General features: G+C 39.6%; 2 protein-coding genes and 1 pseudogene across 10 annotated transcripts; 1 reads left to right on the forward strand and 2 right to left on the reverse strand.

The window, feature by feature from the left end:
- Positions 1-14,841: 14,841 nt before the first annotated feature.
- LOC132531624 (heterogeneous nuclear ribonucleoprotein A1-like) lies at positions 14,842-16,079 on the reverse strand (annotated as a pseudogene).
- Positions 16,080-32,077: 15,998 nt separating this feature from the next.
- LACTB (lactamase beta) lies at positions 32,078-59,542 on the forward strand. Of its 8 annotated transcripts, none has more exons than XR_009540939.1 (11): positions 32,078-32,494; positions 32,925-32,991; positions 34,524-34,714; positions 34,999-35,350; positions 36,269-36,434; positions 46,559-46,649; positions 48,870-48,998; positions 50,065-50,217; positions 52,034-52,308; positions 54,339-54,445; positions 58,500-59,542. XR_009540939.1 is itself a non-coding variant. In XM_060151368.1 (9 exons), exons 1-8 carry the CDS (start codon positions 32,132-32,134, stop codon positions 50,170-50,172), a joined length of 1,467 nt encoding a protein of 488 aa, XP_060007351.1. In that variant the 5' UTR covers positions 32,078-32,131; the 3' UTR covers positions 50,173-50,217; positions 52,034-52,559. The 8 variants fall into 8 exon arrangements, 3 of the variants coding, with proteins under 3 accessions (XP_060007351.1, XP_060007336.1, XP_060007327.1); XR_009540937.1 differs by lacking the exon at positions 58,500-59,542 and adding an exon at positions 57,595-58,124; XR_009540934.1 differs by lacking the exon at positions 58,500-59,542 and having other exon boundaries at positions 54,339-55,401.
- RPS27L (ribosomal protein S27 like) lies at positions 55,628-59,167 on the reverse strand. Of its 2 annotated transcripts, none has more exons than XM_060151404.1 (4): positions 59,010-59,167; positions 58,011-58,119; positions 56,939-57,049; positions 55,628-55,825 (listed from the first exon to the last, which is right to left on the reverse strand). In XM_060151404.1, the coding sequence occupies exons 1-4, from the start codon at positions 59,013-59,015 to the stop codon at positions 55,797-55,799; spliced, it is 255 nt and encodes an 84-aa protein (XP_060007387.1). In that variant the 5' UTR covers positions 59,016-59,167; the 3' UTR covers positions 55,628-55,796. The 2 variants fall into 2 exon arrangements, with proteins under 2 accessions (XP_060007387.1, XP_060007381.1); XM_060151398.1 differs by lacking the exon at positions 59,010-59,167 and adding an exon at positions 58,703-58,999.
- Positions 59,543-60,948: the final 1,406 nt, after the last annotated feature.

Raw genomic sequence — 60,948 nt, forward strand, 5'->3', positions numbered from 1 at the left:
AACACAGTGCTCAGCACCTGAGAGCTAAATAAATGTTGGTTATCATTATTCAGATGCAAGGTGATAGGTAAGGGGATAGTCCCTCCTAAAATGATATTTTAAGAAGGAGGACAAGAAAGAAAACGTAACATTTAGTGAATGCACACCTGTGCCAGGCACTTTGCACACATTATGTAATTTCATCTTCACAGATCCCTGTGATTCAGATACTAGTAACCAGAGCAGAACAAGGGTGAGGGGAGTGAGGCACCTAGGGTCCAAAATTAAGGAGGCCCCTCCAAAAACTTTAAGGAAACACTCCCACGCAGGGTTGTGCTGAGGAAAATGAGGGTCTAACAGGGTAGCTTGGTAACAGCGTGGTGAGCAGCAGAGATGAGATTTACCCTCTGGTCTGCCAGCTGAAGCCAAAGTGGACGCCCTGAGGTAGACGGACCACAGGGCTTCCTTGCTACAGGTTCTCACCCTTCACCCCATCCTGATGGTGCAGTTCTCTGAGAAACTGCCCAGCTCGTTCTAGAAAATTCCTAGCTGTGATTGACCTGTGACTCAAGTCCCTCACGATCTAAAATGTTCTAACTTTCCTTTCACAGGAGGGCCCTGCTGACATAGCTGCACTTTAAGCTTCTAGAAAGTATTAGATTAAAGGCCTCTTAAGATTTTTTTCTCAGTGAGCCCAGATTCTAACAACTTAATAAGAAAAGCCTCTTAGGCCCAAGCTGGGAAGTTCTGATCTCTCCTGAGAGAAGCTAACCCTTTGACCTCACACAGTGGAGTATGCTTCTGGAGGCCATTGCTGTCACTGGGATGAGCCTTCAGGCCTGCACTTGGGATTGTTTTCTAGCATCCTTTTTACTTTGAGTGTAAAATGGCTCTGGGGATAAGAAAAGCACCACCACCACCACCACCCCCCACCACCACCCCACCCCCCCCCACCACCACCCCCCCCACCCCCCCCCCACCCCGTTAGTGTTTACCTTTCCTTAAGATGGAAAGATTGGCCAGGATTCAACAGATTGTTGAATCCAAGGTAGAAGCCAGATTCTTAGAATTTGGGGCCTTTCTCTGGGAATCCCTGAGGCATTTGTGTGATGACCAACCTAAGGGCAGGAAAAACCTTTGAAAGGAACAATTAAAGTCTGTTTGGATAAGCTTTCCTGGAGCCTGAGGGTAAAAGGTGCCCCTCCCTCCTCACTACCTCAGGAAAGGAGACTAAGCAGAGAAAGGATTTATTGGGAAGGAATGTGCAAATAAAAAGATGACACTTGTGTTCTTTTCAAGATTTAGTGATTTCTCTGGAAACATGTTATAGACTGACTTGTGTCCCCCCAGATTTCTAAAGTGAAGCTCTAATCCCTAATGTGGCTATATTTGGAGATAGAACCCATTAGGAGATAATTAAGGTTACCTGAGGTCATAAGGGTGGAGCCCTGATGCTATAGGATTGGTATAGTTATAAGAGAAACATGAGGTCCATCGTGTGATCTAGCCAAGAAAAGGGTCTCACCCGAACCCGACCTTGCTGGCATCATGATCTCAGACTTCCAACTTCCAAAACTGTGAGTAAATAAATTTCTATTGTTTAAGTCACTCAGTCTACTGTATGTTGTCATGGCAGCCAGAATTAATACAAAACACTTGGGAGTAATATACCCACAATTTATTCAGTGGCTCCCAATGACTCGTCTTATTTATACTAGTCTCACTAAATTTGCATCTGTATCTCTTTAGTCCTCACCATCCGAGTAAGTGGGTAATAATTTTTGCTCTTTTAACAGCTGAAATTAGAATACTGGACTCTTTGGATGATAGAATCAAAAGCAATAAAATCCAGAGCTGTGTGGTCTTATATGGAGCACTTAACCTTTCTGGGCACTAATTTCTCCAAGTGTAAAATGGGGAACACATTAGTTCCTACTTGATAGATTGCCTATGAGGATCTAAGTAGCTGCCCACAATCCCCAGTGGGAGGTGTAGGCACTGACCAAGCAGGTCACTGACAGGGGATAGGGACTGGGTTCCAACAGGAAACAGAGGTGAGTGCCTTGTTGGGGGGAAGAATGTGCTGGACAGGTAGAACAGATGACAGAACAGAACTGAAGTGGCCATAGCTTGCCTTATAGGATCAGGGAAGGTACAAATGGAGTGAGTTGGATGACTCCCCTATCATGCGTCAGTGATTGAGATCATTACCTAAGACCTTTGTTTGTTGAAACCCTCATCTCCCACACCTCTACCTCCATGATGCAAAGGGCAGGTTGAGAATCACAGTTGTTAATAATGAAGTAGGGTTTTGATGACGGTCAGGGCTCAGGTGCACATAGATCTCAGCTATGAGATTTCGGAGTTAGATGTGCGTTGGATGCAATCGTTATTAAGCATTAATTTGTTTTCCTCATTCCTTCCCCTTTCATAATGTGTAATTGAATGTAATGGCCCAGTTCGGAGTTCACTGGCCATGCTTCCTGCTTGGGAGCCTTCAGGGTTCGTCCCAGGATACACACTGCTCTCCCCACTGCCCCTCTGCTAAGCTGGGAGGCCAGGTCTCTGACCCTTGAGTAGTAGAATCTGACAGGATGTTCCAAAAGAGCCCACTCACTTTAACAAGTGACTTTAATTAGAAGCGTCCAAGTGGTGCCACCAGGATGCTTAGGACCAGAGACTCAAGTTTGAAATCTTAGAAATTCTGTCCCAGTGAAGCAACCAAATGCCTTGTTATAGAAAAGCATATCGAGAAAAATATGTTCATGCAGATTCTCATTAGCCCAGAGAATCTGTTGTAACTGAGAAAAGGAAAAGGATTCAGAGACCTGCCCAATAAAGACATCTAAGCTGAAACAATGAGCCAGAGATTGTTTTGGACTCTGTTGCTTTTGCACCCCAGAGTTATTTGGTTTGAATGACTGCCAAACCCTACAGTTCAAAAGACAGTCACAAGTGGGGAAGGAGGCCAACATTCTTGGGGTTGAATTCCCAGAATTCTCTCATTTACTGTAAGTCTCTCAGTCTAAGGTCAGCCCACTCTGGCTGGTGGTGTGGTTTTAGAGACAGCCTCTCCCCCTACTACGAAGCCTGTTAGAGGGATTCTGATGGTAGTAAGATCGTCAACCATGTTGTCCTCCCAAGGACCTGAACTTGGGTAGGTCATCTTCTTCCAGAAGCCACCACTGTGGTCATTTCTGGGGTTCATAAGGATGGGCAACCCTCTCACACTGAATGCAGCTGTTCTCATTAGGCCTGTCCTAAAATACACAACAGCGAGCATTTCGGTCTTTTTAAAAGTGATTGCAATTGAATGTAAACACGAATTCAGTTAATAGGAGTTTATGTAAGCCTCTAAGCTTTTGGTTTCATCACTGAAATCGTCCACTCTTTTGCCGCCCCTGTTAAACATTCACCATGCCCTGATGGGTTTTACCTCCAAGGAAGCAGCCCCTTCTCTCCTCCACTGCCGCCACGCTAGCCAAGTCACCTTCATGTCTCGCCTCTGTTACCCTGAGAGCCTCCTCCGTGCTCCCTCTGCTCCAGTTCTGCCCTCCCCTCCCCACAAAATCTCCATTCTCCGTGCTCTAACCAGAACGATGGTTTCAGCACCCCAACCTGATTGTGTCACCCTCCCCTTGCTAAAAACCTTTTGCTCTTATTAGGCTAACACTCAAAACCCTTCCCTTGCCCCCTGCCTGCCTCTGCATCTTGACCCTTCTCCCGGTCCATCCCTCTCTGCCTGCAGCTGCATTAACCTCCCATGCTTCCCCCAACCTTTCCGCTCCACTTCACCCAGTGATCACAGTTCCAATGGCATTTCCTAGGGAACTTTCCCATGAGACCCCCCTATCTTGGGCAGATCTCTTTAAGTTTTCATTAACCATGCTTCTTAAGAGTAATTACCTCCATTTTAAATACATATTCATGAGTGTGATTATTTGATTAAGAGCCATCTTCCCTACTTGTCTCCAGGCTCCATGAGAGCAGGGGCACAACTGCTCATTATCGTATCCCGGGACCCTTAACCCAGTGCCTGGCACATAAACAGGTTCTCATGGAACATTCTTTGGATGAATTTCAGAGAGGTAGACACTGAGTGGAAAATACATACAACTATGAATCAGAGTTGTTGTTTTTTAAAAAGGTCAGTACATTTGAAGGTAAAGTAAATTCTTCTCAAAACTTCAAGACAGGGTTACTCGTAAAAATCAACACATAATGGATGAGATTATCTGTGCACAGAATCCAGGGAAAAAAGAAATTCTAACAGCTTGTCAAAACCACAGAGGAAGGGCAGAGAGGTTTTTGGAGTCTGGAGTATATGGTCAAGTCAGAGAGATAAGGAGAGAGGGCAGGGAGCAGTGAGGCCCTGGGCATACCTGGGTTAAACGCTGGCTCTGGAGACTGGTTTGTAACATGGTCTGTCAGACCACGTTAATGGGCACAATTAATGGGGACCCAGGGTGAGACAGGTGGCATCAAGCAACCGTAAAAAATGATTTGTAGACGGGCCTGGTCGGGGAGTTGGGAGCCAGCGAAATCTATAAGTAGAGATCAGTAACCGACCATCAGTGTGTGGTCTACCTGATGAAGGTGCATGGCATCTATGAGAAGGGAGGCCTGAGTACCAGAAGTTCCCACTCCCTGTTTTTTTGGATGGAGGAGTGGTGCCCAGCTGGTCATGGCTGACTGATGACTCTGACCGTGGAGACCATCCACACCACGAGGCTTTGTCTCAGATTCCCCAAGCAGCCTCTGATCATAGACTAGGCTTACGTGGAGCCTTTCCTTACGTGGAGAGAAAAACTGGCCCACTGTGGTAGGTTGAATAATGGCCCCCACAGATGTTCACGTTTAAATCCCTGGAACTTGTCAATATGTTACCTTATGTGGCAAAAGGGACTTTGCAGATGTGATTAATAAGGATTTGGAGGTGGGGAGATTATGCTGGATTATCTAGATAAACCAAATGTAATCTCAAGGGGGAGGCAGGAGCACAGGGTCAGAGAGAGATGGGAAGATGCAATGCTGCTGGCTTTGAAAATAGATGAAAGGCGCAAAGAATGAGGGACGTCTCTAGGAGCTGGAAGAGTCAAGGAAACATTCTCCTCTAGAGCCTCCAGAAGGAATGCACGCATACCCTCACCTTGATTTTAGACCAGTGAAACCGACTTCAGGCTTCTGAACTCCAGAACTGCAAGATAATAAATCTATGGGGGGGGGTGGTTGTTTTTATTTTTTTATTGAAGTATAGTTAATTTACAATGTTGTGTTAGTTTCAGGTGTACAGCAAAGTGATTCAGTTATACATATACATATGTGTCTCTTTCTTCAGATTCTTTTCCCTTAGAGTTTATTACAAAATATTGAGTATAGTTGCCTGTACTATACAGCAGGTCCTTGTTGGTTATCTATTTATATATAGTAGTGTGTATATGTTAATCCCAAATTCCTAATTTATCCCTCCCCCCACCCTTTCCCCTTTGGTAACTGTAAGTTTGTTTTCTATGTCTGTGGGTCTATTTCTGTTCTGTATATAAGTTCATTTGTATCACTTTTTTTTTTTTTAGATTCCACATATAAGACAACGATATTTGTCTTTCTCTGTCTGGCTTACTTCATTTAGTAAGATAATCTCTAGGTCCAAATCTGTGTTGTTTGAAGCCACTAAGTTTGTGGAAATTTGTTACAGCAGCCGTAGGAAGCTAATACAGTAGGTAATATGAGTATCTGGTCAACAGTTTAATACCTGGATCATACATGAGTCTCTGGAGAGTTTAGTTGTTTTCATTCAGTTCCCCTGGGCCAGACCACTGTTAGAGGCATAGAACAAATTTCTGGATCTGCTGAGAACTAGCATGGCTGACCTCAACTTCCCTAAGTTCCTTCCTTCCACCCTGGGAAGCCTGGCCTGACCTGAGGCACCACTGGCTCTTCTTTGTAGAGATCACGCTGGTTGCTGATAGTTACTCATTATGTGTGGGCTATTAGGTGAGCTCTTGGGAATAGAGCACAGACTTTGTCACCAGAAAGGCCTGAGTTCAAATCCCTTCTCCATGCCACTTGACAGTCACAGATTGTCAACAAGTTACTTAACTTCCTTCAGTCATGGTTTCCTAACCTGTAAAACAGAGGTGACATCTTCCTGCTTTATAGTGTGGCTATACGGATTGATAGAGGTAATGTATGTCTAACACCAGACACAGGATCAGGACCAGAGTAGGCATCCAAACAAGGTTACCCCTTCTTCCTCCCACGTCCCACCTCCGCCGTGAGCCTTCCCCGTGCTCAGCTTTTTTTATGTGGGACTCTTCAGCTACTTCCTCTGTAGCTTTGCAAGCCCTATGGTGGCCCTGTCTTTTGTTACCACCCTGACTACCAATCAATGACCTCAGTCTCACCCTCCCAGTGACCTGATGTCTAGTTGGGATTTCCCCAGAAATGGTATCTGAGACAAGGATGGCAGCACAGGTGGTTTGTCTGGGAGATGGTCCCAGGAAATACCAGTGGAGAGGTGATGTAGGGGGAGGAAGGATATGTGATCATGTAAGTTACCACTGGGTTCATCTGGGGCTTAACCCCCTGGGAAACTCTGGGAGACAGTTATCCCACCCAAGGGGCAAGGCAGTTGGGGCATATACCTAATCTTTCTTTTTTTGGGGGTGGGGAGGGTGGGCAGCAATTAATTCTCCAACACCTCCTGACTGCTGCACTCATGGGCAGAACAGTTTCTGGCACCAAAGAATCCTCAGACACAGGGATGCAGGTACTAACAGCTGGCAGGGGTGGCATGAACTGTGGGTGGAACACCAACAGCTCTGCCTCACTTGAGGAGCATCTGCTAAATGCATGGGCTTCCTGGTCACAGCTCGCACTCTGGTCTTAACCTTTCCTTGACCACTAGTGAGCTTAACATACCTATTGCAGTGTTCTGGACTAACGGCCTCCTAGTTGCAGGCTCTCCCAATTCGCAAACTGATAAACAAAGGAAATTTATAATTGTCTTTGGATTTGGGATGGGAAGGAACACAATTTCTGCAGCAAACCAAAGGCTGCTTCTTCTGGTATATGCTTTATATTATACTTTCAAATAACCTACATACCTACCTCCATTTGGCAAAGTTTAAAGCCAAAATCTGCATATAGTAATGACTGTTTAAGCCCAAGAAAAAGTTTTCATCACCTTTTAAAACCTTTACTTCTGGGACTTCCCTGGTGGTCCAGGGCCTAAGACTCTGCACTCCCAGTGCAGGGGGTCCGGGTTTGATCCCTGGTCAGGGAACTAGATCCCACATGCTGCAACGAAAAGAGCCCGCGTGCTGCAACAAAGATCCCGCACGCGGCAACGAAGATCCTGTGTGCCGCAACTAAGACGCGGTGCAGCCAAATAAATAAATTTATTTTTTAATTTTTTAAAAAAGGAATATATATATATATATATATATTTAAATCTTTACTTCTTTCCCCTATCCAATCACCTAAATGTTACAGCCTCCCAGGGTTATTGTTATCATTACCTGAGAATATTTTAAAGCACCCAGATAATTGAGAGCCCTAATTAATAAGTTTGGATAATAGGAGGGTCACCATATGAAATGCCTGCTGATCATTGACTGGATAAAGCACAGAGGAGGCATTTCAGATGTGCTCAGCCCTGAAGAGCCAACTGTGACACCCTGATGCTATTCATCATTAAGCCATATGTGTCGAGTGCCTGCAAGGTGCAGGGCACTGTGCTGGGTGCCGTGAGGCACAGAGAGGCTTGAGAAGGTTTCAGGAAAAAAGAACTTTCCTTCCCCAAAACAACTCTGACTCTGTTCCAACTTCCACTACTAGAGTCTTTTTTTTTTTCCAGCCTTATCCAGCATCCTCTTATACAATGAACTTCTCACTAGGAGGGATCAAAGCCTCATACCATATGGCTGACAGGGGCCTCCAAGGTCCTGTTGGTGTACAGAGACTCAGAGGGGAAATAATTATTAGCCTGAAGTGACCCAACCCACAGGTGGTACAGCTGGGCCTGAAATCTTTGCCTTTGTCCCTAATGTCTGCTTTCTTCACATTTTAAGTTGTTACCTGACCTTTGCGGTTGGGGGGTGCAGGTTAATTAAGGGCTGGGCTCTGAGATAGCTTTCTAAGAGCATGTACTGGCAAAGGAGACTTCCCCAGCTGTCCCACTCTCCACTTGGCAGCTGGCAGTCTTTGCTCCAGTGAGCCCAGCAAACCCTCTGCTGCCTAAACTCCTCTGAACACCCTTTTATCTAAGCACTGTTTCTCCTCTGACCACTATATCAAAATCCTATAGGAAAATCATTTTAAATGTTCATTCTTGGACCCCTCCCCAGACCTACTGAATCAGAACCCATGCCCGGGACTCGGGCCAAGGAAGCTACACTTGTAACAAACTTTCCACGTGTTTCAGACCGCACCAGAGTTTGAGAACCATCAGCCTATGGGCTGCAGCCCAGCATCCTCGGGGTGGCTTAGAAGCCTGGCACCATCTGGCTCTGCCTACCTTCTGACCTACCTCCCTCAGCCAGATTGAGCTACTCCCTGTTCTAGAAACAGATGTTGCAATGTCAAGCGCTGCATCTTTGCTCACTCTATTTCCCCTGCCTGTTTGCTTTTCTTTCACTAATTCTAACAAGCAAATTCCTGTTCCTCTTCCAAGGCCCTCATGAAATGTCCCTCAATCTCTGTCACTCCCCTTAGCTCCTTCCCTACGAAGAGTCACCTACTCTCTCCTTCCTTCTCATAGCTATTGATAGCTGCCTCTATTACAGCACTTTTCTTATTGTATTAATGAGTTCTAAGGCTGTACCTCAGACCAGGGCTGTGGGGAGCACACATTGTTCACTTGTGCATATTAGAAAAAGGCACCCCTTCTTCCAGAGCTAGACACACAGCTTGGCAATAGGAGCACAGGCTGGATCTCAGCTCACTTGCCCTTCTGCAGGCACCCGAGTGCAGGATGGAGCCTGTCGACCATGTGCAGAGGCTCTGCGCCTGTTGCCTCTACTAATGGAGAGCTCATGAGAGTCCCTGGTGCTTGTTCATGTTTGTGCATCCCCAGCATAAAAATCTGGCCCTGTAACGACTCTCCATAGAAAGTTTTACAAGCTGCTGTGAATTGAACGCAGCCTGTAAGCACAGGCAGGCTTGCTCCATACAGGTGTCGTCAAACCCTGTGAATTGCAGAAAGCCCTCAGAGCAGCAGAGGCATGATGAGTGATGTCATCTGTTCTGTTCTCCATGGATTCTGGATATTTTAACATCTGCAACGGGAAATTGTTTAGAGCTGTGAGACTGAAATAGATACCTACAGCAGTCCGGGATCTCATCCTTTACTTTGTGGACCTACAAAAAAAAACCCTTGTCTACTTCTCCAGGAGGTAAATCTGTCTGAGACTTGTTGTTACTAAGGCCACTGGAGAAATCACGTGACTGAGAAGTCCTCCGTTGGATCCCTTCTGCACAACTTGCTCAGCAGTGAAGTGGGAACACCCATCAGGCCCTTGGGGGACACAGTCAGCTGCAACAACAGAGCTCCTGAGCCATGTTTCCGACTTCCTGTTGACCTGTAGAGGAAGGGCATGGAATGGCTGTAGGGTTGGTCCCAGTTCCCAAGACTTTAAGATTCCCACTACTACAGTGAGAATGTATTCATGTATGACTTGATTACTTTCTTTAAAAAAGTCATTATGACATTTCAAGACAGGACTATTTGCTAAACTTCCATCAATCCCAGTCCAGGAGAGGCATAGGTTGGCTCTTCAGATGATTGAAATTGAATTCCTATTTTGTCTCTAATCACTGAGGCAGTGACTAAACAATTAAATTGACAATTTGAGGGAAGGAGATGCTGGAGGAAAATAACCATACAAACATAAGCTGAAAGATTAGTTCATATGTAGCAGGAAAAGAACTAGGGACTTCAGTAGTTGACAGCTTGTTTTCTACTTTCACCAAAAATGATATTAGAGGGGAATAAACAGTTCTAATCTTTACTCCTACTCAGTCCACTTTCTGAGGTTTATATTTTATCGTTTTACAGGTTGAAGCACATTTAATCTTTCACAACAAACCTTCAATGTTATTGTTATTAACCCTAACTTATAGACGAAGAAACTGATGTTTGGAACTCATCACCCAAATTCAGACCCATCAGACCACAAAACAAATCCCGTGCTTTGCATGTGAGGGACATAAACATGTGTAAGACAGAGTTATGCCTTCAATGCTTTGCAGTCTAAACCAGAATAAAGAACGTAAACAATAATTAGAAAACAGAAGACTGAGGTAGAAGAGAGAGCATTTAGGCCTTATATTGATCAAAGAAGTCTACGTGCAGGAGACAGGAATTGAGTTGGGCTTTGGAAGTTGTGCGATAACCATATTCAAGACAAGACATGAAAATATTTTCAGGGTGATAAGGTGTTTTCTGTTGTTGTTGGGTTTATTTATTTATTTATTTATTTATTTATTTATTTGGCAGCCTTGGATCTTCGTTGCCGCACACGGGCTTTCTCTAATTGCGGTGAGCGGGGGCTACTCTTCGTTGCAGAACACAGGCTTCAGTAGTTATGGTGCACAGGCTTCAGTAGTTGTGACCCACGGGCTCTTGAGCACAGGCTCAGTAGCTGTGGCACACGGGCTTAGTTGCTCCACGGCATGTGGGATCTTCCCAGACCAGTGCTCGAACCTGTGTCCCCTGCATTGGCAGGTGGATTCTTAACCACTGTGCCACCAGGGAAGTCCCTGTTGTTGTTTTTATACAGTTAGTACCAGAGCAGGGATTTGAACTCACTTCAGTGCTCATCACAATTTCATTTGCACCCTAAACCTTTTAAAATAGACTATTTTTTTAGGGCAGTTTAAAGTTACCAGCGATAGTGAGACAAAGGTACAGAGATTTCTCTTGTATCCGCTGCTTCACACATGCATAGCCTCCCCCATTATCACCATTCCCTACCAGAGTGGTACATTTGTTACAACTGATGAACCTACACTGACGCATCATTACCACCCAGAGTCCACACTTTATGTTAGGGTTCACTTTAGGGTCATTCTATGTGTTTGGTCAAATTTATAGTCATATAGAATAGTTTCGTTGCCCTAAAAATCCTCTGTTCTCCACCTATTTATCCCTCCTTCACCCCTAACCTCTGGTGACCACTGATCTTTTAACTGTCTCTAGTTTTTCCTTTTCCAGAATGTCCTGTAGTTGAAATCACACTGTATGTAGCCTTTTCAAACTGGCTTCTTTCACTTAGTAATATGCATTTAAGTTTCCTCCTTGTCCTTTCATGGCTTGATAGCTTATTTTTTATTTTACTGCTGAATAATCTTCTATTGTCTGGATGTACCACAGTTTATCCATCACCCACTGAAGGACATCTTGGTTGCTTCCAAGTTTTAGCAACTATGAATAAAGCTGTAAACATCCATGTGCAGGTTTTTGTGTGGGTATAAGTTTTCATCTCCTTTGTGTAGATACCAAGGAGAGTGATTGCTGTATTATATGGTAAAAGTATGTTTAGTTTTATAATAAATTCCTAAACTGTCTTCCAAAGTGGCTGTGCCATTTTGCATTCCCACCAGCAAAGGATGAGAGTTCCTGTTGCTCCATATCCTTGCCAGCATTTAGTGTTGTCAGTAGTCAGGATTTTGACCATTCTAATAGGTGTATAGTGGGATCTCATTTTAACTTGCATTTCCCTGACAGCATATGATGTGAATCATCTTTTCATATGCTTGTTTGCCATCTGTATATCTTCTTTGGTGAGGTGTCTATTAAGGCCTTTGGCCCATTTATAATTGGGTTGTTTGTTTTATTATTGTTGAGTTTTAAAAGTTCTTTATATATTTTGGATAATAGTCCTTTATCAGATGTGCCTTACACAAGTTTTTTCTCGCAGTCTGTGGCTTGTCTCATTCTCTTGATACTGTCTTTCACAGAGCAGTTTTAATTTTTATGAAGTATAGCATATCAATAAACTCTTTCATGTAATCATGTCCTTGGTGGTGTTCCTAAAAAGACATTGCCATACCCAAGATCATCTAGGTTTTCTCCTATGTTTTCTTCTAGGAGTTTATAGTTTTGCCTTTAGGTAGTTTTGAGTTAATGTTTGTAAAGGGTGTAAGGTCTGTCTGTTTATGTATGTATGTATGTGAATGTTCAGTTGTTCCAGCACTGTTTATTGAAGAGACTCTTTGCGCCATTGTACTGCCTTTCTTCTTTGTCAAAGAGCAGTTGACTATATTTAGGTGGGTCTATTTCTGGGCTCTTTATTCTTTTTTATTTAATTTTTATTTTTTATTGGAGTATAGTTGATTTACAATGTTGTGTTAGTTTCAGATGTACAGCAAGGTGATTCAGTTATACATATATACATATATCTATTCTTTTTCAGATTCTATTCTCATATAGGTTATTACAGAGTATTGAGTAGAGTTCCTTGTGCTATACAGTATGTCCTGTTGGTTATCTATTATATATATTCTTTTCTATGTGGTACTTTTTTTTTAGGTTATTAGATGTCCTTATGTATATTACTTTTTTTTTAGTTTATTTATTTATTTATTGGCTGCACTTGGTCTTTGTTGTGGTGTGTGGGGCTCTTTGTTGCAGGCTTCTCTCTAGTTGCAGCACACGGGTTTCTCTAGTTGTGGCATATGGGCTCTAGAGCGCAAGAGCTCAGTAGTTGTGGCACATGGGCTTCTGTAGTTGTGGCTCACGGGCTCCAGAGTGCTTGGGCTCAGTAGTTGCGGCATGTAGGCTCCAGAGTGTACGGGCTCAGTAGTTGCAGCCCAAGTGCTTCTCTCTAGTTGCAGTGCATGGGTTTAGTTGTCCCCCAGCATGTAGGATCTTAGTTCCCCAAACAGGAATTGAACCCATATCTCCTGCATTGGAAGGCAGATTCTTAACCACTGGACCACCAGGGAAGTCCCCGGTTATCTATTTTATATATAGTAGTGTGTATATGTTAATCCCAACCTCCTAATTTATCCTTCCTCCCCCAACTTTCCCCTTTGGTAACCATAAGTTTGTTTTCTAAGTCTGTGAGTCTGTTTCTGTTTTCTAAATAAGTTCATTTATATCATTTTTTTTTAGATTCCACATATAAGTGATATCATGATATTTGTCTTTCTCTGTCTGACTTACTTCACTTAGTATGATCATCTTTAGGTCCATCAATGTTGCTGCAAATGGCATTATCACATTCTTTGTTATGGCTGAGTAATATTCCATGATACATATATACCACATCTTCTTTATCCATTCATCTGTCAATGGACATTTATTTAGGTTGCTTCCATGTCTTGACTATTGTAAATAATGATGCTATGAACACTAGGGTGTGTGTATCTTTTCGAATTATGGTTTTCTCCAGATATATAACCAGGAGTGGGACTGCTGGATCATGTGGTAGCTCTGTTTTTAGTTTTTTAAGGAACCTCCATACTGTTCTCCATAGTGGCTGTACCAATTTACATTCCAACCAACAGTGTAGGAGGGTTCCCTTCTCTTCACACCCGCTCCAGCATTTATTGTTTGTAGACTTTTTGATGATGGCCATTCTGACCAGTGTGAGGTGATACCTCATTGTAGTTTTGATTTGCATTTCTCTGATAATTAGCAATATTGAACATCTTTTCATGTGCTTTTTGGCCATCTGTATGTCTTCCTTGGAGAAATGTCTATTTAGATTTTCTGCCCATTTTTTTATTGGGTTTTTTGTTTTTTTGATATTGAGCTGCATCAGTTGTTTGTATATTTTGGAGATTAATCCTTTGTCAGTCACATCATTCACAAATATTTTCTCCCATTCTGTGGGTTGTCTTTTTTTAAAATATATTTTATTTATTATTATTTATTTTTGGCTGCGTTGGGTCTTTGTTGCTGCACGGGCTTTCTCTAGTTGCAGCGAGCAGGGGCTACTCTTCGTTGCGGTGCATGGGCTTCTCATTGCAGTGGCTTCTCTTGTTGTGGAGCACGGGCTCTAGGCATGCGGACTTCAGTAGTTGCAGCATGCGGGCTCTAGAGCGCAGGCTCAGTAGTTGTGCCTCACGGGCTTAGTTGCTCCATGGCATGTGGGATCTTCCTGGACCAGGGCTCAAACCCATGTCCCCTGCGTTGGCAGGTGGATTCTTAACCACTGCACCACCAGGGAAGTCCTGTGGGTTGTCTTTTCATTTCCTTTGCTGTGCAAAAGCTTTGAAGTTTAATTAGGTCCCATTTGTTTATTTTTGTTTTTATTTTTATTACTCTAGGAGGTGGATCTAAAAAGATATTGCTGTGATTTATGTCAAAGAGTGTTCTGCCTATGTTTTCCTCTAAGAGTTTTATAGTATCCAGTCTTACATTTAGGTCTTTAATCCATTTTTAGTTTATTTTTCTGTATGGTGTTAGAGAATGTTCTAATTTCATTCTTTTGTATGTGGCTGGCCAGTTTTCCCAGCACCACTTATTGAAGAGACTGTCCTTTCCCCATTGTATATTCTTGGATCCTTTGTCGTAGATTAACTGACCACAGGTGTGTGGGTGTATTTCTGGACTTTCTATCCTGTTCCATTGATCTGTAAGTCTGTCTTTGTGCCAGTACCATACTGTTTTGATTACTGTAGCCTTGTATTATAGTCTGAAGTCAGGGAGACTGATTCCTCCAGCTCCATTTTTCTTTGTCAAGATTGCTTTGCCTATTCAGGGTCTTCATGTTTCCACATGAATTTTAAGATTTTTTTTATTCTAGATCTGCAAAAAATTCTAGGCTCTTTATTCTGTTCCACTGATCTAGCTGTCTGTTTTTTCCACCAATACTTTTTTTTTTTAAAGACACATTTATTCAATGTCATGATCAGACTATTACATTTAGCAATCAACAGCATGGGTGCAAAAAAAAAAAATCTACATTAAAACCCTTTGTTGGAATGCTTTACACTTTCCACAGAAGAGAAACTAAAATAACCTGTTATACAATTAGTCACAAATACAGTCCTCGAGTTTTTTTGCCCATACACATGAGTATTGTCTAAAACATGTCTTCTTTGTAGCAGCGAGGCCCTGCCACCACTGTGCTTGGCTGAGTTCACAGATCTTTTGTAACCTGTAGCTTCCCTGTCACTTCTCTGGCTCTCCTCTCCTGCTAAGCTTTGTTTCCTGGCAGTAATCAGAACCTCCTGCCACTGCCACAGCTCCTGCTGCTGCTGGAACCGCCACAGCCACCTTGGTTTCGGGGTTTGGCAAAGTATTGGCCTCCACCACCATAGGGGCCAGAACTTCAGCCTCCAAAGTTTCCTCCTTTCATGGGTCCAAAATTTGTAGTTTGATTGTTGTAACTGCCAGAATCATTGTAGCTTCCACCACCTCCAAAATTGCTTCCATCATTACCAAATCCATTATAGCCATCCCCACTGCCACCATATCCCCCAGCACCACGGCTGCCACCAAAGCCACCTCGACCACTGAAGTTTCCTCCATGACCACCACCAAAGTTTCCAGAACCACTTCGACCTCTTTGGCTGGATGAGGCACCAGCCATCTCTTGCTGAGATAGGGCTTTCCTTACTTCACAGTTGTAGCCATTCACAGTGTGGTATTTCTGCATGACAATCTTGTCTACAGAGTCATGGTCATCAAAGGTTCCAAAAACAAAGCCTCTCTTTTTGCGACTGCCTCAGTCAGTCATGATTTCAATCACTTCAATTTTCCCATACTGTTCAAGACAATCTCTTAGGTGATGTTCTTCAGTGTCTTCTTTAATGCCACCAACAGAAATCTTTTTCACAGTGAAGTGGGCACCAGGTCTTTGAGAATCTTCTCTTGAGACAGCCCTCTTTGGTTCCACCACTCTTCCATCCACCTTGTGTGGCCTTGCATTCATGGCCACATCCACCTCCTCCACAGTGGCATATGTGACAAACCCGAAGCCTCTGGAGCACCTGGTGTTTGGATCCCTCGTTACCACACAGTCTGTGAGCGTTCTCCACTGCTCACAGTGGCTCCTCATACTGTCATCACTTGTTTCAAAGCTCAAACCTCTGATGAAGAGCTTCCGCAGCTGTTCGGGCTCTTTGGGAGACTCTGACTTAGACATGACGGCAGTGGAGGGGGAGGAGAGACGTCAACGATGCTTACTCGGTGGCGTCCACGGGCAGAAAGGAGTAATCTACCAAATGTATCTCCACCAATATTTGATGTTAGCTTTATAGCAACTCCTGAAGTCGGTTAGTGTCAATCCTCCAACTTTTTTCTTCTCCTTAATTATTGTGTTAGCTATTCTGAGTCTTTTGCTTTTCCGTATAAACTTTAGAATCAGTTTGTTAATATCCACAAAATAACTTGCTAGGATTTTAATTGAGATTGTATTGCATCTATAGATCAAGTTGCAAAGAACTGACATCTTGACAGTATTGAACCTTCCTATATATGAACATGAAATAGCTCTCCGCTTATTTAGTTATTTAATTTCATTCATCAGTTTTGTAGTTCTCCTCATAAAAATCTTGTACATATTTTGTTAGATTTATACCTAATTATTTCATTTTGGGGGGTGCTAATGTAAATGGTATTACTTTTTTTAGATTAACGTTTTTTTTAATTGAAGTATAGTTGCTGTACAATATCATGTAAGTTAACAGGTGTAGAATATAGTAATTCACAATTTTTAAAGGTTATGCTCCATTTATAGTTATTATAAAATATTGGCTATATTCCCCATGTTGCTCAATATATCCTTGTAGCTTCTTTTATACCTAATAGTTTGTACCTCTTACTTCCCTACCCCTATATTACCCCTCCGCCTTCCCTCTCCCCACTGGTAGCCACTAGTTTGTTCTCTATATCTGTGAGTCTGCTTCTTTTATGTCATATTCACTGGTTTGTTGTATTTTTTATATTCCATATATAAGTGATATCATGATTTGTCTTTCTCTGTCTGACTTACTTCACTTAGCATAATGCCGTCCAATTCCATCTATGTTGCTGCATATGGCAAAATTTTGTTCCTTTTTATGGCTGAGTAGTATTCCATTATGTGTGTGTGTGTGTGTGTGTGTGTGTGTGTGTGTGTGTGTGTGTGTATACCACATCTTATTTATCCATTCATCTGTTGATGGACACTTAGGTTGCTTCCGTAACTAGAAATAAGAAAATTAGAAAATGAAAAACTCACTGGTAAAGGCAAGCATACAGAAAAGGTAGGAAATCATCCAAACACAAAGCTAGTAGGGAGATTAAAAGACAAAAGTAGTAAAATCATCTATATCCACAATAAGCAGTTAAGGGATACACAAAACAGTTAAATATAAAATATGATATCAAAAACACGAATCGACAGCACAAATGCAGGGTTTTTAAAATGCATTTGAAATTAAGAGATCAGTAACTTAAAACAATCACATATATATAGACTACTGTACAAAAACTTCATGGTAACCACAAAGCAAAAATCTATAATAGATACACACACACACACACACACACAAATGAAATCCAAATGGTATTATATTTTAAATTTCAAATTCACTTATTCATTGTTGGTATGTAGGAAAACAATTAACTTTTATATATTAACCTTGTATCTTGTGACTTTGCTATAATGGCTTATTCAGGAGTTTGTTGTTATTGATTCCTTCACATTTTCTATATAGATGATCATGTAATTTACAAAGTTTTATTTCTTACTTTCCAATCTGTATACGATTTATTTCTTTTTCTTGCTTTATTACATTAGCTAGGACTTGCAGTACAATGTGAAAAGCAGTGAGAGGGGACATCTTTGCCTTGTTCCTGATCTTAGCAGGAAAGCTTCGAGTTTCTCACCATTAAGTAGATGTTAGTTGTAGGATTTTTGTAGATATTCTTTATCAAGTTGAGGAAATTCTCCTCTATTGCTAGTTAACTGAGAGCTTTTGATCATGAATGGGTGTTGAATTTTGTCAAAGGCTTCTTCTATATCTATTGATACGATCATGTGATTTTTCTTCTTTATCCTATTGATGTGATAGACTACATTACATCGAACATTGAAACAGCCTTCCTTACCTGGGATAAATCCCACTTGCCCATGGTGTACTGTTCTTTTTATACATTGCTGGATTCAATTTGCTAATATTTTGTTGAGGATTTTTGCTTATTTGTTCATGAAAGATATTGGTTCACAGTTTTCTTTTCTTGTAATATATTTGGTTTTGATATTAGGGTAATGCTATCCTCATGGAATAAGGAAGTATTCCCTCTGCTTCTAACCTCTAAGAGAGATTGTAGAGAATTGATGTAATTTCTTCCTGAAATGTTTGCTAGGATTCACCAGTGAACCCATCTGAGCCTGGCTTTCTGTTTTGGAAGGTTATTAATTATTGATTCAATTTCTTTAATATATATATAGGCCTACTCAGACTGTCTGTTTCTTCTTGTGTGAGTTTTGGCAGATTGTGTCCGTCAAGTAATTTGTCCATTTCATCTAGATTATCAAATTTGTGGGCATAGAGTTGTTCATAGTATTCCTTGATTATCCTTTTAATGTCCATGGGGTCTGTGGTGAACTCTCTTTTTTCATTTCTGATATTAGTAATTTGCATCTTCTCCCTTTTTTTCTTAGTTATCCTGGTTAGAGGATAATTTTATTTTCCTTTTCAAAGAACCAGCTTTTGGTTTCATTGATTTTTTCCCTATTAATTTTGTTTTCAATTTCATTGATTTTTGCTTGAATTTTTATGATTTTTTCTGCTTACTTTGGATTTAATTTGCTCTTTTTCTAGTTTCCTAAGATGGAAGTTTACAAGATTGATTTTACATCTTTCTTTTTATCTAATATATGCATTCAGTGCTGTAAATTTCCCTGTAATCATTGCTTTCACTGCATCCCACAAATTTTGATATTCTGTGTTTCCATTTTCATTTAGTTCAATAATTTTTTTAATCTCCCTTGAGATTTCTTCTTTGATCTATGTGTTATTTAGAAGTGTATTATTAAGTCTCCAAGTAGTTGGGAATTTTTCCAACTATCTGTCTGTTATTAATTTCTAGTTTAAATCTACTAGGGTCTGAACACAGACATTGTAGGAATTCTATTCTTAAATTTGTTGAGTTTTGTTTTGTATTTTATGGTCCAGAATGTAGTCTATCTTGGCGAATGTTCCCTGTGAGCTTGAAAAGAATATGTATTCTGCTGCGATTGGATGATGTTGTCTAGAGTTGTCCATTATATCCAGTAGATTGATGGTGTTATTGAGTTCAGCTAGGTCCTTCCTGCTGTATCTATTTCTGATGAAGAGTTGTTTAAGTCTCCAACTATGATAGTAGATTCATCTATTTCTCCTTGCAGTTCTATCAGTTTTTGCCTCACATAGTTTGACTTTCTGTTGTTACAGAAAGGGATGTTACATCTTGTTAAAGAATTGATCATAAGGGTTTTTTAAATTGCAGTTTTTAATTAAACTTTTTATTTTTTGAGATAATTGTAGATTCCCATGTACTGGTAAATAGTACATAGAAATCCCATATATCCTTTATCCAGTTTTCCCCAATGGTAACATCTTACAAAACCATAGTATAATATCACAACCAGGATTTTTTTTTTTTTTCTTTTGCGGTACGTGGGCCTCTCACTGTTGTGGTCTCTCCCATCGCGGAGCACAGGCTCCGGATGCGCAGGCTCAGCGGCATTGGCTCATGGGCCCAGCTTCTCCGCAGCATGTGGGATCTTCCCGGACCGGGGCACAAACCCGTGTCCCCTGCATCGGCAGGCGGACTCTCAACCACTGTGCCACCAGGGAAGCCCACAACCAGGATATTGATATAAAATCAATCCACCAATCAGAATCAGGTTTCCCCAGTTTTACTTGTACTCATTTGAATGTGTGTGTACTTAATTAATGTAATTTAGTCACATGTGTAGGTTCATGTATTCACCACCACAGTCAAGATAAAGAACAACTCCATCACCATCAATTTCCTTAATATTGACATTTTATAAAACATCACCCCTCTCTTTTCTCCTCCTCCCACCCCAGTCCCTAATGCCTTGTAACCACTAATCTGTTCTCCATTTCCATAATTTTGTCATTTCAAGAATGTTATATAAATGGGCAAAGGAACTGAATAGACATTTCTCCAAAGAAGACGTAGAAATGGCCAATAAGCTCAACATTATTCGCCATCAGGGAAATGCAAAGCAAAACCACATGAGATACCGCTTCACACCTGCAAGGATGGCTATTATCAAAAAGTCAGTGTTAGCAAGGATGTAGAAAAATTGAAGCCCTCATACTGTGCTGGTAGAAAATTAAAATGATGTAGCTGCTTTGAAAACAATCTGGCAGATACTCAAAAGATTAAACAGAGTTATCGTATGACCCAGCAATTCCAGGTGCTTGGTGTATATCCAAGAAAAATGAAAACCTATGTTCACACGAAAACTTGTATATGAATGTTCGTAGCAGCTCTATTTGTAATAATCAAAACCTGGAAGTAACCCAAATGTCCATCAACAGGTAAGTATATAAACAAAACGTGGTATACCTATACAATGCAATGTTACTCATCAGTAAAAAGGAAAGAAAAACTATTTATATACGAACTAGCGTGTATTAATTTCAAAATACTTATGCTGAGTGAAAGAAGCCAGGTCAAAAAGAAAAAAAAGATTACATACATACTATATGACTTCATATATAAATATAAAATTCTAAAAGATGCAAACGAATCCATAGTGACAGAAAACGTGTCAGTGGTTGCTGGGGATTATTTCTTAACTTATCCTTTTTAATCAATTTTTTCATGTTTTTATTTTGTTATACATGAACTTTTACATTAAAGTATAAAAAGTATAAGATATAGACAGAATAGGGCACAAATCATAAGTGTACGAATTATCACAAAGTGAACACACCCATGAGACCTTGTGGAAACAAGATCCCTGTTTCTCAAGGGTGGTATTTTCGGCAGAACAATTTTTGTGAACTGTCAGAGATAAACACAGCTGGACATAAGTTAAAGTGGTGAAAACAGATTTATTCAGAAACTACTGACAGTAGGGGGAGAGCTGAGCACCAGTTCTGTTGGTGCAGAGGGAATGGGGGAGTAGGAAGGAGCTGAAGTAGGAAGTAAAAATGGGGGAATAGTAAGGAGCTGAAGTAGGAAGTAGGAAGGAGCTGTCAGGGAAGTAAAAATTACAAAAGGCTGGACAAGGGTGTTAGTCCACATGAAAGCCATCTCAATTTGCTAACTGGCTTATTGATTGAGTTTGGCTTATTAATTATTAATTGAAGTTAGGCTCCTGCCCTCGCATAGAGACTGGGAGGTAGGGACCCTATCATCCGGTGTTGCTGAAGCAAACAGTACCTGATTTTGGCAGCCTTGGGTTTTCTCAGACAGACACTTCAGGGGGCCCTTGAACGGTTAGAAACTGTTAGTTCAAGTCTTTACAGTCAAAGTTGAGGCCTTGTCAAGAAGAGGGCTCAGTAGAGGCTGGCTAGAGTTTGGTCAAGGAGAGAATCTTTGTCAGCATAACTGTCTCACAGATTGAGGACTTTCAAAATCATCCCCCCCACCACCACCACATTATGATAAGCAAAAAAAAAAAAAAGCTCTGTGCATTTCCAAATGCCCTATCTCACAGAAACCACACTAAGTAACATCTAATGTGCCTACCAGCTTTGAAATCCTACAGTACTGTCCCTGGCTATTTTGTCTCTATTTGAAGATAGAGGTAAAGAAACAGGCTGAAAAGACAGTACACAGAAGTGCTGGGCAGGGGGATGGAGGCTGTCGGAGGTTATGACCTTCCTTCCTCTGCAAATTTTCATGTGGAATGCACACTCTGTTGCCTGAATTACTTTGCACAAATTCCCAGGAAAACCAGGCAAGGAAGTGGGCAGACTGTGGAGTGAACCCCAATTCAAATTCTGATTATGCCATTTAACTTTATTTCCATGTGCATCTTAGCCTCTCCTGGCCTCACTGAGCTTTGCAAAGCCATGATCTTCGGTGGTTCCTGGTCAGGATGCACAGTCATGCCTTCTGGAGCAGGTTCTCCAAGGCTCTGCCAGCTGCATGACCCAGACTCAAGGCCATACTCTTGGAACCTGCACCAACCACCATTCTCCAGTCTGCTTCCTTTCCCCACACCTGCTCCTGATAGGGGGTGTGGGTGTGAGGGACTGGAAGGAAGGGAAGCAGGAGATGAAAGAAAGGGAGCAGACGCCCCTCCCTGCACAGCTTCCACTCAAGCCCTGCCAAGGCCTCCATGGGGGGAGGCACCTGCCCAGCTCTAGGAGAGGGGGCATTGAAATGAACTTGTCCAAGGAAATAGTACCTAAAGCAACTGAATATGTCCTTGAAAATACACTATTTTAAATAGCTAGATATTGCTGAAAAGGTTTTGGACCAGAAAGAGATGTCACTGAAGTTCCCCTCTACCCAGTTGGAAAGGGATTTGGCCAAGCAAATTAGATAGCTAGGAAAGACGAAACTGTCTCTGCTTATATAATTCATTGGTCTTGAGACCTCTCAAACAACTAGTTATAGTTGTTAACTACCCCCCGGTAGGTAAGGAAAGCCCAGACCTTCAGGACCCAGAGGTCTGGCTACCCTCTTGGCAGGGGAGATAATGTGGTTCACTCCTTTGTGGAATTTTTTTTTCCCCTGGGGAAAAATAGTTTTTCTCAGTAGGATATCAACATGCCTAACCACAGGCATCTGGACTTTCTCCTATTGGTAAAGGGAACTTTAAAGCATTTCAAATAGGGGATAGATATGATTGTATTTGAGTTTTAGAATACTCACCCTGGTTCCTACCACATCTTTTACTTTTTCTTTAATTTTTAAAATTTTTTTCTTTTACTTTTAAATAAGCTTTTTTATTTTAAGTAATTGTAGATTCACATGCAGTTCTAAGAAATAAGACAGAAAGATCCTGTGTATTCCTTTTCCAGTTTCCCCATGGTAACATCTTACAAAACTATGGTACATTAATCACAACCAGGATACTGACAATTGATACAGTCAAGAAACAGAAAAGTTCCATCACCATAAGGATCCCTCATGTTGCCTTTTTAAAGCAACATCTACTTCCCTCTCACCCCTACCACCTCCTTAACCCTTGGCAAACACTAGTTTGTTCTCCATTTCTATAATTTTGTCATTTCAAGAATGTTAAATGAATGGAATCATACACATACCTGCCTGTGGGAATTGCTTTTATCACTCACCATAATACTCTAGAGATCCATCCAGGTTGTTGTGTGTATCAACAGTTTATTCCTGTTTTTTGCTGAATAGTATTCCATAGTACGGATGTACCACAGTTTTTTTTAACTATTCACCCGTTGAAGGACATCTGAGTTGCTTCCAGTTTGGACTATTATGAATAAATCTAGTATAAATATTCGTGTACAGGCTTTTGTATGAACATAAGTCCTCATTTCTCTGGGCTAAGTGCTCAGAATTGCAAGTACTGGGTCATATGGTAGTTGCACGTTTTATTTATTTTTTTTAAAGAAACTGCCGAACTATTTTTCAGAGTGGCTGTACCATTTTACAGTTCTGCCAGCAATGTATGAGTAATTCAGTTTCTCTGCGTCCTTGCCAGCATTTGGTATTGTCACTGTTTTCTATTTTTGCCATTTCAATAGATGTGTATTAATGTTCCATTGTACTTTTAGTTTTTGTTTCTGTAGTGAAATGACGTTGAATATCTTTTCAGGTGTTTATTTGCCATCTGTATATTCTCTTCAGTGAAATGTCTCTTTATGTCTTCTGGCCATGTGCTAATCATGGTGTTTGGTTTTTATACTGTCGAGGTTTGAGAATTCTTTAAATATTCCAGATACTAGTCCTTTGTTGCATATGTGGTTTGCAAATATTTTCTCCCACTTTGTAGCTTGTCTTTTTATCCTCTTATCAGAGTCTTTCTCAGAGCAAGTTTTTAATTTTGAATGAGTCCAATTTATTCATTTTTCCTTTTATGGATCATACTTTTGGTGTCAATTCTATAGACTCTTTCAGTAGCCCTGGACCCTAATGATTTTCTCCTAAGTTTTTTCCTAAAAGTTTTATAGTTTTACATTTAAATGTATAATCCATTTTGAGTAAACTTTTGTATAATGCGTGAGACTTAGATTGAGACTTTTTTTGCCTATGAGTGTCCTATTGTTCCAACATGATTTGTTAAAAAGACTGTTTTTCTTCCATTGAATTACTTTTGCATAATTGTCAAAAATAAGTTGGACATATTTGTATTGGTCTCTTTTTATGTTCTCTATTCTATTCCATTGATCTATATGTCTTTTTCTATGTCAATACCACACAGTCTTGATTACTATGCTATATAATATGCCTTGAAATCAGGTAGACTAATTTCTTCCACTTTATTCTTCTTTTTCAAAATTGTTTTAGCTATTCTGGTTTCTTTGTCTTTCCATATAAATTTTAATATATTCTTGCCTGTATCTACAAAAAAAATCTTGCTTTTTTTATAGTAATTGTGTTAAACTTATCTATCAATTTAGGGAGAATTGGCATCTGTACTATGTTGAATCTTCCAATCCTTGAATATGGTAGGTCTCTCCATTTATTTAGATCTTATTTGATTTCTTTCATCACTGTTATGTAGTTTTCAGGATACAAGTCCTGTACGTACTTTGTTAAATTTACACCTAAAATTTTTGGGATTTTTTTGAGTGATAAAACATGGTATTGCACTTAAAATTTTGGTGTCCAAAATGCTATTATATAGAAATCCAATTAGTATTTGTATGCTTTTCTTATAGCCTATGACCGTGTTGGACTTATTAATTCTATGAGGTTTTATTTGTTTTTAAGATTCCTTTGGGATTTTTCTACCTAGATAATCATATTCTCTGCATATAGGGATGGTTTTACCTCTTCCTTTCTAATCTGTATACCCTTTACTTTCTTTCCTGCCTTATTGTACCGGTTAGAATTTCTAGCACTGTGTTGAGTAAGAGTGATGAGGATGGAGGTACATACCACCAGCACAACCACTCAGGAAAGACTGTCCAGAATTTCTGTACCACAGTTACAAAGTTCTGGGACAGATAAACTGATTTGGCCTACCTTTAGTAAGGGTCTACCTGTCATCCAGTCATTTGTGACAAGTATGTATGAACTTCTATCCTTTGCTCAATAAAAGCTTTGGAGCAAGCTCTCGGAGTAGGTTTTGCAAGAGGGTATAGGGATGGGATGAAAATGAATTACAATGCTGGGACTCCCCTGGTGGTGCAGTAGTTAAGAATCCGCCTGCCAATTCAGGGGACATGGGTTCGAGCCCTGGTCCAGGAAGATCCCACATGCCACAGAGCAACTAAGCCCATGTGCCACAACTGCTGAGCCTGCACTCTAGAGCCTGTGAGCCACATCTACTGAGCCCAAGTGCCACAACTACTGAAGCCTGCATGCCTAGAGCCCGTGCTCCTTAGCGAGAGAAGCCCGCGCACCACAACGAAGAGTGGCCCCCGCTTGCTGCAACTAGAGGGCCAGCACACAGCAACGAAGACCCAACGCAGCCAAAAGTAAATAAATTAAGAAATTAACTTAAAAAAAAAAGAAAATGGCAATGCTAACACAGTATGTGATCCCTCCTGAGAGATGACATCTATCTATTTAATCATGACAAGGTTCGCTGGGAGGTATGCATCTTCCCAGATCCAGATTTGGTTAAGCCCCACCATTCACAGCTCTTTTCTCTGATAAACATGGAACTCCATGATGCAGTAAGAAAAAAACCTAGAATTTCTTGCTAACGACTTGAAGACAAGGGTCAGAAAATGAAGGACTTAGAGACTAAAATGATGGGAACTTGGCAAGATTGAGTGCTCCTGGCGACTAGTACAGTGCATAGAACACAGCAGTCTTCACTAAATGTGACTGAGTGAATGACAGAATCTCATAACGACCTGGAAGAACATGTCAAAGAAGAGACTTATCCTGAAATGAGCTTCCTACGAAATTTGTGTTTTATTTTTTAATTTTTAATTTCACAGAATACATATAAATGTGTTTTTTAAATGAGAGCCTAACAGATAAAGCTAATATCCTCTCTGACTACCACTTTGAATTCTTGCCTCCTTTCCCACTCTCCAAGAGTAATCACTGGTATAAGTTAGATGTATATACTTCTAGACTTCCTGTAATACTTTCATAAATGTATTATATGTACCCACCAGAAATATATAATATTGTGTAGGTTTTAAGAATATATGAATGGTAGGGACTTGCCTGGTGGCCCAGTGGGTAAGACTCTGTGCTCCCAATGCAGGGCCCGGAGTTCGATCCCTGGTCGGGGAACTAGATTATACATGCATGCCGCAACTAAGAAGCCTGCATGCTGCAACTATTAAAAGATCCCGCAACTAAAATCCCGCAATTAAAAGATGCCACGGCGAAGACCTGGTGCAGCCTAAATAAATAAATAAATAGAGGTGCTTATTTTATATATACATATATATATATATATATGAATGGTATTCTTTCCAATTGCTCTTCAGTTTCCTTTTTTTCATTCAGAAAACAAAGTTTTTTATTTCTAGTTGACCCAGAAAGAGACCTAGCTTATTCGTTTCAATGGATACATAGTATTCCTTGGTATGTATGTGCCACAACCTGCCCATTCCCTTACTGAAGGGTATTTAGGTTGTTTTCATTGTTTTGTTATCATCAAAAATGGTGCAATAACCTTGTATTGTTTCTATATGCATGTGTGTAGAAGATGGCAAAAAAAAAAGTCACAATCTCCACCCTCCCTGTATCCACACACTTCGCAATTTGATTTTGCAGCTCTTCCCACCAACAGGTAAAGTCCTTTTTCCTCCCCCTGAATCTAGGATGACCTTGGGCTTAATTCAGCCAGTAGAATGCAGCAGACATGTCAGTGTGCCAATTTCAAGCCTAGGCCTCAAGAGGCCTTGAATGCTTCTGCTTTCTATCCCTTGGAGTTTTGTCCAGCCACCAGGTGATCAAACCCAGGCCAGGCTGTTGGGGAAAGAGAGACCACACCGAACAGAGTTGAGCTGTGTCAGCTGAGGGCATCCTACGCCAGCCAGCCCCCAGCTATCCCAGCAGCGGACTGCTGACAGTGACTGAGCCAGAGGAAATCAGAACTGCCTAGCTGGGTCCAGCCAGAGTTGCCAACCTGGAGACCTGTGAGCTAAATAAATACTTGTTCTAACAGCAAAAGTTACCTGATACAATGTATGCGGATATTTCTTTAGAGTAGATTTTTTTCAAGCTTTAGCATGTATCAGTATCAGCTGGTGGGGTTTTAAAATCACAGATTGCTGGGCACCACTGATTTAGTAGATCTGGGTGGGACTTGAGCATTTGCATTTCTAACAAGTTCTCAGGTGATGCTAATGACGCCGGTCCAAGGGCCATGCTTTGAAAATCACTGCTGTAGAATATACAACCTAAAAATGGTATTGCTGGGTCATGAATTATAAGCATATGTAATAGCTAAATCGATACTCCCAAACTACCATCCAAAGCAAATATATCCTTTTTGAAATTTTAAGGGATAAAAGAATAAGTCACTGAAACAAAACTTATAAACCAGATAGTATGAGGAACAAGTGTGAATAAAGAAAGTATCAGCATGAAGGGGGAAGTAACTCACTAATTCTTGGGGTTGGAAGGTGGAGCAGGAAGCTGATTAACAGTAATATTTATGACCAAAGCACAGAGTATGAATGATGAAGCAAACCTGAAATGTTAAGCCAAGAAAATAAATAGTATTTCATAATATTACATATTACACTATATACTAGAGCAGGACTTATAAGGAGAAGCTGCTCTAGAAGAGTATTCCTTCTTCTAAAGAAATAACAGGGGAGAGAGAGATAAGGTCCTAAATGGTCAGTCCCCACCCTCATCCCTCACCTCACTTCCCTTAGTTCTCCATGCCAGCTGCCATGGTTATCTTTTACTTCCTTGAATGAAACCTCCTCTCTCCCACCACAGGGCCTTTGCACTTACTGATTCCTCTGCATGGAACACTTCCTCTTTCTGTCTGCCCATACTCAACCAAGTTAATTCCCATTTAACCTTAAGGTTTTAGATCTAATTTCACTTAATCAAGAAAGCCTAATCTCCCAGACTAGGTCAAATTTCACCATTATAAACTCTCAACACACTGCATTTCTCCTACACAGCACTTAATGCAGTTGGGATTTTACCTTTATTTGTGTGTTTATGTGATTCATGACTATCTTACCCTCCAGCCTAGGAGGTTTCAGGAGGGCTGAGAGTGTGTCTCTTTTGAGTGACCGTTGTAACCCCAACACTTTGTCTGGCAAAGAGCAGATGCCCATAAATATATGTTGGATGAATAAAGTAGGGTTTTGCAAAAGCTTTCAATGGACCTGAGGTCAAGATTGCAATGGGAAACATTCAGAAGAGGAAAAAAGAAGAGGAAATAGAAGTACTATCTTCATGATAGTACTAGAGGGTCTATCACACTAGAGGGTCACAAAATAGTCACAGAATAGCAATGACGAGCTTCCATCTGTTTGAACAACCATATCAAAAGAGTATTGGCTACTGGACCTCTGATCTCCTGGAGAGAAGTTTCTACTGGTGTACTAGTGGGTTCTACTTAAGGTCCAGCCCTATTCAGTATTTTGAACAAGACAGAAAGTTTGCCTATCTTGTTTGCAGATAAGATGAAAGTCAAAGGTTTATTTTGACAGAATTTAGATTTAAAATAATACCATGGAAATACAAAGCCAAAACCAATAAGATAAAGGTCAATAGAGACACTGTACATATTAAATCAATCTTGCAAGTACCTGATATGGAAGAGAAGCTGGGTTTGACTACATGGTTTATGTAAAAAAAGACTTGATTGCTGACAACAAATTCATTATGAACAAATGCCATGATACAACTGGTAAAAAATGGTAACTGTCCAGAGGATGGGAACTGATGGTCTCACTTTACTGGTAGATTCTCGAGTACTGTGTCTAGTTCTTAGAGCCAGTTTGAGGCTTGGAAACCTTGAGAAATGAAGAATAGTTAGAGCAGCTGGAGACGTTTAGCCTGCAAAAGTAAACACTAAAGGAAAACAAAAACTGACCTCGGATAGAGACAGCTCACCAAATTTGTACTTCCAACTTAGGAAGAGATACTCTTTCTAAAGCTCTCATGAGTTTTTATTTATATGATTTCTGATAAGTTCTTTTTCATCCTTATATTCTTGTTTCATTTATTATTTCATAATTCCTTGTTTATTTTGTGAATATTATGATTCACTTCTCTCTTTGAGAATTCTTTGAAAAAAACATGTTTATTTTGTTTTCTATTAATCCATCTTTTTTTAGACAGGGAATGGCCTTTTTTCTCTTTCTTTCTTCCTTCCTTTTTTTTTTTCTTTTCTGTAGATTGTTCTACTGTGTTCATTTGTCTGAGCTGATTTCACTTCTTGATTATTGATTTTGGTGCCAGTCTTTTTAGAAATATTTTCCTTATATGTTTCAGAAATTTGGTTTGTAGGTTTATTTTCAGTGGAAAATTTCTTTCCTTCCTCCTTTGCCTTCCTCTCCTTTTCCTTTCTTTTTCTGTCATCCCACTCCTCTCCCTGTCTTGTGGTTTACTTTTCTTCTACCTGGTTTCTGTGGCTCCCAGTCCAGAGCCAGCTGACATATCGGAGCTCTGGGCTTCTGCCTCACAGTGATAGTAAAAATCCTGCCAACATGTCTGCCAGCTGCTTGGCTAAGTTGCCTCCTAGGCACCTGGCTTTCACGGAGAACATCTATTCTTCACTACCTTCACAGAAGCCATACTTTGGGTGGTCTCTACCTGCTTCTAAACTGGAAGAAGTCCATCAGGACTTTGGCTTTTGCTATATGGCTCTCTGCTTCTGTTCCACTTCTGATCCAAGGAGAGGTACAGAAGAGTACATAAAACATACATGTATAGTTTTTAAAAGAATGATAAAGTGAGAATTTATTGTAACCACCACTGGCTATGTCTTTTACATTCTTCTCTTTATATTTTTTTCTCTCACTGACATGTGCTTGGAATAGTGGGGACCCCTATGATGGGAACCGCCAATACCATCTTGACAGGGTGCACCTGTCCACTCTAACAGCAGGTGGTGCTCCAGGAACCTCAGTGAGTTTCACTGCCAAACCCTCTGGGTCCTAAGATACACTGATCTCTTCAGGGTTGTAGGCTTTATGAACAGCCCACCACTTTATAATTATTTAGCCCCAGTATCTTCTGACTAGATGTGGTTACTGTTATTGCGTTTTCCTTAAACAGTAGCTCAAGATGTTTTTATCTTTTTCTCTTGACAATAGCTTGTCAATTCAAGCCTGAAAATTCTCTCTCTACAAATTCCACCTGTAAGGAAAGACAGACTCATTTTATACATTGGGTATATTGTCCCAGTATTAAGGCTTACAGGCTTTCAAAAATCTTTGGGAAATATATATTTATTATTTATTTAAATAATTTTATTTAATATTTAAAATATTAAATATTTTAATTTTAAAAATAATAAAACATTTAAAGTAGTATAATTGTAATATATAAAAAATAATTATATATCCCAAAGTATAAAGAGAAAATTGTAAAAATTGGAATGGATGTTTTATCTTCAAAATTAACATAATTAACGGTTCAATTAGGATTATACACATTTTACATTTTGTAGTATTGATAGTTTGAGGTTAGGTTTCTTATTTCACAAGAAGCTCTGATCATCTACAGCTGTCAGAAATCATAGCTAACTAAATTATATGATTTACTTTTGGATTAAAAGTTTTAAGTGCAAATTTTATTTATTTATTTTTAATTTTTTTTCTTTTTTTTTTTTTTAACTGCGTTGCATGTTCGTTGCTGCGCTAGGGCTTTCTCTAGTTGCCGCGAGTGGGGCTGCTCTTCCTTGCGGTGCGCAGGCTTCTCACCGGGTGGCTTCTCTTTGTTGTGGAGCACGGGCTCTAGGTGCTCAGGCTCTGTAGTTGTAGCACGTGGGCTCAGTAGCTGTGGCTTGCAGGCTCTAGAGGGCAGGCTCAGTAGTTGTGGCGCACGGGCCCAGTTGCTCCGCGGCACGTGGGATCTTACCGGACCAGGGCTCGAACCCGTGTCCCCTGCGTTGGCAGGCGGATGCTTAACCACTGCGCCACCAGGGAAGTCTGCACATATTATTTATAGTTTTTAAAAGAATGATAAAGTGAGAATTTATTGTAACCACCACTGGCTATGTCTTTTACATTCATTATGAACAAATGCCATGATACAACTGGTAAAAAATGGTAACTGTCCAGAGGATGGGAACTGATGGTCTCACTTTACTGGTAGATTCTCGAGTACTGTGTCTAGTTCTTAGAGCCAGTTTGAGGCTTGGAAACCTTGAGAAATGAAGAATAGAGCAGCTGGAGACGTTTAACCCGTGTCCCCTGCGTTGGCAGGCGGATGCTTAACCACTGCGCCACCAGGGAAGTCTGCACATTTTATTTACAACTTTCTTGTTTTACAACAACCACCAAGTTTTTTAAAAATATGAGGCGTAGATATAATATGTTTGATGTGGTATGGAGCTAGACTTTGAGAAGTAAGGGATTTTAAAGGGCCTCAGAGAAATGGAAGGAGCCCAAAAGAGACAAAGAATGGAGACAGTTAAGAGAGAGAAAAGAGGGTCCTGGGGGGAAAGGAGACGCCTGCTGAGCGGCTGCTGTGTGCCAAGCGCTGTTGCAGGAGATGAAGATCCAAAAGTAAAAGTCAAGGTTCTGCAAAGGGTCACAGTCTGGTAAGAAATCAGATTAGTTCAGTGAAACATAAGTATTAAGTGTTATTAAGGAGGCGTGCGCACTGGGGGTCTAGGTGTGGCGAGAGCTCCCATGGGGACGGGGACTAGGAAGGCTTCTCTGAGGAGGTGACACTTGATCTAAGGGGAGGCAGAGAAGGAAAAGTGTGTGGGGGGGAGAAAGATGAAGAAATATCAAGAGACGAGGCAAAGGAAAAAAGGAAGAGAGGAAGGACTCGATGCGATCGGCGCTCCGGCCATCGGGCCTCGACTGCTAGGGCCTGAACGCGGTCACCGCCCCCTCCCCTCCCCTCCCTTCCTCGCGCCTCTGCCGCCCGCCAGGCCTGCGCGAGCTCTGAAGCTGCAGGCTCGCCAGAGACGCCATGTACCGGCTCCTGTCAGCCGTGACAAACCGGGCCGTGACCCACGGGAGCTGCGCCTGGGGCTGCGGGCGGCGTGCAGCTCACCAGCGCGCCGGGCTGCCGCCGCTCGGCCCTGGCTGGGTCGGAGGCCTCGGGCTGGGTCTCGGGCTGGCGCTTGGGGTGAAGCTGGCCGGCGGGCTGAGGGGTGCGTCCCCCACGCCGCCCACCGCGGCCCCAGACCCTGAGACGCCGCCTCAGGCCGAGCCGCTGCCGCTGCAGGAGCAGCCCCTCGCCCAGTGGTCTCCGCAGACCCCGACGCCGCCGCACTCCAGGCGCTTTGCCAGAGCCATCGACCGCAGCCGCGACCTCCTGCACAGAATCAAGGTGCGGCGACGGGGGGCGTAGGCGGCCGGGAACCCGGCGCCCCACCCCCGGCGTCACCCCGGCGTGAGGCCGTTTGGTGGTCATCTCTCGGGGCGAGCGGACGCCACCCCGGGCGGCTGGTTGCCCGCGGTCGGCTTCCCAGAAAGACTTCCCGTGTCCCGACCTCCCGGCCACGGTCAGACGCTCTCGGGGGGTTGCCCAAGTCGGGGCGGAGGTCACGGCCCGCCTCGGGGACCGCCCCTTCCCCTTAGTGCTCCCAGCGGGCACACCCCTCACGGTTAACTCCCAGCCGGCCGAGCCGAGGTGGGCGGGGCCCCGAACCGAGGTGGGCGGGGCCCGGGCCGAGGGAAGCCCCACCAGAGGAAGGCGCTGGCGGACGTGCGAGGGATTTCGGCCTGTCTTTGAACCGTTCTCTCCCCTTGGCTCTTAGGATGAGGTGGGCGCACCGGGCATTGTGGTTGGAGTCTCTGTAGATGGAAAAGAAGTCTGGTCAGAAGGTGGGCTCAGAATAGTTTTATTTATTGGCTTGTTTTGTGCCAGTCGGTGAATGAAATCTTGATGTGTTACTGTTTGGCGTGAATCCCATGAAGTGCTGTTCAGTTTTCATAAAACTATACATACTGTAGAGAAAACTAACAAACTAAAGAATTGGAGTTTCTATAAACAGCAGGGTTTAAAGTGTGACTCTGATGAGTAAACTGAAGTCTTAAAGATGGTTTGTTGTATTGTTCTCAAAGTGGTGTATAGAACGGTCTGTTAACTGCACATTTGTAGATAACCCTTATGACTAGATAAAACGTCAGAATTTAATGTTTTTCTTTTTTAGTTCAGTCAACAATTTACTGAGTCCCCCATTCTGTAAAATGCACTGTACTAAGAACAAGGGATATACATGACTCCTTGTCCTTAATGAGCTTACAATCTACTTTATTAGTTTTTTTTTTTTTTTTTTTTACTATGCAGAGGTGTCAGCTTTTTTTTCAAACAAAAAGCAAGCAGCTTTGGAAGAGAGACTTCTAAGCATTTTATCATACTTTTATCAAAGCATTTTATAATTTGATTTATTTTTTCATTGCACACAAATTGGTCCAACTCATCACAGAAGGTTTTTAGGAACTCAATTTTTAGGAAATGTTGTTTCAGACATCGTTTAGAGGAAGTAGTACCTTTAGAAGTTGATAGGAGCAGTAAGGTTTTGAATTTAAAGAGAAATGATTCTTCCTTCAAGTTTAAGTGTACCCCGATCAACATTTATGACGGATATTGTAATCCAAAATTATATAAAAGTCAGCTCTGTAGAGCTTTTTTTCCTTTATAACAAAAGGAAAAAAACTTGTTTTTCTGGTGCAGAGGCTTTGTTTTTATGCAGATATTTTTCAGCATAATTTACATTTACAGGTGAAAATAATTATTGTATGCCTTTTCGTTCTTTTCAGATCTCAGTTCTTTGTATGTCTCAGATTTCCACATCTTTATCCTGTAGAAGATGAAACCAAACTTAAAATATTTTCTAGAAAGAGCTTTAAATTAGTGGTACATTGTTTTTCTTCTGACTTGCAGCTGAATTAAATTAATGATTAACTAGATTGGGTTTGCACCGCATCTTTTCACATTTGTTTTTATTGGTTATTTTAAGGAATTCAGTAGAAAGTCACTCAAAAATCAAGAATAAATGTAATCTGAAGAACAATGATATTTTCTTTAAAGAATGTAGAGTAACTTATTTAAAATGTGGAATAACCAAATTGTTTAGATAAGCTAAGAAACATTAGTAACTGAATCAGAAAATTACTGTTGTGTACAGTGTACAATTTCAGTTTAGTTATAAGGTTAAATTGTTAGGCTTACTGTTGTCAGTATTGCTAAGACTCATCCCTTATATGTTGAGTTTTAATTAACTTATACAAGTGAAATATCTTTTCCTTTAGATAAACACATAGAATGTTTTAAGGTAGTATTATTACAGTTTTTGAAGACTCCTTTGACCATGAAGCCTATTAATAGTGACTTTTTGCTTTTTTCCCCAAAGGTTTAGGTTATGCTGATGTTGAGAACCGTGTACCATGCAAGCCAGAGACAGTTATGAGAATTGCTAGTATCAGCAAAAGCCTCACCATGGTTGCTATTGCCAAATTGTGGGAAGCAGGGAAACTGGATCTTGATATTCCAGTACAACATTATGTTCCTGAATTCCCAGAAAAAGAATATGAAGGTGAAAAGGTAATAAATCTCACAGTTCATTTTTCTAATGACATTTAAGTGGTTTAAAAGCTTTCATAGGATTCTTTGGTTTGTTTTTAATGTTAATGGATTAAAGTTTTGTTTTATCCAGATAATAACCGAGTGGGTATTTTTCTGAAATTTGAGGCTAAAGGTGTGTACATGACACATTATTCTAGCAGCAGTTTAAAATGGAAAATATTGCTGAAACATTATTCCAGGGCTACTAACTTTTTATTATGCAGTTTAATATTGTAATTGAATTTTCATGTTTTTACAATTAGGTTTCTGTCACAACAAGATTATTGATTTCCCACTTAAGTGGAATTCGTCATTATGAAAAGGACATGAAAAAGGTGAAAGAAGAGAAAGCTTATAAAGCCTTGAAGATGATGAAAGGGACGATGGAATCTGACCAAGAAAAAGAGTTAAAAGTAAAAGGAGGCAAAAGTAATGAAAAGAATGACTTTGCTAAAGCTAAGATAGAGCAAGATAATGAAGCCAAAGGCCGAAATTCAAAACCTTGCAAGAAAAAGAATGATTTTGAACAAGGCGAATTATATTTGAAAGAAAAATTTGAAAATTCAATTGAATCCCTAAGATTATTTAAAAATGACCCTTTGTTCTTTAAACCTGGTGAGTGTTAATTTCTTCTTTTTACAAAGTCATCATTACCGAAGTATTAATTTTCAGAAAATGCAAAATGATACCATCCTGAGTGCATTCAGTGTGGTTGATGATTATGGCATGGGTTTTGTTGTCAGATGTTTGCTTTTTTGTCTGTAGTTCTTAACAAAGCCTAGCATCCAGGCAGCTAGTTGTTTGATTTAGCTTCATTGGAGGCTACCTAGACATTTAGAGGATTCTCAGTATCAAGATATTCATGGAAAAAATTAAATATTGGAAAAATTCTCCAAATAAAATCTAAACCGAAGTTGGCATGATAAAGTATTGCTAATATTTTAGTATTTCATTAGTATTTAACTTAGTATTTAAATTGTTCAACTTCTTTTGTGCTTTCATTTCTTAAATTAGTGTGCATCAACTAAATTTTATTTCCCAAAAAGCTGATCTATAAAAATAACTTTTTCTGTATATTTTTTGATATGATGCCTACTGAAACCACTTTATCTTTAAATTTATTGCAGGCTTATGTACTTGTATTCCATTTTCATTTTAAAACTTGTTTGTGGGAATTCCCTGGTGGTCCAGTGGTTAGGGCTCCCGTGCTTCCATGGCAGGGGGCACGGGGTTCGTCCCTGGTTGGGGAACTAAGATCCCACAGGCCACTCGGTGCAGCCAAAAAAAACAAACAAAAAAACTGATAAGTATATGGATCATCATTTTATTCTTGTGTTAGAGACATGGAATAAGCAGGGCCATTGCAAAGTTGACTAAATTTGTTAATATATCATCCATGATCTTTACCTAAATGCTAAAGTAAAACATTCTAGTTTTAAAGATATGCCAATTTTCAGTGGGAAAATATTTTACATGTTTTTAAATAATAATGAAGCATTTTCTTTTTTTTCCCCCTTAAAATGATGTCTCAAGGTAGTCAGTTTTTGTATTCAACTTTTGGCTATACCCTATTGGCAGCCATAGTAGAAAGAGCTTCAGGATATAAATATTTGGACTATATGCAGAAAATATTCCATGACTTGGATATGCTGACAACTGTGCAGGAAGAAAATGAGCCAGTGATTTACAATAGAGCAAGGTAAATGAATACCTTCTGGTATGTCTGGTGTGTCTGGTGTTCATCTTTACACTGTTATCAATTTAAAGTCACGTTTTGCTTGTCTCCATTCCAGAATCAACTTGCCACATTTTGGAACCTTTTCTACATGTCTGTTTTTCCACCTATAATGTAAGGAAAATAAAATATATTTTATTTTTCAAATACACATATATTTGAAGTACCCCAAGATCCTTAGGTGAAAGATAGCAATAATAATTTAAGCACATGAATAATTAAACTAAAATTGCACCCATCACGGGCATCTATAATTTGCTCTTCCATCATCCCTTTTTTTATGTTTTCATTCATGCTTTATTTACCTTTTTTTAATTGTTTTTTTTAATTTTGAAATTGTCTCATACTTATAGAAAAGTTACACAAAGTAGTACAAAGAATTTTCATATACGCTTCAACCAGATTCCCCACATGTTAATCATTTTACCACATTGCTTTATCTGTCAGTCTCTATGTTACTTTTTTCTCAGCCATTTGGAAATCAGTTGCAGACATGGTGCCCCTTATACTTAAATGGTAACCATAAATACTTGAGTGTGTATTTTCTAAAGATAAGGACATCCAGGAAATTAATATCAACACAAGGTTCATATCAAGTCTACAGACGTTATTCAAATTTTGCCAGTTGTCCCAATAATGTCCTTTATAACAAAAGGAAAAAAACTTGTTTTTCTGGTGCAGAGTCTAATATAAGCACACACATTGCATTTAGTCGTCAAGTCTCTCAGAAGTCACACGAGTTCAATTTGTTCCATTACTGGTGATGGTAATTTTAATCACTTTGTTGAGGTGGTATATACCAGGTTTCTCCACTGTAAAAGTTTGAAAATCATTTTATTGAAATATATCAAACTAAAATTTTATCATAATTTTTACAAGTAATTTGTAAAAGAGGCATTGGAAGAGAATTTGGGGACTAAAGACTAACATGAGTTTTACTGTTATGGTGTTTTCTTTTCCATTTTACTCTTATTATTATTTGGTTTGTTAGAAAGGTAACAACACATTTAACTGTGTTTAAATCAGCTGTTACTTTTTACGGTTCCATTAGGGAACATGCTTTACAAATGGCTAAATGGTACTTGACTAGATGAAATGGTAGATTTTGTAGCTTTATCCTCCTATCCCCATACTAGTTTTGTTCAATTTTCTGTTGTATTTCGTTAAGTTACCATTTTTAAATTACCAGCTTATTCAAAAGGATCAAATATGCATTGCAAATCAGCCTGAAAGAAGTTTTTTTGAACCTAAAAGAAATTAGGTTAGCAGCAAGCAATGAATTTTAATTTTTAAATGGCCTGTAGTTTTTTTATTTGGGGTGGTTTTTAAAAAATATTTATTTATTTGGTTGAGCTGGGTCTTAGTTGTGGCAGGCAGGCTCCTTGGTTGCAGCTTATGGGCTCCTTACTTGCGGCTCACAGGCTCCTTAGTGTGGCATGCGAACTCTTAGTTGCATCGTGCATGTGGGATCTAGTTCCCTGACCAGGGATCGAACCCAAGCCCCCTGCATTGGCAGCATTGGAGTCTTAACCACTGCTCCACCAGGGAAGTCCCCGTAGTTTTTTTCTTTTTTATTCTCTATGTTTTTTTTAATTGAAGTGTAGTTGATTTACAGTGTTGTGCTAATTTCTGCTGTATAGCAAAGAGACTCAGTTATACACATATATACAGTCCTTTTTTATATTCTTTTCCATTATGTTTTATCCCAGGAGATTATGGATACAGTCCCCTGTGCTATACAGTAGGATCTTGTTGTTTATCCATTCTAAATGTAATAGTTTGCATCAACTAACCCCAGACTCCCAGTCCATCCCTCTCCCTTCCTCACCACCCTTGGCAACCACAAGTCTGTTCTCTATGTCTGTGAGTCTGTTTCTGTTTTGTAGATAGGTTCATTTGTGCCATATTTTAGATTCCACATATAAGTGATATCATATGGTATTTTTCTCTTTCTGACTTAACTTAGTATGATAATCTCTAGTTGTATCCATGTTGCTGCAAATGGCATTATTTCATTCTTTTTTTATGGCTGAGTAGTATTTCATTGTATATATGTACCACATCTTCTTTATTCATCTGTTCATGGACATTTAGATTGTTTCCGTATCTTGGTTATTGTGAATAGTGCTGCTATGAACATAGGGGTGCATGTATCTTTTTGAATTACAGTTTTGTCCAGGTATGTGCCCAGGAGTGGGATTGCTGGGTCATATGCTAACTCTTATTTTTAGTTTTTTGAGGAACCTCCATACTGTTTTCCATACTGGCTGCACCAACTTACATTCCCAAGCAACAATGTAGGAGGGTTCCCTATTCTCCACACACTCTCCAGCATTTGTTATTTGTAGACTTTGTAATGATGGAAATGGCCTGTAGTTTTCAACCACTTCAGACAGTGTTTATTATTTTTAGGTCCAACATTATATTCTACTGGAAAGCATGAGAAAAAAATGACAAATACCTGAAATTGTCAGTTGAATCTAGAAAACATTCTCTAATAAAAATGGCATAGATGCATGACCTTATTTTGATTCAAATCCAGGCATTTGATAACAGATGCCTACACTTACATATAAGGGAGAATCATTGAGCCTCTTTTCTCAGCTGAAAATTAAGGCTCCATGAATGTGCAGACTGCAAGGCAGCTATCATTTACTATTTTATTAATGAGTGATTAATTTATGATGCACAGAAATCAAAATATGGCATATGATTGAGTTAATTTCATTTTATCTCCCATTCTTTGAAAAAGGCAGTGGGTTTCTGTTTCTATTGTTAAAGGTTGCTGTCAACTCTGGGTTTTTTCTTTAGGTTTTAGTTGTGCCCAGTGGTGCTAAAGGGGTAAGTGATTCATTTCAGGTAGATTAAATAGGCTGCAGAAATAAAATAGGACACTAAAAGAAGAAGGAAACATGTTAGCAAGGAAAATGTTCTGTCCATTTGCTTTGTTTTTATTTTACTTGATACAGTATCTGTTAGGGCCTCTAAAGCTCAACTCTTGATTCTTTTTTTATTTTTGTAGTAATTATTTCAAAAGAGCTTAGTAATTATTTCACCAGCTTTGGGGAGAAGTTCAGGGAGTAAAAGAAATCTTCTCAAAGATGTGTGTTTAAAAAAAAAAAAAACCTTAAAGTAAAATTTAGTAAATGCATATGTTTCCGTTCATTTGTTTTATGGTACCATTGTACAAGAAATAAAATTTCCAGCAAAAGTTTGCAGCTTTGTTATCTAGTCTACTGACCCCTTGGTATAATCATAAATTAAATATGTTTACATTATCTTGACCTAGGCTTCTTAGAGTTACTATATCCCAAGAGTAAATATTTATCATCTTTATCATTTCTCTGTATGTATGTGTGTGTGTTTAAAATAGTGCCTCCCAGTGCCTGTCACCTGTTTAAGGTATTCCCCCAGAATTCCACTCCAAAATACTACTTACATTTCTTCGGCCAGAATTTTAGCAACAGGGCACATTCAGGTGTAAGGAATGCAGAGAAATTAGTTTTTAGCTGGGTGCACTGTTGTCCTGAATAAAACTGGGGTTTCTTAAATGGAAGACTGGGAACATTGATTCTGTATATGTAAATAGATATTGATTCTGTATTTCAAGTATAGTCTGTATACGCAAGTAAACTAAATAACTCTTTAAGCAAAGACCACAGGGGAATGGAGTGAATGTTCTTGCCACTGAAAGACACTCAGTTTGTTGATGGGGGAATCCTTAGTCAATGCATTAGCTTATTATTAGACTCTGTTCATATTTTCTCTGTGTTTGGCACAATACTTGCAACAAAAATCTCTTTCATAGTTGGATAGGACCAAAATCAAATAAAATGAATGTTTTCTGAAGGGTTTGCTGTATTTTGACAGTATAGATATGGTCTTACCTTTTCTTATTATCTTAATTATTATTTATTATCTTTATTTTCTAGAGTATCTTCTAAAATTAAGCATTGTTCCTTATGAAGCTGTTTTCTATGCTTTAGCTGATGGACTCTAGTAGTAGGTTCAGTCCATGTTAATGCTAAATGTTAGAGTGGGATTGGGTGTTTATAATATGTATTTTAAATTCTGTGGTTCTTTAAACTTCTCATAGCAATAAAATACAAAGTGATGCATAATTGTTTGTAAAGGCATTTAAGAAGCTTTTAAAAATTTATTTTGAATTTATGAGTTTGTAGATGTATATTTCTGTGATAATATAATCTTGTGTAGAAACTAGGGATTCTTAAATAAGTGGGGAGAGGCTGTTTGTCATCTGGCATCATTCTATCAATTATTCAGTTACAAAGATGTCCTAGTAACTTAAGAACTTGTGTCTATAATTCCATTCTTTTTAGTGCAGAAATTCCTTAAGAATTTGAAATAATAAAGTTATCATTCAGCTGAACAAATTTATTTTCATGAAAAGTCATTAATTTGTCCTCTGTGAAGAGGAATCAAAAGATTAAAGGCTGAATTTACCTTTTTAAAGTTTAGAATTCTAGATTAAAGTCTAAAATTCTCCATAAATTTATATTTTAAAAGAGGAGTGACTGAGTCATCCTAATTTCCAACCTTGATGTAGGTGCTTTGAAATGCTTTATTAAAAGTTGCACAAAGCTGATTATTAACCAAAATAGATTGGTAGTTCTCTCCTACTTTAAAAACTTGGAGTTCACTTTAATAAATATATTTCTCAGTGAGAAAACATTTTTGTTATTCTGTTATGTGGCTTCTTTGAGATTTGATTGGCGGGAAATAAAAGTGTAATCAGAGTTGGGGCAGAAAGTAATGGGAACCTAAAATACAGGAGTGGCCATAGGAATGGAAGGAGGGAGAATGGTCAGACAGAAAGCTGAGGTTGAATGAGGATTTATCATTATTGGATATGAGAGATTTGAGGGCAAGAGAGGCAAGAAAGGTTTTAATGGAGAGGAGAAATATACGAAGGTTCAGAAGAGAGTAGTTTTGGACATGTTCATTTTGAGAACTGAGGAGACCACGTATCAAATCATTGGTTCTCAGGAGAGCATATTAAGATCCTCTGTAGACTTTTTTCTCTTTTAACCTTCAGAGCACATACCTGTGGTCACTCCTGCTTCACCCAATATTATGACTTGGACTTTTGGGGGACATATAAGAATCTTGACAGAAGAAAGAGAAGTCCTTTTTCAAATTATATATGCCCACTGTCCCTTCAAAGTTACGAATTTTGAAGGGAGGGATGAGGCCCAATGCCGATTCTGATAAACAACATTGAGAAAAAAAGGAATCTGAGAATTATTAATGCTAGTAGAAAATCCGATGGTAAATTTGGAACAGAGTTTGTGGTACAGCTGCAGTTTTGTAGTTATCTCTGTAGAAGAGAAGACGTGGGACACTGGAACCACTGGTGATTGGAGGGATACGGGGAATCATAGGATTGAGAGTGAGAAGAGAGAGCACAGAGCAAAGTGGCCTGCGGGGAGTGTCAGCGAAGTGCTGGGTCACAGTGCTACAGGGGCAGTTAGGATGAGGACCATAAAAAGGGAATTAGAAGATCTTGATAACCTGCAAGAGAGCTGATTAGTAGAGATGGGGGAACAGAAGCCAGATTTTACGGAATTGAATGAATGGAGAGGGTGAGTGCATGGAAACGGCAGGTGCAGACTGTCTCATGTAGTTTGGCAATAAATGAGAGTGAAAGGACTGGTAGCTGGAAGCTGTAACAGGGGTAAAACAAAAAAGAAAAGGGTTTTTTTTCCCTTAGGATATAGAAAACTAGAGCATTTTGTGAACTAAGGTGAAGGAGTCAAAATTCCTAGCATGGCGCAGAAAGTCCTTTATGAGCTGTGCCCTGTCCCATATCTACTCCTCCGGCATCACCTTTTAAAGCTCTCTGCTTCAGTCAAACTGAACTATTTTGCTCCCCAGCAAAGTGAGGAACCATTTCAACAAGGCTAGCTCTCACTAGTGCTCAGGATTCCTCACATCCATCTTGCTAGTCATCCCACAACCTGTTACTCAAAGTGATATTGGAATCACGTGGGAGCTTGTTAGAACTGCAGAATTTGGGGTCCTCCCCAGATGTACTGAAGCAGAATCTGCATTGTAACAAAATCTCCAGGTGATTCATACAGTGCTCTGAAATTTAAGAACTGTCCCACAAGATTTTTGGACAGTTAGCCCTTTGAGAGCAGCCACGGGTGTATGGTTTTTCTTTTCTCTCCAGTTCCTTGCAAGGGGTCTCCATTAAATACTAGCCAACAAATGATGCTTTCATGTGTTCAACATATTTACCAAGTACTTAGTGGATGGCCAGTACTGTTCTAGGTAGGGGAAGCATCAATGAACCAGGTAGATAAGATTCCTGCCTTTATGAAACTTACATTCTATGGGAAGAGACAGACAAATATGTAAACTAAGAATCTCAGATATGAGAAGAAAATAGAACAGGGTGATGGGATATAGAGGGAGAGGGTGTTAGTGGGGAGATCTATTTAAAATATATTGGTTTTAGGCCATGTTTGTTGAGTTGAAACACGAATAATAAGGAAAGCTAGTGTGCCTTATTGCAAATACAGAAAGAAGTCTGGCATGAAAAAAGTAAGGCAAGATGTTGTACGTGATGAGGTCAAATAGGTAAGCAAGGGCTAGATTATACTGAACAATGAGTATCAGTGCCTTTAGAACCACTGCCCCTTAATTTAACAAATATGTAATAACACCTCCTTTAATATCTGAATTGAAAGAGATCATATAACCTACACTCAATACTCTAAAATATAAAGAAGAAATAAAAGGAATATTTTTAATTTATAATAATATCTCAATATGATAATGTTTACTCACAACAACACGAGAAGACATAATAAAGTCAACTGCAACTTAATACATAAAATTACTTTAAATGTGACAACAAAATGCAGACCAATACAGGTTTATTGCATTGGTGCTTCAACTCATGTCCTTGGTGGCTAACTCTGGCTGAAGTTTTGAGCAAAATAGAGTGTGATCTTCAATTTCCATAGTGGTTACATTCAAGAAAAATACATTGTAGAGTACAAAGTACTTCGTATTTACATATAAAATGGAGAGGGTTCTAGGCTCAGCTAGTTATAAACAGATTCTTTACTTACATGGGTATCTCGTAGGATAGTTGATCTCACAGGATATAGGAGAATGCACCACTGTGTGGGACTTTCCCATACACCACAGGACATTAGGACCCTTGGGCCCCTATCCACTAAATGTCAGTAAGAGCCCTCTAATAATTGTGACAACTAAAAAAATGCCTCTTAAAAACAATAGGAAAATTTTTAAAGATTGGATGATGATGTAAATGCATTTTAAGATAAAGATGGGAGTTTCTAGCTCACTTTGGATGGCCTCAGTCTTCTCAGTAAAATGACTGGGCCTGAGATAGGGTAGAGGACTGAGGGTGGAAGAGATTGGGAATACCTATTATGAAGAGTATACCAAGGAGTACCCAGGAAAAGAATAAAAGGATTTGAGAACAGCAGTGAAGACCCTTAGCAAGAGTATGAATTTATACCAGTCAGCTTTGTTATATGAATTCCTGGAGCCTTTCTTGATAGATAAGGGGGTACCTAGATTTATTTAGGATTGATGGATTGGTGTAGTGTTAGTTCAAAAGAGTGCTAATGAGACCACAGCTGATATAGTTCAGCCTAGAAGAGAAAATCAGGGGAAACCACTGGGAACTAAAACACCTGGGAAAATTGGGACGACCCAAGGGGGATGGATGAAGGTCCCATTGAGGGCAGAAAGCAGGTTCATTTGGAGAGTTGGAAGGGTTGGAAGTCATAGTCCTAGGAAGAAATGTCTGAGTTTGAGACCTTAGTGATAAAACAGTTTAAAGTGATGGTGAGATTCAGGTCTGACAGTGCTTTATGAATAACGAAGTTAGGATGAAGATGAAGGTCATTACGGGTGAGACTGTCAGCAAACTGAAAACCTAAGAACACCATTTTTTAAAAATAAATTTATTTATTATTTATTTTTGGTTGCATTGGGTCTTCATTGCTACACGCGGCTTTCTCTAGTTGTGGCGAGCATGGGCTACTCGTCGTTGCGGTGCGTGGGCTTCTCATTGCAGTGTCTTCTCGTTGCAGAGCACGGGCTCTAGGCATGCAGGCTTCAGTAGTTGTGGCACACAGGCTCAGTAGGTGTGGCTCACGGGCTCTGGAGCGCAGGCTCAGTAGTTGTGGCGCACGGGCTTAGTTGCCCCACGGCAGGTGGGATCTTCCCAGACCAGGGCTCGAACCCGTGTCCCCTGCATTGGCAGGTGGATTCTTAACCACTGTGCCACCAGGGAAGCCCTAAAACACCATTTTATTATGAAACTTGAAAGGAAGGAGGCTCATGAGCCAGGTGTCCTTTTTTTGTTTATTTTGTGATTTCTTTTCATGTACCTAATGTTTATGGTACCATCTCCTCATATTAGAATGGAAACCCCATGAGGTTATTCTCTTTTGTTTACACTTTATCCCAACATCCAAACAGTGTGCCTGGCACATAGTGTTCCATCAATAACTGTTGAATGATTGAATGAATAACAGCTACCATTTATTAAGTACCTATCAGAAATATGCAAAGTGCTTTATACATTTATTTCTAACTCTGCAAAGTAGATGTTTTTGTCCCCATTTTACAAATTAGGATGGAAGCAGAGAGGTAACAGACTGCCTGGATTTTAATCCAACTCTGCCTCTTAAAAACTGTGGCTTTGGACAAGTTATTTATATTCTCTGTGCCTCAGTTTCCTCATCTGTAAAACAGGAATTATATTACCTACCTCCTAACATTGTTACAAGAATAAATTAGTTCAGACTTATATAGTTCTTAGAACAATGGCTGGAACATAGTAAGAACTGTATAAGTCAGGGGTCCCCAACCCCAGGGCTACGGACCGTTACTGGTTTGTGGCCTATTAGAAACTGGGCCGCACAGCAGGAGGTGAGTGGCAGGCAAGCAAACGAAGCTTCATCTGTATTTACAGCCGCTCCCCATCGCTTGCATTACTGCCTGAGCTCCGCCTCCTGTCAGATCAGCAGCGGCATTAGATTCTCATAGGAGCGCGAACCCTACTGTGAACTGCGTATGTGAGAGATCTAGGCTGCGCTCTCCTTATGAGAATCTAATGCCTGATGATCTGAGGTGGAGCTGAGGCGGTGATGCTAGTGCTGGGGAGTGGCTGCAAGTACAGATTATCATTAGCAGACAGGTTTGACTGCACAGAGGCCATAATAAATCAAGTGCTTGTAGACTCATATCAAAACCCTATCAGTGAGTGGCAAGTGAAAACATGCTCAGGGCTCCCACTGATTCAGCATTATGTTGAGTCATATAATTATTATATATTACAATGTAATAATAATAGAAATAAATTGCACAATAAATGTAATGTGCTTAAATCATCCCGAAACCATCCCCCCTCCACCCCGGTCCGTGGAAAAATTGTCTTCCGTGAAACTGGTCCCTGGTGCCACAAAGGTTGGGGACCGCTGGTATAAGTGTTCGTTAATCAAATCAAATAAGCATAGCCAGTAAGGGTGAGAGTTGGAATTCAAACTGAGATTTGCTAACTCCTGCTTCTTCCACTACACCAAGAAAGTACCACATCACATCATTATACACAGTATCTCTATGTATTTTTAACCAGCAGAAATAGTCTCCTTACAAATATTAATCTTATTTCTGAACATTCCCATATATACATTATCAGTTATAAAATTTACATGTGGCACATGATTCATTGAGCCCAGGGACTGAAAATGTTTACCAAACATTAGGTGTTTCTGCATGTGCACAGGGAAAATATCATGTGTAGTACTAATCAGTACATTTTTTAGAGGTATTAGAAGTTTGATACACTTAGCATGGGCAAGCCTTGCCAATAGAAAAAACAACCCACTTTCTATACTTCAATTACTCACTTATCTCTGTTTCATTTTCATACTGAAAATTAGTGGTTAGTTTCTGAGAAAGTATGTTCACTACAGTGAAATACAATCTGTCTCATTATACATTTTCCTATTCATCTTCATGTATGAAGTCAATAATAGACTATCAAATTTTTAATGACTATTCTTATTTCATTTTAGATTTTATGTTTACAATAAAAAGAGACGTCTTGTCAACACACCTTACGTGGATAACTCCTATAAATGGGCTGGTGGTGGATTTCTGTCTACAGTAGGTGACCTTCTGAAATTTGGGAATGCAATGCTGTATGGTTACCAAGTCGGGCTGTTTAAGAACTCAAATGAAAATCTTTTACCTGGATATCTCAAACCAGAAACAATGCTTATGATTTGGACACCAGTGCCTAACACAGAGATGTCTTGGGATAAAGAGGGTAAATATGCAATGGCATGGGGTGTTGTGGAAAAGAAGCAAACATATGGTTCTTGTAGGAAGCAACGGCATTATGCCTCACACACTGGAGGTGCAGTGGGTGCCAGTAGTGTCCTACTGGTCCTTCCTGAAGAACTGGATGCAGAAGCTATAAATAACAAGTTTCCCCCAAGAGGAACAGTTGTTTCTATCATATGTAACATGCAATCTGTTGGCCTCAACAACACTGCTTTAAAGATTGCTCTGGAATTTGATAAAGACAGATCAGACATGCCTTAACATCACAGGTGCAAAATGAGCCGTTATGATTTTGTTTTTGTTTGTTTTTTTGAAACATTAAAGTCCCCAAATACATGAGATTTTAAAGAATGAATTTGTAATAGAGTATAATTGAATGCAGAGAATTATGTACCTCTAATTGCTTAATTTTGTAATTGTCTTTTATTGTAAGATGAATTCTTTATACTCAGGGAAGTAACTATATTTTTACTTTTTGAAAAAAGTGTTAATTCTTGAAATAAAACATTCTGATAAAAATGTACTTTTTAAATGTATAGTATAGAGAAAATCTCATTTGACAGGAACCTCATAATATTGTTCTTTTAATATGACAGCAGAAACAAGATTATGAGAAATGGTATATTAGTTATCTATTGCATCTTAAAAGAACACATATTTATTATCCCATGGTTTCTGAGGCTCAGGAATTTAGGAGTAGATTGGTTGGGTGGGTTTGGCACCAGGGTCTGTAATGAGGTTTCAGATAAGATGTTGTAGTCTTCTAAAGACTTCTCTGGTCCTGGAGGAAATCCTTCCCAAATGGCTCATTCACTCACAGATCCTAAGACCTGTGAACTGAAGATGTTATTTGTTCCCCACATCCAACCAGACACAGGTTGGCAGCTGCTTGATTAGTACTCAAGGCTTGAGAATAATTCTTGGCTCCTGGCTGTGTTCTCAGAGCTCTTAGTTCTGCCCTCTGAGTTACTGTTTTTTTCATGAGAGGCAATATGTGTTTGCATCTGAGTGGCTTTCTCAGCCTGCTTTCTGCTTGTACAAGTTTGAGGGTCCAAAGGGCTCTTTTGTACTCTCCTTTCAGTCTAAGTTAACAGTCTTCCTGCTAATATAATTTTTTAAAAACTTTGTGAGTCCCATTGAGGTTCTTGCTAATCTCATTGAGGTTCATGCTAATAAAAAAAAGCCATACCTCCAAATCTCTTCAAAATATACCCCTCTCTAACTTAGAATTCTGCTGAGACAATTGGAGAAAACACTGTTAAGCTTCTATTAAGGCCTGTTATTTAAATAGCTTTCGAGGCACCATCTTGGTTCTTTCCACAGTCATAAAGGGTTTTATAGTCATACCCTCAACTTTGTCTTTAGACTGTTTTTTTCCTGGAAGTACTGTAAATTTTATCTTTGCTTTGAAATTGTTTCCTAATCTTAGCATCTTTTGCCATCTGGGGAGTCTGGGAACTTTCCAAACCATCAATTATTGATTCATTTTTGTTCAGTAGTCCTTCCTTTAGCTTCTCTCTCTCCTCCTTTTTAGCATAAGCAGCAAGAAGAAGCCAAGAGTCAACACTGTGTCTGGAAATCTCAGCTAGATTCACCCAGTTCATTAGGCATATTTTCTACTTTCTGTGGTCTTGCAGGCAACAGTGTTGCTAAACTTTCTGCCACTGGAGAACAATAATCCTCTTTCCTCCAATTTCCAGTAACATTTTTCCTTACTCTCCTTTAAGTCCATGCCTGCAGCCTCCTCAAAGGCCACCATACTTCTAAACAGTTTCTTCAGGGTTCCTCAGGCTTTCACTGACACTCTTTTCAAAGTCCTTTCAACTTCTGTTTACTGTTCTCTTCCAAATTCACCCCCACGTTTCAGGTGTTTGTTACAGCTGCACTCCACTTCCAGGTATCAAAGTCTGTAATGTAAAAAAATAAGTAATTTCACATAGAATTCACAATTCATATACCTTAAAATTCAACCTTTAAAGTGTACTGTACAATTTAGTGGTTTTAGTATAATCACAAGATTGTGTACCCATTCAATTCCAGAACATCTTCACCCAAAAAAGAAATCCTATACCCATTAATATTTGCTCTGCATTCCTGTCTACTCCCGGGCCCTGGCAACCACCAATCTACTCTCTGTCTCTTTGGATTTGCCTATTATGGATGTTTCATGTAAGTAGAATCATATAATATGTGGCCTTCTGTGTCTGGCATCTTTTATTTAGCGTAATGAGCATTAATTATCTATTGCTGCATAACAAACTACCCCATCTCACAAATTCTCTGTTTCATAAGTTCTGGGAGCAGTTTAGCTGAATAGTTCTAGCTCAGGGTCTCTCCTGTGGCTGCAGGCAAGATGTCAGCAGGAGTTTCAGTCACCTGAAGGCTTGACTGAGGCTAGAGGATCTCATTCCAAGATAGTTCACCCATGTGGCTATAGGTAAGAGGCTTCTGTTACTTGCTGGCTTTTGGGAACAGGTCTCAATGTCTCACTTCATGGACTTCTCCATAGGTCTGCTTGACTGTCCTATGGCTTCCCTCAGATTGAATGATTAAAGAGAAACAAGGCAAAAGCCACAATGTCTTTCATAATCTACCCTTGGAGGTCATACACTATCACCTATGCCAAATTCTACTGGTCACACAGACCCACCCTGATTCAATGTGGGAGAAGGCTACACAAAGGCTAAATACCAGAGGATAGGGTTCATTGGGGACTATCTTGGAGACTGGCTCCATGAATGGCTTATTGTAGTGTTGAGGTACTGGGAAATACTGTGTAACAGCCATAGATGACAAATATTGGAGACTGAATTCAGGAAAATTCAAAAAGAAATCAGTTTTTATACAGTCTAATAAAAGAGGGCTTTTCTATAGTTCTGAGCTCTCAGCCTGTTTCTTCACTCCACTTTGATCTGTGAAGGTAAGTAGATGGATATTTCTGAGGGGTCAAAGTACAACGAAAGCAGCTCCCTACAACAGATGCATTTCATCTCCTTATTTCTTTCTGGCTTCTCCTGACCTTTAGGTCTTCTATTCATATTTGTCAAATTTTTCAATCCATGCTGTCTTTGATAAATATAAAATGCCTTCCTTTAATGTTATTCTAAATTTTAAACATTAAATATCGTGACTAAAAGCAAATCAAATTAATGGCAATTAAAAAAATACTTCTGATATTGGCAGATACATATTTTTAGTTTGATCATGTGATATCAATGTGAGCTTTGAACCTTAGCACAGACCACAGAGCGAACTGCTTGGAGCTGCCAAGGAGGTGACATTTACATTGGGAGAGGAGGGAAGAGCATTGTCTGGGTGTCCGGGAGAAGTGCAGCGTGACTGAACTGTCTGTGCGGGAAGAACCACGAAGTGTGAAGAGCCCTGTGAAGTTAGTGAATGTGCATTATGAGCAGGGTACTTGTTTTAAACTGGTTTTTCACCTTTTAAATTCTTGTTGAAGCTCGGAGAAGAGCTGGCAATCTTCTCAGAGAATGAACCAATGTACAAACATCAGGGGTTCACAGACCTCAGATAGAATTCCTATTTGTTATGATAACTTATTTTCTTACTTAATATTGTTAGAAACAGCATTGATAAATTTCTACATCTTCCAAAGTGGTAATTCTGGTGTGGCTGATCCTTAATATTAGGGAAAAGAACACAAGAGAACTTGACACAAATTTCTTGTGTTTTAGTTCTTTTTTTTTTTTTTCTGAAATTTACAACTTGTCAAGGTGGTTATTGACAACAAATGATTTGCTTTACCTTCCTATCACAGAATACAAAAGTTTAAAATTCTACCCCAGATTTGAAAGCTGAGATTATGGAAATATGCCTTTGTAATTTTTAATAGAAATAACATAGATGGGTTAGAGTTCATTATTGCATTTTATAAAGAAAAAAGATTACTTTTATAGAATAATAACCTCACCTTGTAACCTTTTAGGATTTTACAGTTACATTTTCATAACTATAGGCTTAAAGAATTATATTGTTATTTTCTATTGATTCAGGTTCAAATAGTCTGAGTTCTGTTTCTTAGAGGATACCAGAATAGCTAATTGATCATTTATTTTGTGAAAAGAAAAAAAAATACTAAAAAGCACAAAAGGTTCACATGGCAAATACCCATATAATCCCAATACCCAGAATTTAAAATGTTAACATTTAGTCAAATATTCTTCATTTAAAAAATACTAGGGACTTCCCTGGTGGTGCAGTGGTTAAGACTCCGTGTCCTGGTCCAGGAACTAGATCCCGCATGCATGCCACAACTAAGAGTTTGCATGCCACAGCTAAGGAGCCCACGTGCTGCGACTAAGACCTGGTGCAACCAAATAAATAAATATTTTAAAAAATACTAATAGATAAAACATAATAGATAAAGCTGAAGACCCCTAGAACCACCACCCAAAGTCCCACTCCTTTTGCCCTGCAGGAATCTGCTGTCAGGAGTTGGGGTATATCCTTCCAGTCCCTTATTTAATACTTTCACAGCCAAGTACATATATTCGTATCTGATATAGTATTAAATTGTATTATTTACATTTACACAAATAGCACCATAGTATAGATGTTTTCTACACTCTCCTTTTAAATTTAACATTGTTTTGTGATCTGGTCAAGTTGGTAAATATAAATTCAGTTTAACTGCTATGAAATATTACACTGTATGACTATATCACATTATACTATCCATTTTCTTATTGATGGATTTTTTTTTACTATTATATGCAGTGCTATAAGGAACATCCTTTGACCGTATGAAATTGCAGTTTTTCTACCTCAAAAATGCATGAATATAAACAATTTTATATGGTTGAACCTAATTCTGTTGTTTATATGATAACACTGACTTTCAATTTTTGACTATGCAATGGATGGGAAATGGTATCTGGTTGTTTTTACTTGCATTTACCTATTGTTAGTGAAGTTAGACCTATTTTCATATGTTCATTGGCCATCTGGATTTCCTCTAATGTAAATTTCCCACTTATATTCTGTGCTCATCCAGAATAGGGAAATGAATACAGCATTTCTTTAAGAATTGATTGTGGACGTGTTCATGGGTTAGAGAATGAATAACCTTGATAAATATCGGAGTTCTCCCAACATGTGGTAAAAATTTTTTAATAGCCACAAATTCCTCCCATTTCATTGTGCATGCTCCTTTGCAATGTGATTTTGCCTCTCTTCTCAACCAGAGGTGGTGTCTATTTCTCCACTCCCTTGAACCAGAGGTGGCCTTGTGACTTGCTTTGACCCAGGGAAATGATGTTGCACAAGTTCCAGCGCTTAGGCTTCAAGAGGCCATCAAACTTGCATCTTCACCCTCCAAGAACACTGCCCCCAAGACGGCCACGTAAGGAAACCAGACTACCTTACTGGATAACCCAACTGACGGCCAGTACCAGACATGTGACTGAAGCCATCTTGGACCTTCCAGTCCAGTTGAGCCTCCATGCATGAGTGAGCCCAGGTAAGACCAACCCACAGAATCATGAAAAAGAATGTCATCATTATTTTAAGCCACTAAATTTTGGGGTGACTTCCTTTGCAGCAATAGTTAACACAACTATGCTCCAGTGTGGTAATGAAGTGGGTAAATAATTTGGAAGAAAAAAACAGAACTTGAAAGTGCTTGATTTTGAATACACAGGATCCTTTTTTATTTAAAAGAATACTATTAACAGAGTACTTACTATGTGTCAGGCATTGTGCTAAGCACTTTATATATGTTATCTTCAAAACAACCTGATTAAATAGAAATTATTGTACTTATTTTGCCCAAAGTCACACAAGCATTAACCATTAGAACTCATTTCAAATCCAGGCATATCTGACTCAAAAGCCTGTTCTAAAATTATCTTGTCTTCCCATAAAAAAAGCATCTCTAAAAATTTATAGACCCAATAAAAGGACAGTTAGTGGCATGCAATTTTATAGATGGAGCGCTTAGCAAAAATAAAAAAGTTAAGTCACATAAACTGAATAAAAAAACATGTATTGGGATTTTAATTAGTAAATCTGGCTGCAAATAAAAAATACACAAGTTTTGTTATTAATATGCAAATTAAAGACAAAGATGGCACAGTAGAGTCATGCTTTTACACACCCCCTCTCTTATATACATAGCATGATATATAAAATGTGAAATGAAAAAATGAAAAAGACACTCATGGACTTCAGAATACAAACACAAAATATCGACCAGGGCTGAAGCTGGCATCTCCTGAGCTCTGGGTCCAGAAGGCAGTGGCAGCTCCAGTATTCTGTTCCTGTAGAATAAGCGAAACTAAACCTGCTTCCCTAAGAAAAATGTAAAATGTAGGCTTTTAACTAAATCGGACAGGACTAGTCTCCCTAATTTTTTTCTAATGTGAGGATTTGCTAGGTAAGAAAATAACAGTCAACCTGGTATAGGTCTGCTATGAATATTGGGGTACATGTATCCTTTCGAATTATGGTTTTCTCCAGATATCAATATATGCCCAGGTGTGGGATTGTTGGATCAAATGGTAACTCTATTTTTAGTTTTTTAAGGAAACTCCATACTGTTTTCCATATCTAATTAGATAAATTAGACTTCTTAAAAATTTAAAATGTTTGTGTTTCTAAGGACAAAAGGTGAAAAGACAACCTACAGAATGGGAGAAAATATTTGCAAACCATATATATAAAGGATTTGTATCTAAAATACGTAAGAACTCTTACAACTCAAAAATAAAAAGGCAACCCAGTTAACGATGGGCAAAGGATCTGAATAGACATTTCTCCAAAGAAGATACACAAATAGCCAATAAGCACATTTAAATATGGTCAACATCATTAGTCATCAGGGAAATACACATCAAACACTAATGAGATAACTCTTCACACACACTAAGATGGCTATAATAAAAAAAATAGACAATAGCAAGTATTGGCAAGGATGTAGGAAATTGGAATGCTTGTGCATTGCTAGTAGGAATGTAAAATAGTGCAGCTGCTTTGGAAAACAGGCAGTTCCTCAACAAGCTAAATACAGAGTTACCGTATGACCTAGCAATTCCACTCCTAAGTATATACCCAAGAGAATTTAAAACATGTCTACAGGGCTTCCCTGGTGGTGCAGTGGTTGAGAGTCCGCCTGCCGATGCAGGGGACACGGGTTCGTGCCCCAGTCCAGGAAGATCCCACATGCCGCGGAGCGGCTGGGCCCGTGAGCCATGGCCGCTGAGCCTGCTCAATGAAGACAATATAAATAATAGTATTAAAGAAAAAAGTTCAGTAAATAATGTATGTGGCAAACCTTGAAGTTTGGAAAAGTCTGAGTGTTTTCTACTGAGCATTTTTCAAACCCAGTAATATGTTTAGATTAATAATGAAGTAAAACTTAATATACCATTCAGTTCCCAGTGCCAGGTATCTCTTTAAATTAATCCTTAGATAGGTTCTTTAAAGTACAATACTTTCTTCCAATACTATTTCCAAGAACATTTTCAGGAATTTGCTCCTTATTTACCACAGATTTTTCCAAGGTTCCTAAACTGTGCAAGCTGAAGTGGCTTGGAGCATCATGGGAGAAACATTGATACTTGACATCTTTTGGATACCAGGCAAACTTCTAGTTCCAGGTAATTGTTACATTAGATAGCACCACATTCCCTTTGATGATGTATCTTTGTGAAGCTGGGTTTTGAGCCACTGCTGTGATAAAAAGCTAGTACTATGCAAAAATCAATGTGAAAAAAATGAGGATGGCAGTGTCCAACATGATCCCAATTTTGAGAAACTGCAGTGCCCAAAAGGCACACTCATTCCATTAGTAGGTAATTTAAGAATGAGGTAAAAATTATCACTTTGCTTTTAATTTATGTGTTCTTTTTTTTCAAATGGCTACTACAGTTGCTAGAACCTAACTACTTAATAAATTTAACTGTTAGGTATTTCTTTTGGCCAGGGCACTCCATGAAAAAATTACTGAGACTAAAGATGCCATAAACCAAGAAAGTTTGGGAAGCTCTGAGTTATTTATTTCTCTATATATTAAATACGCTCCAAACTTTCCATAGTTCTTCAGTTCTCATGCAACATTCCTCTGATATACCAATCAGTATGTTAAAGGATCAGTCTCTCGGATTGGGGGTGTATATATGTAGGAACACCTCTTGATAGGAAATGACTGTCTTCAGTGCCTGCCTTAAAGGTAACAGGTAAAAGAGAAGCAGTTATCTTCCCAATCTAACGAGCAGTCATATAGGTGCTAGAGAGGGAAAGATACACTCTACCCCCTAACTCCCGAGGGCCACTTCATAAACCATAAAAGTGACAATGAGATAACAGAACCACTTAACACATTTTTCAGTCAGGAGTGCTCACCTGTCTGGACCAGAGAATTCAATACCGTCTACTGCCCCCTGCCAGAACATCCTGGGTAAATCATGCTACTCCTGATTCCTCCTCTCAAATTTTCTGCCCCAAAAAGAGCTTTCTATAACTCAGACCCCAGCTGCAGTTACTGTACTAAAGTATACAGTATGTTATGGGCATATAAATCCAGTGATTGTTACTGCATTAAATATGTACTTCTATAAGTGTTTCCATAGTTACAATACCAAAACTATATTTAGAATTTGTAATCATTTAGCCCCCTCACAGAAATTTGGAAAAGGACTGAAAATCAAATATTTAAAGTTTCTACTCCTGAAGTGAGACACAAACTAATCAGAATACCCTTTTAAAAATGTTTAAACCAAATTCATATACACAGCATATATAAATGTATAGTACATTAACACATACTTGAAAAAAAGAAGTTTGCCCATAATCAAAACTTTATTGAAAAACTGACAGCAAAATAGGAGAGCGCTGTTGTATACCTTACAAAATTAAACATAATTACATTATCTTGGTAGATTAACTGGAATTACTGAACTGATAAGGCTTTCTGTGATAGAACACGAATTCAGGAAGTTGTGTGGGTCATTAGTGTTGCTTTCTTCTAAATGAACACCCTGCAAAGGAATCACAAGAGCATATTAAACACAAGTCTATTCTATCTTTGGTACAGTTTTAATGACAAAAAATACTTTTTACATAAAAGCTTAAGTCTTAGAAATACTAGAGTAATATTCATATATAGGTTATTTATTTTTTTATACCAGAAATTTGCTAAAAGATATCTTTTATATTTGAATTTACTCTGATGTGACTGTCACTCTCTGTTCTCAAATGTTATAATGGAGTTCAAGAAAATAATTCTGATTAGAGTTCATTTCAGATCTTTTAGGAAAATTCTGGTACAGATGCACCCTTTTAATCATCTGTCGGCACATGGACACAAAGTTCTAAAATCATGGCATGATATAAAGGTTTTGGCAATCTTGCAAGTACATTTTTAAGAGCAATACTGCATTTAAATATTGTGTTAATTTCAGTTAGATCTCACAAAGTCACACCAAATAGATCTTGGATTTATTGGCAATCCACTTATTAACTCTTCCAATGAGAATAACATGGAATTCACAGCTCCTCAAAATACCACAAGCAAATTTCAAATATCACTATTGAACTGTAAATCTCTAAGTACTACTATGGAAAATTATATACATATGTATTATCTTTTCTTCACAAAAGTGAAAGAATTAAAATTAGACTATATTAATCATAAGTTGCTCAGAGAAATCAAACCTCTGACATTTTCATATAGTTATCTGTTGCTTAGCTAGCAATGATTAAAACTATCTTAAATCATATGTACCAAGTACATTTGAAACAAAATATTTACAGGAGAAATTTTTAAATCCTGTTTTTAGATATCTTATGTATTTATTCTTTTGCTCCATTCTGATTTATCTCTAACATTCCAAGTTAAGCAAACTGACTAAATACAACAGAATCAGGTGCTCTAAACTAAGAAAAATAATAGATAAAGCAATTCTTTACAAGGTCAAGAGTACAACTTTATCTAATTGAACAGGGCACTCTTTACTAAAAGAGCAATAAAAGATAAAAATTATTTTGGTAATTATGAATTTAAGATTTCTTTTAAACTGATTTTTAGTAAAGAGAGAGATTTTAAAATCATAAAATCTGATCACTGGGTTAGAAAATGCCAAATGATTTACCTTCTGTGAGTCTGGCCTTTCCTCCTGTCGGCTGGCACAACACGGTTGAACAACCTACACAAAGCACCACTGTCTGAGCATGGCTGAAAACCGTGGTAATCTTGTAGCAGCCTGAAAAAGGGAAGTGTTAAAAGTGAAAAGCAGAAAAAAACACAGTACCTGTTCAACATATTTCTAGTAAAGACCCTGTAAAAGATTAGGAACTTCAGTGCTGTGCAGTAGCAAACCATATACGTAACAAACTTTTCTAGTAGCCACATTAAAAACAAGTTTTTTTTTAAAGTGAAATTAATAATATATTCTATTGAACCTCAGTATTTCCAAAATATTATTATTTCACCATATAATCAAAGCCTTTTTGTTTTCAATGCTACATCTTCAAAATCTGGTGTATATTTCACACTTAAAGATACAGCATAAAAAAAAAGATACAGCATGGTGACTATAGTCAATAATACCATATTGAATATTTTAAAGTTGCTAAGAGAGTATATCTTAAAAGTTCTTATCACAAGAAAAAAAATTTTGTAACTATGTATGGTGACAGATATTAACTAGACTTATTGTGGTGATCATTTCCCAATATATACAAATATGGAATCATGAGATCACACACCGGAAACTAATATAATGTTTTATGTCAATTATACCTCAAGAAAAAAAGAATGAGAAAGAATTTTTCCATTTTGACTAGCCACATTTCAAGTACTCAGTAGCCACATATGGCTAATGACCACCATACCGGACCCCGCAGCTTTACACTGAAGAATCAATATACTTTTCATTGCATCGTGAAAAAGAAAACTTATCATCTGAACAGCTTAAAGACTTAATAAGTCCAATGTCATGTCCCCTGTGGAGTCCCATCTTCACACACACACACCCCCACCACCCGAATGTTTCTAAAGTGGTTTATTATGGAAATAACCCTTATGACATTCCAATTCTGTAATCCCACTTCGGGTCCTAATATCGAAACATACAGAACACTATGAGTAACCCTTACAGAAATTCTGTAAGTAATCCTTATAGAAATTTTCTTTAGGAAAGGAGTTAAAGTTTGAAATTTTACCTGGACATTTTACATCCATAAAATAAGAATTTGGACTTTGAACCAGCCGTTTCTTTTTATGTTTTTTCTTTTCCTCTTCCAAGGAAGGATGCAGTAAATCTCTAGCCAACTGAATAAAAAAGCATATTATTACTACTAGAATGACACCACAACTCTGGCCGATTTAACCATATGTGAAATATACATGCAAAAATAGGAATAACAGTCATATTCAGCAGAGACAACACTTTAGATGTTACTTATTTTAAAGCCTGTTAACTTTCATCAACACTTTTTATAATGCTTGTGTTCTCCAAGTTCCGGTTAAGGGGAACGATCAGGAAACATGTGGTAAGGTTAGCTCCGTTCTTCTTAACTAATAACAGTCGCCAGTGAAAATAAAACTGTGGTGCTAAGTAAGAACGTGATCCGGACCCTGGACGCGCTGAGAGTACAAGTCGCTGAGGTAGACCCGGCGAATGCCAACACCGAGGTGATTTCTGCCCCCAGGGTTCAACATCTGATAAGAACTCTTTTAAGTGGCTGACGCGAGACGGTCCTTGATAATTTGTAAGGCAACTGCGAAGACACTTTTCAAAAAGGAAACAAGTAGGAAATCGCTTCCAAGAGAAGGCACAGGGGGCAAGACCCACGAAGCAAAAGGAGAGCAAGAAGACTTCAACGGTCACAGCCTCGCGGGTTCCCACCGAAACCCAGGAGGGCTGACTGAGGTACCCGGGGAGCTGTCCCCTCCCGGCCATGGACTCCAGACTGCACCCAGGGCGGCGCCGGGTGCAGTCCCAACGGCTCCACGCCCAGGCAGGGCCCGACTTGCCGCGCCGCCGGGCAAGTCCCAACAAGTCCACGACGCGCGAAAGAGCCGCGGGATCCGAGCAGCCGAGCCGCGTTCGGCCGGGAGACCCGGGGGCCCGCGGAGCCATCGAGCTAGCCCGCCCCTGGGGCCCCTCGGCTTACAGAGAAGGCAGACACAAACGCGAAGCCCGAAAGTAAACAACTCACAGGCATGTTGATCCTTTCGCAAGCCCAGCCCGTGCAGATCTCTAAGGCGACACCCCAAGCAAGCAGCACGCGACCGGGAGCGCGGCGTCAACTTCCGGGATAGAGGAGGCTGGGAGGAGCGGAGCGGCGGGCCCGTTGACTCTAGGCGCTCCTCTCTGTGGTGAGGGCTGGCTCCGGCCGGGATCCGCGGGCGGCGGGCGAGGGGAGGTGCCGAGCCCCTCGTCCATTCGAGTTCCAAAGCCCGCGAACGTAACGGGCTCCTGGGCTAAGGCCGCCGTCCCCAGGGCTTCGCTCTGGGCAAGTGGTTCCTGGGGCCGGGCTCAGGCGGTGCACGCCCGGATGGGAAGCCCCCTCGGGCTTCGGGAGCGCCGGCACCGCTGCAGAGCGGACCCGGCTGGGCACGCTTGGTCACTTGTCGTAGGTCCCGCCGCCAAGCCTTCCGCTCTCGGCTGCCCTGCGGGCGGGCACATGGGTGATGCCTCTGTTCTTTTATGTATTAAAAACAATATTATTAATTAAAACCATTAACACGTGCCAGCGAGATTATGAAAGAAGCTCGTTTACTTGCGCATCCTGCTTCCAAGGTACCGGTACCGGTTATTAAGTTCTTTGCGGGATGTAGCTGTGCCTTGGGTTTGCTTGGCCTTGAAAAAAGTTTTTAAGAAGCACCGATTCGCTGCCGTGCTTAGTTCATCGTGTGGCTCCTTCCTGTCCTCCGTGGGTCACACTTTCCAGAGCAGACCCCTGGAGCCTGAAAAAAACAGCGAGTGTCGCCGATGGCCAGACTTGAAATATTTTTGATGAAGAGGACCATCCTGTGAGTGCGTGTGGTCAAAAGCTAAGAAACCAAGGAGACGCTTCATCAGAAAATTGTCCTAGATAGACGTTCTAGATCAATTTTTATTTCTCTTCGAAAAGATAGTACATGTGTAATGTACATTTTGGAAAATGCAGAAAAACAGAAGAAAATTTAAATCACCATCCAGAGATAAGCATTGTTAATATTCTGACCTTTATCATTCCAGACATTTTTTTATTCACTTGCATGTAGGTTTGTTCTGGGTTTTGGTATTACATAATTGGTATCATCTTGTACATATTCTTTTATAGATTTGATCCCCTCCCCCCACAACTTACCGTATAATGAAAATCACTCGATGTTACTACATGTTCTCCTACACTATGACTTTTAATGGGCACATAGCATTCATCCTGTGAATATATGTCCTTATTTCATCCATACACTATAATAGACATTAGGGGGACTTCCCTGGTGGTTCAGTGGTTAAGAATCTACCTGCCAATGCAGGGGACACAGGTTCGAGCCCTGGTCCAGGAAGATCCCACCTGCCATGGAGCAACTAAGCCCATGCGCCACAACTACTGAGCCTGAGCTCTAGAGCCTGCGAGCCACAACTACTGAGCCCGCATGCCACAACTACTGAAGCCCATGCACCTGGAGCCCGTGCTCCGCAACAAGAGAAGCCACCACAATGAGAAGCCCATGCACCACAAGGAAGAGTAGCCCCCAATAGTGGCAACTAGAGAAAGCCCACATGCAGCAACAAAGACCCAACACAGCCAAAAATAATAAATAAATAAATAAAATAAAAATTCTGTCTGGAAAAAAAATAAAGTAAAATAGACATTACAGCTGGGTTTTAAATACTTAATATTTAAAATATTAGTATTATATACTTTCAGACAGATAAGTATATGGAATAATACAATTGTGTATGCAGAATCATGGCCCCCAAAGACTTCTTAATCCCCAGGACCTGTAGTTATATGACAGGTGGGGATAAGATTGCTAATTAGCTGGCTTTAAACTAGGAAAATTATCCTGGATTATCCTTAAAAGTGGAAGAGAAAGAAAGAGAGAGACATGTGGTGATGAAAGAAGAGCCTGAGAGATGCCATGTTGTTGGCTTTCAAGGTG

This window comes from Lagenorhynchus albirostris, chromosome 1 (genome assembly GCF_949774975.1).
Source record: "Lagenorhynchus albirostris chromosome 1, mLagAlb1.1, whole genome shotgun sequence".
Classification (NCBI taxonomy): Eukaryota; Metazoa; Chordata; class Mammalia; order Artiodactyla; family Delphinidae; genus Lagenorhynchus; species Lagenorhynchus albirostris.

What these genes read in the sequence shown, in the direction of transcription:
- LACTB (XM_060151344.1), top strand. Translation starts at nt 32,132, where the DNA reads ATGTACCGGCTCCTGTCAGCCGTGACAAACCGGGCCGTGACCCACGGG. An exon ending in AAAAGAAGTCTGGTCAGAAG is followed by an intron (nt 32,992 to 34,523) that starts GTGGGCTCAGAA and finishes TTTTCCCCAAAG; the next exon opens with GTTTAGGTTATGCTGATGTT. An exon ending in AAGAATATGAAGGTGAAAAG is followed by an intron (nt 34,715 to 34,998) that starts GTAATAAATCTC and finishes TTTTACAATTAG; the next exon opens with GTTTCTGTCACAACAAGATT.
- RPS27L (XM_060151398.1), bottom strand. Translation starts at nt 58,930, where the DNA reads ATGGCTCCGCGGGCCCCCGGGTCTCCCGGCCGAACGCGGCTCGGCTGC. An exon ending in ACCTCAGTCAGCCCTCCTGG is followed by an intron (nt 58,120 to 58,702) that starts GTTTCGGTGGGA and finishes TTTTTTATTCAG; the next exon opens with TTGGCTAGAGATTTACTGCA. An exon ending in AAAGGCCAGACTCACAGAAG is followed by an intron (nt 55,826 to 56,938) that starts GTAAATCATTTG and finishes ATTCCTTTGCAG; the next exon opens with GGTGTTCATTTAGAAGAAAG.